This window comes from Lithobates pipiens, unplaced genomic scaffold (genome assembly GCF_037356315.1).
Source record: "Lithobates pipiens isolate NorthernLeopardFrog02 unplaced genomic scaffold, aLitPip1_a1.2 Scaffold_3, whole genome shotgun sequence".
Classification (NCBI taxonomy): domain Eukaryota; kingdom Metazoa; phylum Chordata; class Amphibia; order Anura; family Ranidae; genus Lithobates; species Lithobates pipiens.
In genome coordinates, this window is record NW_027507790.1 from 80,353,142 (window position 1) to 80,425,230 (window position 72,089).

General features: G+C 44.2%; 2 protein-coding genes across 3 annotated transcripts in view; both read left to right on the plus strand.

The window, feature by feature from the left end:
- The first annotated feature begins 14,490 nt into the window (after positions 1 to 14,490).
- OGFOD2 (2-oxoglutarate and iron dependent oxygenase domain containing 2) lies at positions 14,491 to 51,897 on the plus strand. 2 transcript variants are annotated; one of them, XM_077461873.1, is made up of 7 exons: positions 14,491 to 14,685; positions 20,802 to 20,858; positions 30,327 to 30,437; positions 30,822 to 30,921; positions 34,990 to 35,114; positions 41,595 to 41,852; positions 51,588 to 51,897. In XM_077461873.1, exons 1-7 carry the CDS (start codon positions 14,557 to 14,559, stop codon positions 51,861 to 51,863), a joined length of 1,056 nt encoding a protein of 351 aa, XP_077317999.1. In that variant the 5' UTR covers positions 14,491 to 14,556; the 3' UTR covers positions 51,864 to 51,897. The 2 variants fall into 2 exon arrangements, with proteins under 2 accessions (XP_077317999.1, XP_077318000.1); XM_077461874.1 differs by lacking the exon at positions 20,802 to 20,858.
- A 14,988-nt stretch (positions 51,898 to 66,885) lies between these two features.
- The window catches only part of ARL6IP4 (ARF like GTPase 6 interacting protein 4), a 25,397-nt gene continuing 20,193 nt past the window's right edge, over positions 66,886 to 72,089 (plus strand). The window contains exon 1 of the mRNA XM_077461875.1: positions 66,886 to 67,054. The gene's annotated coding sequence lies outside the window, so the exon portion shown is untranslated. The remainder of the gene's footprint in view (positions 67,055 to 72,089) is intronic.

Here is a 72,089-nt window from a genome sequence, read left to right on the forward strand (position 1 = left end):
ACCCTCAACCTTTACAACCACTTTAACCACCTCAATACAGTGCAGTTACACCCCCTTCCTGACCAGACCAATTTTCAGCTTTCAGCGCTCTCACAGTTTGAATGACAATTACTCAGTCATGCAACACTGTACCCATATGAAACTTGCGTCCTTTTTTCCACACAAACAGAGCTTTCTTTTAGTGGTATTTAATCACTAGTGAGTTTTTTTATTTTTTGTGCTATAAATAAAATAAAACGTAAATTTTGTGAAAAAAATGCCTTTTTCTTTGTTTTTGTCATAAATTTTTGCTAATTAGTAATTTTTCTTCATACATTTTGGCCAAAATTTATACTGCTACCTATCTTTGGTAAAAATAACCCACATTAGTATATATTATTTGGTTTTTGTGAAAGTTATAGAGTCTACAAACTATGGTGCCAATCGCTGAAAATTGATCACATCTGATCAGGCCTTCAGTACATCAGGTGAGTCTCATTTCTTGAGACACTAACAAGTCAGGAAAGTACAAATACCCCCCAAATGACCCCTTTTTACAAAGTAGACATTCCAAGGTATTAAGTAAGTAGCATGATGAATTTTTTTAAGTTGTCATTTTTTCCCACAATTCTTTGCAAAATGAAGATTTTTTTTTTATTATTATTTTTTTTTACAAAATTGTCATATTATCAGGTTATTTCTCACATACAACATATGCATACAACAAATTACACCCCAAAATACATTCTGCTACTCTTCCCAAGTACGGCGATACCACATGTGTGAGACTTTTACACAGCCTGGCCACATACAGAGCACCAACATTGATGTAGTACCTTCAAACGTTCTACTAGCAAAAATGATGCATCTCATTTCTCAACCACCTATTACACTTTTGAAGGCCCTGGAGTACCAGGACAATGGAATTGCCCATAAAATTACCCCATTTTGGAAAGCAAACACTCCAACGTATAATCTGTGAGGCATAATGAGTCTTTTGAATGGTTAATTTTTTTCCAGAAGTTTTTGGAATATGTGGAAAAAAATTAAAACGCATTTTTTTTTTACACAAAATTGTCAATATTTCTAACACATAGCATGTATATAGCAAAAATTACACCCCAAAATACATTCTGCTACTCCTCCCGAGTATGGCGATGCCACATGTGTAGGACTTTTACACAGCCTGGCCACATAGAGAGGCCGAACATTGAAGTAGTACGTTCAGACGTTCTAGGAGCATAAATGACACATCTCATTTCATTCCTACTAGTGATGCACCGAAATTTCGGCCGCCGAAACATATCGGCCGAAAATGCCCTTTTCGGCAATTTGCCGAAAGAGAAAAACGGCCGATAATGGAGCCGAAAATGGGGCGTGGCCTGGGTGGGGGCGGGGCTCTGCCCCCCGCCCCTGGTGACGCCCATCATGGGGGGTGCATAGCGCAGGAGAGCCGCCTCCGCCGCCTGTTTAATAACAGCACCGGGAACATCACAGCTTTCATTTCAATAGCTGTGGATTCCCGGCCGCGCCGTCACACACAGCCCCTCCCCGCAGGATTGGACGGATGATCTGTCTATCAAAGTGCCCGGACAAGGGGGAGGGGCTGTGTCTGACGGCGCGCGGCCGGGAACACACAGCTATTGAAATGAAAGCTGTGATGTTCCCGGCGCTGTGATCAAACAGGCGACGGAGGCGGCTCTCTTCCCTGCACAGGCTGGCTGCAAAATGGCACACAGGCTGCAATGGGACACACAGGCTGCAATGGGACACACAGGCTGCAATGGGACACACAGGCTGCAAAATGGGACACACAGGCTGCAAAATGGGACACACAGGCTGCAAAATGGGACACACAGGCTGCAAAATGGGACACACAGGCTGCTGCAAAATGGGACACACTGGCTGCTGCAAAATGGGACACACTGGCTGCTGCAAAATGGGACACACTGGCTGCTGCAAAATGGGACACACTGGCTGCTGCAAAATGGGACACACTGGCTGCTGCAAAATGGGACACACTGGCTGCAATGGGGCACAGGCACACTGGCTGCAATGGGGGACACTGGCCTGCAATGGGGGATGCCTCCTGTACCATGTTCTCTGACCATCTTCTGTACCATGTCCCCTGTCTGACCATCTCCTGTACCACGTCCCCAGTCTCTGACCATCTCCTGTACCGTTTCCCCAGTCTGACCATCTCCTGTACCGTTTCCCCAGTCTGACCATCTCCTGTACCATATCCCCAGTCTCTGACCATCTCCTGTACCGTGTCCCCAGTCTCTGACCATCTCCTGTACCATGTCCCCAGTCTCTGACCATCTCCTGTACCGTGTCCCCAGTCTCTGACCATCTCCTGTACCGTGTCCCCAGTCTGACCATCTCCTGTACCGTGTCCCCAGTCTGACCATCTCCTGTACCGTATCTCCTGTCTCTGACCATCTCCTGTACCATGTCGCCAGTCTCTGACCATCTCCTGTACCATGTCGCCAGTCTCTGACCACCTCCTGTACCATGCATGCAGTCTCTGACCATCTCCTGTACCATGTTGCCAGTCTCTGACCACCTCCTGATCCATGCCAGCAGTCTCTGACCACCTCCTGTACCATGTCCCTAGTCTCTGACCACCTCCTGAACCATGCATGCAGTCTCTGACCACCCCCTGAACCATGCATGCAGTCTCTGACTACCTCCTGAACCATGCCGCCAGTCTCTGACCACCTCCTGTACCATGTCGCCAGTCTCTGACCACCTCCTTTACCATGTCGCCAGTCTCTGACCACCTCCTTTACCATGTCCCCAGTCTCTGACCACCTCCTGTACCATGTCCCCAGTCTCTGACCACCTCCTGTACCATGTCCCCAGTCTCTGACCACCTCCTGTACCATGTCCCCAGTCTCTGACCACCTCCTGTACCATGTCCCCAGTCTCTGACCACCTCCTGTACCATGTCCCCAGTCTCTGACCACCTCCTGTACCATGTACCCAGTCTCTGACCACCTCCTGTACCATGTCCCCAGTCTCTGACCACCTCCTGTACCATGTCCCCAGTCTCTGACCACCTCCTGTATAAAAATATTTTTTTAAAACAGTCATTTTCGGTATCGGTGCTGTTTCGGTATGGGTTTTCGGCCTAGTGTATTTTTCATTTTCGGTATCGGTTTCGGCACCAAAAAACCCATTCGGTGCATCCCTAATTCCTACCTATCACACTTTTGAAGGTCCTGGACCACCAGGACAGTGAAATTACCCACAAAATGACCCCATTTTGGAAAGAAAACATCACAACGTATATTCTATGAGACATGGGCTGCAAATAGGTACTGGGGTACTGTGATGGGCTGGAGATAGGTACTCGGGTACTCTGATGGCCTGGTGACAGGTACTCGGGTACTCTGATGGCCTGGTGACAGGTACTCGGGTACTCTGATGGCCTGGTGACAGGTACTCGGGTACTCTGATGGCCTGGTGACAGGTACTCGGGTACTCTGATGGCCTGGTGACAGGTACTCGGGTACTCTGATGGCCTGGTGACAGGTACTCTAATGGCTTGGAGACTGGTATTTGGGTACTCTGAAGGGCAGTGACAGGTACTCATATGGACTGTGACAGGTACTCGGGTACTCAGATGAACTGTGACAGGTACTCAGATGAACTGTGACAGGTACTCGGGTACTCAGATGAACTGTGACAGGTACTCGGGTACTCAGATGAACTGTGACAGGTACTCGGGTACTCAGATGAACTGTGACAGGTACTCGGGTACTCAGATGAACTGTGACAGGTACTCGGGTACTCAGATGGACTGGGACAGATACTCGGGTACTCAGATGGACTGGGACAGGTACTTGGGTACTCTGATGGGCTGTGACAGCTACTCGGGTACTCTGATGGGCTGTGACAGGTACACGGGTACTCTGATGGACCGTGACAGGTACTCGGGTACCCTGATGTGCCGTCACAGGTACTCGGGTACCCTGATGTGCCGTCACAGGTACTCGGGTACCCTGATGTGCCGTCACAGGTACTCGGGTACCCTGATGTGCCGTCACAGGTACTCGGGTACCCTGATGTGCCGTCACAGGTACTCGGGTACCCTGATGTGCCGTCACAGGTACTCGGGTACCCTGATGTGCCGTCACAGGTACTCGGGTACCCTGATGTGCCGTCACAGGTACTCGGGTACCCTGATGTGCCGTCACAGGTACTCGGGTACCCTGATGTGCCGTCACAGGTACTCGGGTACCCTGATGTGCCGTCACAGGTACTCGGGTACCCTGATGTGCCGTCACAGGTACTCGGGTACCCTGATGTGCCGTCACAGGTACTGGGGTACCCTGATGTGCCGTCACAGGTACTCGGGTACTCTGATGGGCCGTGATAGGTACTCGGGTACTCTGATGGGCTGGGACAGGTACTCGGGTACTCTGATGGGCTGGGACAGGTACTCGGGTACTCTGATGGACTGGGACAGGTACTCGGGTACTCAGATGGACTGGGACAGGTACTCGGGTACTCTGATTGGCTGTGACAGGTACTCAAATACTCTGAAAGACTGTGACAGGTACTCTGATGGACTGTAATTGACAGGTACTATGAGGGGTGGTGACAGGTCCTCTTTATTGGGGGGGGCACAATTAGTGTGAGTGGTGTACACTAGGCAGTAACGAGATGTTACCGCAATCTCCTCCTCACACGATCGGTGTGTGAGGAGGAGAACAACCCAGTAACATCTCGTTACCGCGGTTTGTTTACATTTTAGTGATCGGCTGTGATCCTTTCACAGCCGATCACGTGGGTAAACAGCCAAAGCCGCGGCACATTGCTAAGAAGGGATGGCGTACTCAGTAAGCCATCCTTTCAGAGCGCAGTGCCCATGCACTGGTGATGTCCCCGGCTGCAAAAATTGTGCAGATCTCCCAAAGGAGGTATTCCTTGTACCTACAGGTAAGCTTTATTATAATCTTACCTGCAGGTACAAGTCAGCAAACAGTGTTTACTACCACTACCACTTTTTTTTTACCACCCCCATCATTACCTTTTGTACCACCACCCTCTCCCTTTAGAATGTAAGCTCTACGAGCAGGGCCCTCCTGTACCTTTTGTATTGTACTGGAATTGTGTTGTCCCCCCTATACATTGTAAAGCGCTGCGTAAACTGTTGGCGCTATATAAATCGTGAATAATAATAACTTTAGGATGTGATCAGTCCTGGCTCTTTAGAAAGTCACAGGTTCTCATTTACATATTTCACTTGATTCATTTTCTTAATCATTTCCCTGAAGTGCAGGAAAGAACACTGGGGATTACTGCAATCAGTACAATTTACATACACACCTGTAATATACAGAGGACAACACTTTGGCTACAGAAGCTGCATCATTTCTAGAAACTGCCATGGCTTCTGTCCACTTTGTGAAAAAGTCAGTTACCATTATTACATATGTACTGTCCTGAGAGCTTGGAGGAAATGGCCCTATAAAAATCAAAGAGAGAAATATGTCAGAGTATACTGATATAACACCTACATCATCCGCATATTCCCTATAGTGTATATTTCATTTCTAGTAACCAGAACACTGGACACTATTTGTAACTTTAATTGACCACTCAAGCCCAATGTAGCTTCTTAAAAAAACAAAAAAACCTTAAAGCAGAGTGCCACCCAAAAATGGAACTTCCACTTATCCGATTCCTCCCCGCCCCCTCCGGTGCCACATTTGGCACCTTTCAGGGGGTACCTGTTTTTTACAGGTACCATGTCCCCACTTCTGTGAAACCAGGCTGCGGTGAAGTATGTCAGCAGCTCGGCCCCCCCCCTCCTCCTTCCTCCCTCCCTCCCCTTCTGCCGGGCCAGTGAGAGAGCGCAGCTCGCTTCACGCATGCGCATTAGGGAAATGGCTACACTGCCAGGTTCCCCGACCAGCCGATGTAAACATCGGCTGCGTTGCTGACATCGCTGGACTCCTGGACAGGTAAGTGTCCTAATGTTAAAAGTCAGCAGCTACAGTATGTGTAGCTGCTGACTTTTGATTTTTAAAGGGGCAGGCGGAAATCCTTAAAGTGGTTGTAAACCCTTACAAACCACTTTGACCTACAGGTAAGCCTAGATTAAAATATAGGTATATATATAGATAGATAGATAGATAGATAGATAGATAGATAGATAGATAGATATAGATATATAGAGATATTTGCCAAAATGCATGCGATGCATAGTAGTCCATTATGCTTTACCTTTGCAGGGAATCAAAGAGGAAGTAAACCCATCAGGGTTTACTTCCTCTTTAAGACCCCTTTTACAAATGTGGACCATTCATTTGATCACTTCAGTCACGTCAAAATGGATGAAGAATTGATCAGTGCTCATCAGTTTTTCATCAGTTTTTTTTTCATCCACTCCCAATGCAAAATCTGATGAAAAACTCACCATTTGTCAGTTTACATCCATTTTTTTGTCCGATGCGTTTTTTTAAACGGAAGCAATATAGAGTTTTGATCAGTTTAAAAAAAATGGATGATGAAGGATGTGAATGTAGACTGATGTAAATGGGCGATTATCCATTTACATCCATTTTTCCATAGAGTTTCATTGATGTCCGTTTTTCATCCATCAACGGATGAATGAAAAATGGACAAACGGACAGCATGTGTGAAAGGGGCCTTATGTGGAAAGAAAGAAAGAAAAAACGCAAATTTTTCACTGAAATTTTCATATAGATTATTATGCACACACATAAATAAAAAACTAAGCAGAATCAATGTGTGGTCATTTCTTCCATCAGTGTTCCTTCAGTTGAGCAGGTCCAAATCACAAAAACTCAACCCCCATTATAATAAAGAGCACAACAGGGGGAGCTACTCTGGAAGCTGTGTGGTCAGTCTTTGTTCTGGACAATGACATACATATTTACAAAGTGTTTTGTCCTTGACTGCATATCTTTAAGGGCCCATTGGGTACTATGGGGTGCACTATGGCAACGAGGGCTAAAACATGTGATGCCACAATGTATAGCAACACACCTGTTTATATGCAACACCATTCATTGCAAATGGTACCCCAAAGCATTTTACCGTAGAGCCAACAAACCACACATATATGGTGCATTGTGGTGTGCTACTTTATTTTAAAAAAAAAGGGTCAAGCATCTATTGTGGTGTGTTGTAGACTATTTTCAATGAATGGGCTGCCTTAAACACAACACACATTATTACATGGGCATTAACACCTTGGGTTATATATGCATCATCAATGGACACTTACTGTAAGTGCTGACAAACACACATTATTTTTCGTACAAATCATTTTGTAGTTTAAGAGGTTATAAAAAAATATTTAATTAAGAGGATATTAAAAACTAAATTTGCCATTTCAATTGGCAGATGTAATTTATTTAAAAAAAATGTTTTATTACATTTAAAAAAAGAATAATAAAAAAAAAAAAATCAAAGTTGCTTCCATGCAATTCCAGAGGCCATGAGTTATTCATACCATGGAATGTTACTCCTAGGACTTCCCACGGATAATCCACTTTCACGGGTTTGAATTTTTTACAGGGGTACTTGTGATATTCAGCGTTCTGACAAGTTTCACATACTTTGATCTACACCAGGAAACACAGAAATGCAAATAAATAAACATAACACTGTACGCCAATTCTTGGATTTAAAAAAGGTAGACTTCAGACAAACATGTTTTTTACTTACAGTATATCGATTCAGGAGATACATCCCACCTGCTAAACTATTTTAGTTTCCAACCTGGCATTTATTGTATGCATCTGGCTGCCCTGTTTACTAAATCTCTATTGTTGCTGGCATTCTCATCTTCTGCGGGAACTGTCCACCTCCACCCAACTTTTTTCCATGGGATGTAAAAACGTACAGGCATGTGGATTTCTGCAGAATTTAATCCCCAGAGAGGACAGAAAATAGTACTGTAGATTGTCTTTAGAAACGTATTGATTAAAGTGAACCTATACTTTATCAAAGCAGAGCAAAGCAACATATCAGTACCAGAAAATGCTTGGTACTTGTGGGTATGGGGGGGGGGCATGTTACCCACTGCTCTTCCTGCTACCTTACAGAATGGGTGCTTGGCGACTCACACAACTCTATCACACAGGGGCATGTACAGAGTCCTCCAGTCCTATGTAAGCTTCAAGTTGTGACTTGGGGTTACATAGGAGAGGAACTCCTTGATCAGAGCAGACAAAAGGTGCAGCAGGAGGTGCAGCAGGGGTGTGAAATGAAGGTAAGTATAGGTCAGTGATGGCGAACCTTGGCACCCCAGATGTTCTGGAACTACATTTCCCATGATGCTCTTGCACTCTGCAGTGTAGTTGAGCATCATGGGAAATGTAGTTCCAAAACATCTGGGGTGCCAAGGTTCGCCATCACTGGTATAGGTACTCATTACAGATCATGTGATTGTTCTCTTTGTCAACTTTTTAAAGTCGAAACAACCCCTTCTATCTTTACAGCCAAGGAAGCTGCCATGTTCATTTCTGTTTGACCTGCAGCTGCCATGGTACTGCACATGATGTGTGATTTGATGACTTGACATAGGCAAACCATTAAATAGTTTGGGTTTAGTTCCACTTTAATTTATCACATACTTACCCAATCTATTACATCCTTTACTACACCAAGCCAGTAATATCTGCTTTGAATCCTGTTCACAGTTTTCTTCTGGCCTAAGTGATGCCCAGACTCTGTTAGGTGGCTCTCTAGGAAGATATTATGTCTTTTTTCTGGATCCACAACTACTTCTCTCTTTTCTTCATTTTTTGGGCCAACATAGTACAAGCAGCCATCTGAACCAAAAAACAAAAAAAGAGCAGTTAGCCAATCCCAGGAACGACTGAATAGTCATGATTACTTTTGCAGGTAAAACAGTAAACATACAGTGCCTTATAAAAGTATTCATACCCCTTGAAATGTTCCACATTTTGTCACGTTACAAACAAAAAATGTAAATGTATTTTATTGGGGTTTTATGTGATAGACCAACACAAAGTGGCACATAACTGTGAAGTGGAAGGAAAGTATAGTTTTCAATTTTTTTTTACAAATAAATATATTAAAAGTGTGATGTGCATTTGTATTCAGCCCCCTTTACTCTGATACCCCTAAATCTAGTAAATAGAGTCCATCTGTGTGTAATTTAATCTCAGTATCAATGTAGCTGTTCTGTGAAGCCCTCCGAGGTTAGTTAGAGAACCTTGGTGAACAAACAGCATCATAAAGGCCAAGGAAAACACTAGACAAATCGAGGATAAAGTTGTGGAGAAGTTTAAAGCAGGGTTAGGTTATAAAAAAATATCCCAAGCTTTGAACATCTCACAGAGCACTGTTCAATCCATCATCCAAAAATGGAAAGAGTATGGCACAACTGCAAACCTATCAAGACATGACCGTCCATCTAAACTGACAGGCCGGGCAAGGAGAACATTAATCAGAGAAGCAGCCAAGCGGCCCATGGTAACTCTGGAGCAGCTGCAGTGATCCACAGCTCAGTGGGAGAATCTGTCAACAGGACAACTATTAGTCGTGCACGCCACAAATCTGGCCTTTATGGAAGAGTGGCAAGAAGAAAGCCATTGTTAAAAGAAAGCCATATAAAGTTCTGTTTGCAGTTTGCAAGAAGCCATGAGGGGGATACCGCGAATATGTGGAAGAAGGTGCTCTGGTCAGATGAGACCAAAATTTAAAACACTGCAAATTACCCTGAACACACCATCCCCACTGTGAAACATGGTGGTGGCAGCATCATTTTGTGGAGATGCTTTTCTTCAGCAGAGACAGGGAAGCTGATCAGAGGTGGTGGGAAGATGGATGAAGCCAAATGCAGGGCAATCTTAGAAGAAAACTTGTTGGAGTCTGCAAAAGACTTTAGACTGGGGTGGAGGTTCCCCTTCCAGCAGGATAACAACCCTAAAAATACAGTCAGAGCTACAATGGAATGGTTTAGGTCAAATCATATTCATGTGTTAGAATGACCCAGTCAAAGTCTAGATCTAGATTAAATTGAGAATATGTGGCAAGAGTTAAAAATTGCTGTTCACGGCTCTCCATCCAGTATGACAGAGCTTGAGCTATTTTTCAAAGAAGAATGGGCAAGAATTCCACTCTCTAGATGTGCAAAGTTGGTAGAGACATCCCCAAAAAGACTTGCAGCTGTAATTGCAGAGAAAGGTGGTTCTAGAAAGTATGGACTTGGGGGGGCTGAATACAAATGCACGCCACACTTTTCACATATTTATTTGTAAAACATTTTGAAAACCCATTATCATTTTCCTTCCACTTCACTATTATGTGCCACTTTATGGTCTATCACACAAAATCCCCCAAAAAATACATTTATGGTTTTGGTTATAACATGACAAAATTTCAAGGGGTGTGAATACTTTTTCAAGGCACTGTATATGTATTTCCCACTATAGGAATTAATCTGTTTTCTAGAAGTTCCACTTTATGATGCAATTTACAAATATGCTCACACCTATATGAGAGATGGTTTGTAAAATCTGGGGGAATTTTTACAACAGTGGTTGTGGGGCATGGGAAGGACGATTCTGGCAAAAGTAGGATAGAGTACTAGATCTCACTAAAAGTAAGTAATGTCCCTTTGCTGATTTCTTTATGTTAATGTTAAGTAAACGTAGGCTCTTCAAACATAGTAGATGTCATTTTTCATACAGTATTCCCTTACACATGTACATCAATTGACTGTCTATCATAGCCACCATTCATCTGTGACATTTGTGGTATATCACACCTCCCAACTTTTTTGAGATGGGAACGAGGGACACCTATTAGCCAATGTATGTAAGCATCATTGGACCCGCGGAACCGGCCGCGATTGGACCCGCGGAACCGGCCGCGGGTACCCGCGGAACCAGCCGCGATTGGACTCACGGAACCGGCCCGCGGGACCGGCCGCGATTGGACCCGCGGAACCGGCCGTGCTGTCATCAGCTGGCGGTATTCTCGGAGGGGGCAATTGACCCGTTGCCCCCCCCTGGATCCGCCCCTGGATTGGACCCGCGGAACCGGCCGCGATTGGACCCGCGGAACCAGCCGCAATTGGACTCACGGAACCGGCCCGCGGGTACCCGCGGAACCGGCCGCGATTGGACCCGCGGAACCGGCCGTGCTGTCATCAGCTGGCGGTATTCTCGGAGGGGGCAATTGACCCGTTGCCCCCCCTGGATCCGCCCCTGCATGGGACACACCCCCTGCCACTCCCCCTTAAAGGAAAATTACACAAAAAAAAACCCACAAGGGCTTTTTTACCACTACTATTCCTTTATACTGCCTTTTTAAATTTACAAATGCAGCAATTTAGAAATTAGATGAATGGTTGAGCACTGAGAAACACCTTTTGAAAGACAAATAATGCATTTTATATACAACTCTATAGATCAGACCAAAACGAGGGACAAATGAGGATGAAAGAAGGACATTGCTCCAAATCAGGGACGTTCCCTAAAAATCAGGGACAGTTGGGAGCTATGGCATATTCTGAGATAGACAGTCAGTCTGAATGGAATACGAATTATAAGCAGAATGTGTAGAAGAATGCTCTATGGAAAATGAAATCATGTTCTTTGACATGTATCATGTTTGAAGAGTTTGTAACCTACTATGTAATGAGGATTTTATATTATTATTATAAATGTAAAAAAAATCTACGGTTTTAGACAAATGACTGGATATTGCTTTGAATGTAACACGCTGACACCTCAAAAACTCTGTATGCAGTAATTACGTTGTTTGTATTGTGCAAATCGGATGAGGTGCCTGGAGATTTTTTTGGGGGGGATCCAATATAGTAACTTTTTCAGGCATAATATATCAATAACACAGGTATGTGCTCTAGTCTTGTGTACTGTAACTTACCCTGCACGCTCACCCTTCAGTCAGCACAAAACGCGTGTCCACCTTTCAGGTTAAAAGCCAGAGGTTTTTTTCCTTTTTTTGTTTTTGTCTCTTATGCGCCAGTTCTAGCCCCTGCATGGGCAATCTAGGTGCCTTTAACATTGTTGTATGTTTAATACTACTTCTGCAATAAAACTTATTGAACCAGAAAAACTTGAGGTTTATTTTTTTTAAATGCGTGTGCATTCAAAAAATTAGAAAAAAATTCTTAATGAGAAAACAGAGAGCAATAAAAACCCAGCAGAGGTTGTAAATCTTCAAATTTGAAAAATTCTGGCTGGAGTTAGAGAAGTAGCACCAGAGTTTAAAAATCCTTGTGGAATCCCTTGGGGGACCAAGTGCATGGAGACAGGGTGACAACTAGGGATGAGCTCAGATATGTCCTAGTCTGAACCCACCTGAGTGATACTGCCAGGAAGCTGGAACTGTACTGGGCTCTGAAGCCGCACAGATAAAAGGTGCGTGTATACATCTGTCTGTGGGAAATGCCCCGGCTGCTTATGATTGGCTTTGTATAGTGACAGCTTTCTTGATGCAGGCACTGCATCATTACACAATATTGTAAAACCCTGGTATTACAATATCGTGTAATGATGCAATGCCTGCATCAACACATGATACTGTAAGCCCCTTTTCACACTAACGGAGTCCGCCTGCTCAGAGGGGGATATCTACACCGATCCTCGCGGAACAGGTAGATGAAAGGTCTGTCAAACACAGCCGTTGTTCTCTACATGAGCTGTCAGATGGAAATGGACTGCCTGCTTATTTCCTTCTGACTCTCACCCGATTCGATCTGCCAGATGCATGGGGAACGATCCATCTGTTTTTAGCAGATAAGATCAGCTGTCAGTTGACATCCGCCGCTTCATAGAGTGTAATGGATGGTTCGATTAAGTTTGAGACCCGATTGGGCCGCCCATGTGAAAAGGGTCTAAGTCTTTAGGTTTGGGTATGTCAAATTTCTGCCAGCAGTCACGTGCTATCACAGTGCAGATTCATTACACTATGGGGGTTATTTACAAAAGGCAAATCCACTTTGCACTACAAGTGCATATGGAAGTTCAGTCACTGTAGATCTGAGGGGGACATGCAAGGAAAATAAAAAAACAGCATTTTAGCTTGCACATGATTGGATGAGAAAATCAGCAGAGCTTCCCCTCATTTCAGTTTTCCAGTGACTGCACTTCTAAGGCTGGATTCACACCTATGCAGTTTTAAGTGCTTTTTGCATTTTGCACTAAAGTACATTTAACATGGTTTCCTATGGAACACATTCTGTAGTGCAAATCTGCAAAAAGCACAAAAACTGCATTGGTGTGAATCCAGCCTAAGTGTACTAATAGTGCAAAGTGGATTTGCCTTTTGTAAATAATCCCCAATGTTTATTATTGCCTGGTAGGAAAACTCTGGTGGGTCTGTACTAGGATTCAAAAACATTTCAGCTCAACCCTAGTAAGGATGACCTCAGGTGTGTTCGCAAGTCCACGTGCCTGAGCCAGGAAGCTGACACTCTGCAGCGTTAATCACAGGTAGTGAGACATTTCCCAATTTGTTTAGCTGTGGATTGGGAATTGTCTCACTACTAGGGATGAGCTCCGGCATGTTCGCACACTCCACGTGCAGAGCCCGCCAGTAAGTCGGCACGGCGCTCCTTTAATCACAGGCAGTGAGACATTTCCCGATCTCTGCAGCCGCGCATTGGGGCAATGTCTCACTGCCTGTGATTAGCGCAGCGTTGCGCCGTCTTCCTGGTGGGCTCTGCACATGGAGTGTGCGAACACGCCGGTGCTCATCCTTACTCACTACCTGTGATTAGCGCTACAGAGTGTGAGCTTCCTGGCAGGCACAGGCACGTGGACTTGCGAACACGCCTTAATCCATAGTGACAACGAAGGTACACAACTGAAAGCCAGTTGTCACCCTATAACAGGAAGTGCCTGAACAAGGCCCTCATGATAGGTATTCCTTTAATAAACCTTTTCAAATGAAATGAACATGTTAAAGCTTCTATGAGCGGTTGGCGATCGGTGGTACGTCTACTCTGGGTGGCATTGCCCCCACACATAGTGATCATATCATCTGACCTTCTAGGATAAACTTGCGGGCATATCTTTTCAGGTTTTTCTTCTTGATGGAGCAGAAGGAAGATGGAAATGAACCTTCAGCCAGCAGTCTGTAAATATCTTCCAGCTTATTGGGACTGGACTCCACCACCTCCTCTGCCACCTGAAGGGGCTCCATGGTCAGCCTTGTGCAGTTGTGACATGGGAACCTGGAGATGGGCAGCTGATTGCTAGAGCACCCTCTGATCCTCCATGCTGCCAGCTCCAGGAACTCAATAACTAGGATAGAAAATGTATCCACAGACAGACTACATGGCCCTGTCCTAATGCACACAAGGGGAACAGTTTCCTGGGGACTTCATTAATTGTGACACAAGCTAAAGGTTCGTGTCACACTTCTTCACTTCAATACAACGCACACAGCACTAGAGTACAGTACTGCACAGGACCGAGTATGTATTTACAGACGATCCCTAAGTGTGGGGCGGGGCGCGTCTGTCACGTGGCCGGAAGTAGAGAGAGGTAGCTGTGTGTATGGAGGAGTGCACTGTGATGGGAGCTCTGTACCATGGCACACGGCTCCAGCGGACTCTCCTATTCCTGTGCTTGCTTCTACACTGACAACATTTTCATAGAGCAATACCAAATGCATGTCAGCTTCACAGATGAGGAGCAGTTCACCCAGGAATATCACAAGGTATTCTCCTCCTATTACCACTGCTTTACCACCCCCCTGGAGAATAAAATGGTGCTAGTGGTGACATTGGTTTACGTCACAGGGTATTGGTGCAATGGTTCATCAAGTGCAAAATGTCAGTAAAAAAAAAAGTACACTTACCGGAATTTTAGTGCACACAAATGTATATTACCTAGTTTGTTTTAGTAAAATATAAAAGGTGAGGTCACACTGATTAGATAGATACCCAAAATGTCAACCGTTATGCCGCATACACATGACCGGACTTTCCGGCAGAAAAGGTCAGACGGTCTTTCCGACCGAATGGACTTACCTACACACGATCTCACCGCTCGTTTTGAACGTGATGATGTACAGCGGGACTAGAAAGGGAAGTTCAGTAGCCAATAGCTGCCCTTGCGTCGTATTTGCTCCGTCGGACCAGCATACAGACGAACGGTTTTCCAGATAAAAATGAATACCGTCGGACAGATTTAAAACATGTTCTAGGTCCCTCGGATTTTTTGAAGAAAAAAAGTCAGATGAAGCCCACACAATCATAATATCCAATGGAATGATTTTCAATAGGCAAGCTTTAAAAGCGGGGGGAGCAGGGGGCTCCAAACTTTCTGAATAAAGGGCCAGTGTACTGCCCTTCAGACTTTGAGGGGGGCCAGACTGTGGCCAGTGGGAGTAGAAAATGCCCTGACACCAATGGGAGTAAAAATGCCCCATTATTGGCATTAGTGGGAGGAATAGTGTTGGTATCAGGGGAAGAAATGGTGCCCCATCATTGATGTCAGCTCATGGAATAGTGCCTCATCATTGGTGTCAGTGCATGGAATAGTGCCCCATCATTGGTGTCAGTGCATGGAATAGTGCCCCATCATTGGTTTCAGTGCATGGAATAGTGCCCCATCATTGGGGTCAGTGCATGGAATATTCCCCCATCATTGGTGTCAGTGCATGGAATAGTGCCCCATCATTGGTGTCAGTGCATGGAATAGTGCCCCATCATTGGTGTCAGTGCATGGAATAGTGCCCCATCATTGGTGTCAGTGCAAGGAATATTGCCCCATCATTGGTGTCAGTGCCAGGAATATTGCCCCATCATTGGTGTCAGTGCCAGGAATAGTGCCCCATCATTGGTGTCAGTGCCAGGAATATTGCCCCATCATTGGTGTCAGTGCCAGGAATAGTGCCCCATCATTGGTGTCAGTGCATGGAATAGTGCCCCATCATTGGTGTCAGTGCCAGGAATAGTGCCCCATCATTGGTGTCAGTGCATGGAATAGTGCCCCATCATTGGTGTCAGTGCATGAAATAGTGCCCCATCATTGGTGTCAGTGCCAGGAATAGTGCCCCATCATTGGTGTCAGTGCATGGAATATTACCCCATCATTGGTGTCAGTGCATGGAATAGTGCCCCATCATTGGTGTCAGTGCAAGGAATAGTGCCCCATCATTGGGGTCAGTGCATGGAATAGTGCCCCATCATTGGGGTCAGTGGGAAGACTAGTGCCCCATCATTGGTGTCGGTGCATGGAATAGTGCCCCATCATTGGTGTCAGTGCATGGAATAGTGCTCCATCATTGGTGTCAGTGGGAAGAATAGTGCCCCATCATTGGTGTCAGTGCATGGAATAGTGCCCCATCATTGGTGTCAGTGGGAAGAATAGTGCTCCATCATTGGTGACAGTGCAAGGAATATTGCCCCATCATTGATGTCAGTGCATGGAATAGTGCCCCATCATTGGCATTAGTTGGAGGAATAGGGCCCCATTGTTTGTATCAAGAGAAGAAATGGTGCCCCATCATTGGTGTCAGTGCAAGGAATAGTGCCCCATCGTGTGTATCAATGGGAGGAATAGTGCCCTACGGGCCAGATAAAGGCAGGCAAAGGGCCGCATCTAACCCCCGAGCCATAATTTGGAGACCCGTGGTTTAGAGTTACCCAGCAATAATGGGCCTAGAATTATTGATCTCACTCTAGTGTAGGCAGCAATTTTTTTTTGTATGTCACAAATGAAGCTCCCTTAAGTGTGTTTACATTTGAGTGGGGGGAGTGGGTGACTCAACTTCTTTTTTTGGGGGGGTTGGTGTTAGGTACTTGAGTGCAACATGTTTTTTTACCTTTTTTCAGTAAACTTAATTTTTTGTCATATGGGGGACCATATATAGTAGCACATATGAGACTTTTAGACCCCTGATGTCTCACCTGTCATCCACTGAAGCTAATGGAACACAGATCACACTCTATTAGCTTTTTCCCCAGCCGCAGGGAAAGTGATAGGTGAAACCGGAATGGATGTTATGCACTTTGCTTCCAGGCTGTCAGTAGATAATGGAGATCAGAATGGACATGCTGGTCTCCCTTCACTCTACCTGGCAGAACCCAGCATGCTGGTGGTACCAGGTCCCATCTCAGACCTCAGGGGCTGCACTACCAGAGGTGTGTGGAAGCACAGCTGAATGCTTCCAACTGACAACCGATTATTGACTTATCAGATTTGTGTAAAATCTCCTGCTGCTGTCACTGACAAGTGACATATATCAGTGGGAGTAGAAGGGTTAAAGGGAAGCTGTAATGAGAGAAACATGGAGGCTGCCATGGCTGAACTCATTCTGAGGAAACTACCTGAATGTTATTCTGATCCTTTGTTATTTCTGCGCCAGTGACCTAGATTTATTGAGGGGGGTTAGTAAAATTTAGTAAAGTTAGTAACATTTTCTGAGTCAAACTTTGTCTTTTAGTCTTGCGGTTAGGGAGCAGCAATAGGCAGCGGACAGGGGGTGTTTATATGCCTAAGCTGCCATGCTTTATGCCCACGGCGAAGGTTCACCTGACACAGTCAAGTAAATGGAGAAGCGCCCAAACGCCCCTCAACCGCAGGTGCATTTGTTTACAAAAATGGGGTTAAAACAGGTGAGGTGGCATCACAGCTTTTTCTCAACAAAATTTTCTTGCAAAAAGTAATGGTTTTAACTTGAAACCAACACATGTCAGTAAAAGGTTTAGTCTTTAAGTGGTTAAACTTCCCTCATTTACAGGCCAAAGTTCATTCCTTTGATCTGAAGAACAAAACGTTACAATGTTTATAGTTTGCTCCGCCCTGAGGAATGTTGTGAAACTTGGCAGACTGCCTGATATTTTTTTGAGTGGGCTTGAGCAGAGAACTCTGCATAGAATCAGGAAATGCTTTGTTAACCACTTCAGTACCAGGTACTCCCCCCCCCCCAGGACAATTTTTAGCTTTCAGCGCTGTCGCACTTTGACAATTGCGCGGTCATGCAACACTGTACCCAAACTGCATTTTTATAATTTTCTTCCTACAAATAGAGATTTCTTTTGGTGGTATTTGATCACCTCTGCGTTTTTTAAATTTTTGCGCTATAAACGAAAAAAGACCAACAATTTTGAAAAAAAACAAAACTGATGGGCACTGTTGAGCTACTGATAGGCATTACTGAGTGGCACTTTGGGGCACTGACCTATATTAGTGATGGGGCACTGATTGGCACTGTTGTGGGCACTGATTGGCACTGTTGTGGGCACTGATGGGCATTTATAGAGGAGTACAGGCTGACAGGTAATGGGCACTGATGGGCACCGTGCTGATGATCAGCACAGAACCCCCCCCCCCCCCCCCAGACAGGGAGAGCCTCCGTCGGCTTTCGCTGTCAGCGTCAACCAAGGAAAGCCGTTTACCGGCACTTCCTGGTTCATGCAATGATCAGCTGTGATTGGTCACAGCTAGGGGTGAACCGAATGGGTTTTTTGGTGCGGAACCTGATACCGAAAATGAAAAATACACTAGGCCGAAAACCGAAACAGCACCGATACTGAAACATATTCAAAAAAAAATTGTTTATACAAGAGACGGTCAAAGACTGGGAACGTGGTACAGGAGATGGTCAGAGACTGGGTACGTGGTACAGGAGACGGTCAGAGACTAGAGACGTGGTACAGGAGATGGTCAGAGACTGGGGACGTGGTACAGGAGACGGTCAGAGACTGGGGACGTGGTACAGGAGACGGTCAGAGACTGGGGACGTGGTACAGGAGACGGTCAGAGACTGGGGACGTGGTACAGGAGACGGTCAGAGACTGGGGACGTGGTAAAGGAGACGGACAGAGACTGGGGACGTGGTATAGGAGGCGGACAGAGACTGGGGACGTGGTACAGGAGACGGACAGAGACTGGGGACGTGGTATAGGAGGCGGACAGAGACTGGGGACGTGGTACAGGAGACGGACAGAGACTGGGGACGTGGTACAGGAGACGGTCAGAGACTGGGGACGTGGTACAGGAGACGGTCAGAGACTGGGGACGTGGTACAGGAGACGGACAGAGACTGGGGACGTGGTACAGGAGACGGACAGAGACTGGGGACGTGGTATAGGAGGCGGACAGAGACTGGGGACGTGGTACAGGAGACGGACAGAGACTGGGGACGTGGTATAGGAGGCGGACAGAGACTGGGGACGTGGTACAGGAGACGGACAGAGACTGGGGACGTGGTACAGGAGACGGTCAGAGACTGGGGACGCGGTACAGGAGATCAATGCAGCCTCACCAGTGCCTGTCAGATGCAGCCAGAGTGTGCCCCTATTTTGCAGCCAGCCAGAGTGTGCCCCCATTTTGCAGCCAGCCAGAGTGTGCCCCCATTTTGCAGCCAGCCAGAGTGTGCCCCCATTTTGCAACCAGCCAGAGTGTGCCCCCATTTTGCAGCCAGCCAGAGTGTCACCCAACCAATCCTGGGACAGATCACCCATCCAGTCCTGGGACGGGTGATCTGTCTATCAAAGTTCCCCAGACAAGGGGGAGGGGCTGTATGTGACAGCGTGCGGCTGGGAACACACAGCTATTAAAAAGGAAAGCTGTGATGTTCCCAATGCTGTGATCAAACAGGGGGCGGAGGCGGCTCTCCTGTGCTATAGGGCGGCACCAGGGGCGGAGCCCCGCCCAATTTTCGGCTCCATTATCGGCCGGATTTCTCTTGGCAAATTGCCGACAAGGGCATTTTCGGGCCGATATGTTTCGGCGGTCGAAATTTCGGTGCATCCCTAGTCACAGCTGATCACGTGGTAAAAAGCCTCTGTCAGAGGCTTCATACCATGATCGGAGGTGCGGTGTGTCATACCGCAAATATATATATATATATATATATATATATATATATATATATATATATATATATATATATATATTTGTTATTAATACATTATGATGGGATGCCTGTTAAAAAAAATAAAAAAATTCTGTGGCCGGAACTCTGCTTTAAGTTTCGCCTCCTTTGGACCCTAAACGTTGTTTGCTTAGTCTATTAAACAAGTTTGAATGGGAAAATCATATTAGAGAGGCTATTACTGGGACCTTATTTCAAGCTTGTAAAATGATAATGCTACACTGGAAATCAGAGACTCCCCCTATGGTTAAAGAGCACTTCTCCTTGGGGGTCATCTGATAAGGGGAGCCACTGAGGGACCCCAGAAGACGAGGTTTGGGGCCATGAGCTGCACAGTGGAGGTAAGTATGATATGTTTGTTATTTAAAAAAAAAAAAAAAAAACCCTTACAATCACTGTTTTTGCTATGTCAGTTGTCTTATGTTTGTGTTGGCATGAATCAGGGTTATTTGTGTATAATGTACAGTTTATGTGGCTGACTATCTGGTTTGTTTGAGCTGTATGTAACCAATAAAGTGTTTTTGTTTGTTTTTTCTGTTTTGTTTTTTTAAAACAAAAACAAAGCCAAGCTCCAGGAATTAGACCCTTGCAGCCTTGTTAAGTCTAGGGGTACAGGAATTAGGAGAAATACTTCCCTTAGTCCTGGCTTTAGCAGGGTCCCTCCAGCACTGTGACTGATCCCCCAAAGCCTCCCCTCTAATGCGCTCCCAGTCACGATCGCACATCGTCCACATACAATGCAGGGTTAATAGCAGGGGTGTCTGAGGAATGATAGGATTCTCTTCCCCATGGACTAATGGTTTGCTTTACAATTTACAGTTTTATACAATTGGTATGTAAAGTGAAAAATCTATTTTTTCTGAAGAATGCTTTGTATAAAGGATGAGTCATGTTATTATGGCAAAGTGGGTTGGCAATTCCTATTAATACTCCACTGTGTCATACAGGCATTGCTGAGCAGAGGATGTCGTACTCCTGAGAAGCTTTCACAAGTTCTGGAAACGGTATGGCGAAGAAAAAAAAAATATATATATACTGCATATAGCCTATATACTACATGTGTATACACTACATGTATATACTATAGCTATTATTAAAACACATGTAGTATTGCACGTGACTTTGCTTGACTTAACATGTTTTTTAAACTTCATAAATAAGATTTCTCCATTTGTGATTTGAATGGAAATCCATAGGTCGCTTCTACCCTAAGCTGGAGCTCTGGTAACAGCAGTCTTCATTGACATGAATAGATTTGTAATCTACCATACAGTATGAATGCAGATTAGAACACAGCAAACTGGAATCGCTACTGGTGTGACTAGGCCCTTGCTCTTTCAAATGGGCGAACTATATCATTTCAGTTTTGGTTAAAGATGAATTCCAGGCATGGTACAATTTTACATTTGAGCAGCTTGTATAAATCTAACTATGTATATACCATACCTAACTGATGCCCCTAAAAGGTGGGAATCACTTTAGTAGACACCGCTACTCACTGATCTCCACTTCCGTGTCCCATGCTGAGTGGCCAGCCAGTTGGATTGTGAACACAGGAGGTTGGGCAGCTCAGAACGGGCACCTTCAGAGAATGCTTTGCACTTTCTGAATGGATGCAAAGTGTTCTCTGATTGGATGTGGTGGAGAGGCAGAGTGTTGATGTCGCACTCTTCACCTCATCCAATAAAAGAACGCTTTGCAAAATTTGATTATTGGTTAATGGTTATAAAATCCACCAAGAGAAAGCTATAGCTTTCTAAAAAAACAAAACAAATTTGAATACAGTGTTTTAGTACCGAGTCATTGTCAGTCAAACACTAAGACATGCCCAGAACAGGAAGGGGGGGAATTATACTCCTCTCGGCTCCAGAGATGTGACGTCCCCAAGCAACCTGGGCAAGGATGACACTGAGATTACACATTGTACAGTGAATTTGAGGTGTGCATTTACAGCTCACTGTACAAGGGCAAAAAGAGTTTTTTTTTGGGACTTTGTGTGAGGCACAAGACACGTGGTAGGAGAAATTATGTAGGTTGTTTAATTGGCATAAAAACAAAAACATACCTCATAACATGTGATATATGATTGAACACGTGTATTTAAAGCTATATACAAAACGATAACATACAAAAAAGAAGAATTCATATTTGAATACATGCACACATCTGAAATCGCATAGTGCCCCATGAAAGTAACTGATATAAATAGCCAAATGCTTGTTTGGGTATGAATAAAAATGGTTTATAGTAGGGCTATGAAAATTAAAGATTAATTCCTTGATTAATCGTTACATTTTTTGATCGATCGACATTTTTTTGATCGATCAAAATTATTTTGCCCGGTACTTACCTCTCCGCTGACTTCCCAGGTCTTCAGGGAGTTCCGCCGGAGATCCGGTGACGTCACCGGACTCCTCCCCCTTCCCCAAGTGCCTCCGTCTGCTAATGAAGGGAAGGGGGGAGGAGTCTGGTGACGTTGAAGTTTCTGATTGAACGTAACGTGTACGGGGGAGGAGCTACGCATGACGCCACATGCTGCTGCCCTACGGAATTAACACAATTGTTGGCTTTACATGCTGTGTTTTTATAATCTTTATGTGAGTAGTTTGTGTTTGAACACAAAAATTTAATCTTATACTTAAGCGGTGAGCACTTTGATCTTTTCTTTCTACCCATGACCTGAGATTGTGAGAGAAGTTTATGGTCTGTGTTAACCCTTTTGATACCCGCATGCATGACCACCTGTTTGCACAGGGGTCCATGCCACAAGGTGAGAATGATTAGTTAGACCAGAGGTGGAGGGATTGTCACGCTACTGTGGAAAAAAAATGACTTACGTCAGTGCTACAGTTTGAATTTAAAACGTGTTTGTGTGAACTGTGAAGTTAAGTCATGGATTGTGGAAAGGTGTCAGGTGATTGTATATAGTGTATACCACATTTACCACTGACTAATGCAGAGCTGCAATGTAAGGAGATCAGCTAAAAGTAGTTGGATCTGTATGTGCGTTATAATTAATCGAAATTAGTCGATTAATCGATTAAAAAAAAATCGATTAATCAGACACAAAATTTTTAATCAGTAACAGCCCTAGTTTATAGGATACGGATAAGGCCGCGTACACACGCGCGGACTGTTTGCCCAACCTTGTTCGTCAAACAGTTTCGGCAAACAGTCCGCTCAAAATTTGCATGAGCGGACTTGCCCACACACGAGCGGACTGTTTCAGCGAACTGTTTGCCAAACAGTTCGCTCAACTTTTGAAATGAACGGACTCGCCCACGTAAGGAGGAGGCAAATCCGCCCATTTCGAGCGCGTGTACAGGTAGGCGGGGCCCGCGAAGGAGACGTCGCGGGCTCCGCCGCCTGGAATGGGCTTAAAGGGGAACCCCAACGCCGAAAAAAATCGGCGTGGGGGTTCCCCCAAAGTCCACACCAGACCCTTGTCCGAGCACGCTACCCGGCCGGCCAGGAAAGGGGGGCGAGCGAGCGCGCCCCCCCTCCTGAGCCGTACCAGGCCGCGTGCCCTCAACATGGGGGGTGCCCAAAGCACCTTGTCCCCATGTTGATGAGGACAAGGGCCTCTTCCCGACAACCCTGGCCGTTGGTTGTCGGGGTCTGCGGGCGGGGGGCTTATCGGAATCCGGGAGCACCCTTCAAGAAGGGGGCCCCCGGATACCGGCCCCCCACCCTATGTGAATGAGTATGGGGTACAATGTACCCCTACCCATTCACCTGTGAAATAAAGTACAAAAAAAAACACAACACAGGGAAAAAATATTTTATTGCACAGCTCCGGGGGTCTTCCGTCTTCGGGGGTCTTCTCGCCGGACTCCTCCGCTATCTGTGTGTAGCTCTTTTGCTAGCGGAGGAGTCCGGCTTTCTTCCTCCCCGCCGCCGGCCTCTTCTCCCGACTTCGGGGGTCTTGTCCCCCTCTTCGGTTCTTCTGCCGGGCCACCGCACCTTCTTGTAGCTCTTTTGCAGGCGGTGGCCCGGTCTTCTGTCGCCGCTGCCTTCCGTTCTTCTGCCGGGCCACCGCGCCTTCTTGTAGCTCTTTTACAGGCGGTGGCCCGGTCTTCTGTCGCCGCTGTCGTCGCCGCCGCCGCCTTCCGTTCTTGTTCTTCTTGTTCTTCTTCTTCTTCTCCTGGAGATGTTGACTCGACGAGCTCTCCGGCCGGAATGCCAGAGCCGCGCTGTGCGGTCACTTATATAGTGACAATGGGGCGGTGTCACATGGTATATGTCACATGGGTTGGTCACATGGTGACCCCGCCCCCTTACGATGTCATAGTCCCCATGTGACCTCAACCCATGTGACCAACCCATGTGACATATACCATGTGACACCGCCCCATTGTCACTATATAAGTGACCGCACAGCGCGGCTCTGGCATTCCGGCCGGAGAGCTCGTCGAGTCAACATCTCCAGGAGAAGAAGAAGAAGAAGAACAAGAAGAACAAGAACGGAAGGCGGCGGCGGCGGCGACGACAGCGGCGACAGAAGACCGGGCCACCGCCTGTAAAAGAGCTACAAGAAGGCGCGGTGGCCCGGCAGAAGAACGGAAGGCAGCGGCGACAGAAGACCGGGCCACCGCCTGCAAAAGAGCTACAAGAAGGCGCGGTGGCCCGGCAGAAGAACCGAAGAGGGGGACAAGACCCCCGAAGTCGGGAGAAGAGGCCGGCGGCGGGGAGGAAGAAAGCCGGACTCCTCCGCTAGCAAAAGAGCTACACACAGATAGCGGAGGAGTCCGGCGAGAAGACCCCCGAAGACGGAAGACCCCCGGAGCTGTGCAATAAAATATTTTTTCCCTGTGTTGTGTTTTTTTTTGTACTTTATTTCACAGGTGAATGGGTAGGGGTACATTGTACCCCATACTCATTCACATAGGGTGGGGGGCCGGTATCTGGGGGCCCCCTTCTTAAAGGGGGCTCCCGGATTCCGATAAGCCCCCCGCCCGCAGACCCCGACAACCAACGGCCAGGGTTGTCGGGAAGAGGCCCTTGTCCTCATCAACATGGGGACAAGGTGCTTTGGGGTGGGGGGGCCGCGCGGCCCCCCCTTCCCCAAGGCACCCCCCATGTTGAGGGCACGCGGCCTGGTACGGCTCAGGAGGGGGGGCGCGCTCGCTCGCCCCCCTTTCCTGGCCGGCCGGGTAGCGTGCTCGGACAAGGGTCTGGTGTGGACTTTGGGGGAACCCCCACGCCGATTTTTTTCGGCGTTGGGGTTCCCCTTTAAGCCCATTCCAGGCGGCGGAGCCCGCGACGTCTCCTTCGCGGGCCCCGCCTACCTGTACACGCGCTCGAAATGGGCGGACTTTCCGAGCGGGAACAGTTTGCTCATTTCGAAAGTAGCCTACACACGGGCGGACTGTTCGCTCAAACACAGTTTCAGCGGACAGTTTTTCGGAATTTCCGAAAGACTTTGTCCGTCCAACTGTCCGCTGAAACTGTCCGCTGAAAGCCCACACACGGGCGGACTGTCCGCCCAAACACTGTTCAGCGGACAAGGTTGGGCGAACAGTCCGCCCGTGTGTACGCGGCCTAAGTCACAGTTGAGGTCAAGCTATGTTTTGGGAACATGATGACATTGGATAGTCTCAACACAGTTGCCACTCGCTAGGAGCAAACGCATAGCATAACTGAAAAAAAAAGTACCGAATAGGATCTAATGTTTTGCCCAGATGGTAAGAAAAAAAAAGTAGAGACAAGGGGAAAAAAGATGTTTATCTCCCTGGAATACTTGCATATAAATTGTTCTACATAAGCAGTACTGCAAGTCAGGATCTGCGAAGCGAGTCTATCCTGGGAGCTGAGGGAATGAACTCAAGGAAGAAACGAGCGCACTGACTCACCAGGAGCACCCTCTAAATATAATAAAGTCCCATTACCCTCTTACTTTCTACGCTGTACAAGGGTGGACATGCAGGTAAATAACTTTAAAGCATGTCTCATCTGCATTAATATTCCTGCCTGTTCGTCCATCTTTAATTCTAGCCTAAAGTTCCACTTAAAGAAGCAACTTCATTTGCCCCTCTGTTTTTTTGTTTTGTTTTTTTCTTCCTTTTCATTGGAAGGTTACCTAATGAGAGCGCTCCTCTCTCCACTACAATAACAAACAGAGCCCAAATATACTATTACACTGCTTTTTCAACTGCAGCTCATAAATGTAGTCCAAAAGCAACTTAATAATAAAAATACACACATGCTGTATCTCTCTCTATCTATATATATATATATATATATATATATATATATATATTATAGAGATATACAGTATCTCATAAAAGTGAGTACACCCCTCATATTTTTGTAAATATGTTATTATATCTTTTCATGTGACAACACTAAGGAAATGACACTTTGCTACAATGTAAAGTAGTGAGTGTACAGCTTGTATAACTGTAAATTCGCTATCCCCTCAAAATAACTCCGCATACAGCTATTAATGTCTAAACTGCTGGCAGCGAAAGTGAATACACTCCTAAGTGTCCAAATTGGGCCTAAAGTTTCAATATTTTGTGTGGTCACCATTATTTTCCAGCACTGCCTTAACCCTCTTGGGCTTGGAGTTCACTAGAGCTTCACAGGTTGCCACTGGAGTCCTCTTCCACTCCTCCATGACGGAGCTGGCGAATGTTAGAGACCTGGCACACCTTCACCTTCCGTTTGAGGATGCCCCACAGATGCTCAATAGGGTTTAGGTCTGGAGACATGCTTGGCCAGTCCATCACCTTTACCCTCAGATTCTTTAGCAAGGCAGGGGTTGTCTTGGAGGTGTGTTTGGGGTCATTATCATGTTGTAATACTTGCCTACAGCCCAGTCTCCGAAAGGGAGGGGATCATGCTTTGCTTTAGTATGTCACAATACATGTTGGCATTAATGGTTCCCTCAATGAACTGTAGCTCCCCAGTGCCGGCAGCACTCGTGAAGCCCCAGACCATGACACTACCACCAACATGCTTGACTATAGGAGATGCACTTGTCTTTTTACTCCTCACCTGGTTGCCGCCACACAGGCTTGACACCATCTGAACCAAATAAGTTTATCTTGGTCTCATCAGATCACAGGACATGGTTCCAGTAATCCATGTCGTTAGTCTGCTAGTCTTCAACAAACTGCAGGCTTCCTTGTGCATCATCTTTAGAAGAGGCTTTCTTCTGGGACAACAGCCATGCAGACCAATTTGATGCAGTGTGCGGCGTATTGTCTGAGTACTGACAGGCTGACCCCCCCACCCCTTCAACCTCTACAGCAATGCTGGCAGCACTCAAACGTCTATTTCCCAAAGACAACCTCTGGATATGAACCATGTCAAGGCCTGTTCTGAGTGGAATCTGTACTGTTTAACCGCTGTATGGTCTTGGCCACCATGCTACAGCTCAGTTTTGGGGTCTTGGCAATCTTTTTATACCCTAGGCCAGTGATGGTGAACCTTGGCACCCCAGATGTTTTGGAACTACATTTCCCATGATGCTCCACTACACTGCAGAGTGCCAGAGCATCATGGGAAATGTAGTTCCAAAACATCTGGGGTGCCAAGGTTCGCCTTCACTGCCCTAGGCCATCTTTATGTAGAGCAACGATTCTTTTTTTTTTTTTTTTTTTTCAGATCCTAAGAGGGTTCTTTGCCATGAGATGCCATGTTGAACTTCCAGTGACCAGTATGAGAGAGTGAGAGAGACAGCACTAAATTTAACACACCTGCTCCCCATTCACACCTGAGACCTTGTAACACTAACAAGTCACATGACACCAGGGAGGGAAAATGGCCAATTGGGCCCAAATTGGACATTTTCACTTAGAGGTGTACTCACTTTTGTTGCCAGCGATTTAGACATTAATGGCTGTGTGTTGAGTTATTTTGAAGGGACAGCAAATGTACACTGTTATACAAGCTGTACACTCACTACTTTACATTGTAGCAAAGTGTCATTTCTTCAGTGTTGTCACATGAAAAGATATCGTAAAATATTTACAAAAATGTGAGGGGTGTACTCACTTTTGTGAGATACTGTAAATATATATTCATACACAAGCATATGTGAATGAACTACCCAATACCACGGATTTAGCTCATGGGAGTTCACACTGAGGAAAGCACATCTCTGTGGCTCACATACACCATATACTCTCAGGTCCTTTGCTGACACAAACACAATAGTTACAAAGTAAAACACAAGATCTGGTGGATATTCTTGTTTATATGTAACAAGTAGAATGTCTCACAGTCTAGATTAGAATGCAAGGAAGCCCAGGAATGTAGGTCCTGTTTCTCTGTAGTGAGGGCTGTTCATATCAGAAGCCTACTAATAATATTAATGGCACCCCAAACACAATTTGTTTCGCAGGCACCAAATCACATGATACAGCAGTACCAAGCACTTTGGTGCAGTGTCGCTTTTTAAATCGTAATGTATGCACTACTTTTCCCCTGTTATGGTGTGATTTTCAGCCCATTCAAATGATTGGGCTGCAAAATCGCACCACACAGGAACACGTGGGAATTGCATGGGAGTGCCATGAACCAACCCTAAGGCCTGGTTCACACCTTTGCAGGTTGCACTTTGCATATTCCAGATGCATTTTGTGTTTTTCAATACACATTTTTGATCCATTGAAGTCTATGGAACCAAAATCCAGATTTTTTTTTATCCCTGGCCCTTTCCATAAAATGCACAGAACTACATCCATAGGAAACCATGTTAAATGGACTGTAGTGTGTTTCTTCAAAACTGAAAATGCACTAAATAAATAAATAAAAAAACTAAATCATTATAAGAAATAATAATAATAAAAATTATTCAATAATGTAATAAAATCAAAAACACTGAAATGTGCTGAGTTGCAGAATTGTCCCTGTCATTACTTTTAGTGTTTGATGACGGATTTCCCCAGGAATTACTATCGCTCAATTCTGCGAGTGATTCTAATTTATTATCGCTGTTTTCTAGCTGGTCTAAAAGCACTTTTGATGTAAATGGACATTTTTTGGTTGCTATGGGCAATCTCCAGTTTCCTGGCATAAAGAACAGTATTTATAATATAAAACTGCATGCAGGACACTGCACAAACCACTAGGGACAAAAGGGATGTGTAAAAATTTGATACAGTACTATAATCTGTAAGATTACAGTATACTGTATCTATACTGTGTTTTTTAGAGCTCGGCACTGTCACAGATAGAGCAAGACACAGTGGCTTGCTGATCACAGCGGGGAGACATAGCAGGATCCTGGGGACAAGGTAAGTAAACCCCTACATGGATCCAGCGATGGGATCCCGAGTCGGGCTTGGGAATACCGCTTATGGTACTGAAATCTCACCCCGAGCCAGACTTGGGAATACCGCTAGGGAGATTACCTTTCAAACGCTAGACACACCTATACGTGAACAATTCCCACCCACTTTATGAGAAAGAGCATAACCCTCAGCTTACTGTTACAATCACACAGAGGGCTAATCAGCCTTCCTAGATACGGTCTGTTTAGGCATCATTGTAAGGCCTCATGTACACTGCTACTGCTAAACTAACGTTTAGGAGCAGTTGGGCATTTTTTTCAGCTGCCCCTGAACTCTCCTCTGTTATCTTATCAGTACATGTACACATGGTCATTTACAGTCGTTTCTAGGCAGTTGAGTTTAGAGGCTTTTTTTGGAACGCCAAAAAAAAATGGGTTCAGAAGCTGAGTTTAAAGGCATTTCAAGTGCCAAATGCTTCTAAACGCAACTAAATGTGGTAAATCACGTTTAGCCGTGTTTCATTTACAGGCATTTTTAATTTTTGGCTATTTAATTTCAATTTTCTTCTTTTTTTTTTGAAATGCCGCTAAACATGGCATGTAAACGCAGCAAAACTGACGTTTTAAATGTGGGTTACTATCTGTCAAGTTAAATCGTTCCGGGTTGTAAAAATGTCCCGTGTACATGAAGCTGTACAGTTGCCTGGAGGAACTGCAATACAAAATCTCACCATCAGGCGGAGCTCTTGGCCAGAGAAAAGCAGCATGAGGATTGTGGGACTGGAAGAATTTTTGCAAAGCAATAATGCTTAGTACCACAGGAATTTTCATTTTATTTTTGTCAGGGACGTGACATAAAACATAATTCAAGCTAAAAAGATTTAAAAAACGTATTGTTCTAAATTGCATGAAAAAATTTATATTAACAACACGCCTGCATTTTCTATTAAACCACGGTCTTCTCTGCAGATTAGTAAATGTTTTTGCACTTATGCCATTGTAATAAGTCCAGTCTGATATTATGTAGGATATTTGAATTAAAGGTTTAGCTACAGTATAATTGCTGACTCCTTGGCTTTATATTAGTCATATTCATTGAATAGGTTCAGGTTTTCTGCCTAGGAACTGATATGCAGTCTAAAAAGTAATAATCTGGAGGCTTTTCAGGCAAGTATTTTGCTTTTTTTCACAGATCGCTTTGTGTTATTTTATAGAATTACTATTTCCCCAGGTAAAGAAAGAAGTGGAAAGAAGACTGAAATTAGCTGAGGAGTCTATGCAAAGAAAATCAGAAATTTCCCTCAGTTATAAACCATTGCATCCAGAGTTGTATGTCTTGCAGGTAACTCCAAATTGTAGCATGTTTCCAGAAGTGCTTCCTTTCCATGTAAATCCATGCTGTCGCTAAATGCCCAGAAATATACAGGAGCTTCTTTTGGGCTTGATCACACATTGTTTGACCCCCAATAGACTTCAGTGGGGGAGTATGTAAAAAATGGTCAATTTCCTGCCTAACAAACATCTGTGCCTCCTAGTAAATGCACAAAAAATGCTCACGAATCTTAACATGCTCAGGCGTGACTCCAGTAATGAATACGAGTGGAGAGAGGGGGACATATATTTGCATCCCAATAAATAATATAGTAAAAAGGGCTCATAAAGTGTTAACAGCAAATGCATATTTGTGAATATTGGTTAATTATCTTTCTCCCCTTTGCTTTTTAAGGAGTCCTTTCTATCGGCAGACTTTTTGGAAGCTGTCCATTTTTGCCAGTCTCCCCTTGCTAGTCTGGATGGTCTATTAAACCTCCTTGATTCCATTCCAGGTATTTATTGTTAATCTAAGTCTCCATAGACTGATTGCATTTAGTAGAAATAAAATGGGTAAATGGGCAGAAGATGTTGTGCCCCCGGAAATTTGCAAAAGTGCTAGGAAAGACACAATGCCAAGCAACAGAGTGAAGATGCAATACTTGCTCCTGGCCTTGCTGATTTAAAGTGGAACTGTGAGCAGGCAGGCTTTTTTATTGCAGAAGAAAAACACAGTGCCTTTTCTTTTACAAACTACATATACCTGCTTGATCACAGCGATCCCCAGAATGTAAGCTGAGCTGCACATGCACAGCTCAACTTACAGCAGCCGCCCCGATTCTGTGTGTCTGGATGACTAGTTTAATTGGGCTTGCGCAGATTTGATGTCATCCAATGAAGAGGCCTGAAAAACGGCACACAGAAGAAAATGCTGGCAGCGGAGGGTGCGTTGGAAAGATGGGTATCTTTGCCTTTAGTTCCACCTTAAAGAATTGCTGTTTGTACTGTCTAAAAATGGAGTCGTTTGATAAATAGATCAGTTGGCCCCAACAGAAACCTGTTTAAAGTGTATCTAAACACAAAAACGGATATTTATATATTGCAGTTTATCAGTCTTTTATATGTGGTGGCTGCATTCGTTTTAATTTTTTTCAGGCTTTTTTTTCCCCTTTATTTTAGTGCCACTCCGACTCTCACATGTTGTTAACTTGAACCTCGGGTGCTGCACAGCTTGTCTTTGAGATTCAGTAACATGCACAAATCTGGAATATTGCTGCACTCCTTGGTATCTTTATTGAAGCATTAAAATGACATCAGAGGCATGACAGGAACATTAGTTAAAAGGTGACGTGTTTTGTGCTAAATTCAGCTCTTACTCAAACCTCATAGGAAACCCCACAGACAAATCATAAATATTGCTCGAAAAGGAGAAAATAGGAAATCCATAGTGTTCTCCATTTGTATTAAAGCAACCATAACATTATTTTATATAAAATGTATTTTATTTATTAAAATGCACACACACCATTTTAAAGTGGTACTAAAGCTTTGTTAAAAAAAAAAAAAATTACAAACATGTTATACTTACCTGCTCTGTGCAGTGGTTTTGTACAGAGCAGATCCAATCCTCTTCTTTTCGGGTCCCAGGCCTCCTTCCCAGAGAAAGCCACTTGCCCTGGGGGCACCGCTGCGTGCTTGCTCCCGAGCCACTGCTCTATGCGTCCCCGCTCTCTCCTCATTGATTTACTGGCTGTGATTGACAGCAGTGGGAACCAATGGGCATTCAGCCTTTAGAACCACTTTAAGCCACACTTTACACTGATTACACCAAAGAGCAGGGACAGCCCTCACCTCTCATCACTTTTGTATAAACGCTGCGCGGTATCCAGTGTCTTAGGACTGGTAGCTGCTTCTGCTCCCCATCTCTCGTATGGAAACTAAAAGTGACAAGTATCGGGGCTCCGCCTACGCTACTTCATAGACTTCTTCGGCTTTAGAGGTAGTCCTTATCTGCTGATATTGGAAGATTTGCAGTGCTTGTTGAATAACTACTAGAGGTCTAAAACAGAGGAATAACTGCACATAGAGGAAATTTATGAAAACTGAAACAGCCAGAATCTGGAGCGGTCGTGCATGGCAACCTTCTATCTTTCATTTTCAATTCCTGCAAATTATGGGAATTCCTTGGGGACCCCCAAGTCACTAGAACTAGTATCCCCATCGGAAGATTTCCTCTCTATTACTTTTCTGAGGGCAACTCATAATTTGGGATTTTCTTTTACTTTCACTTAAAAGGGTCAAATAGAGAGGATGAATTCCCTTAATGAGGCCAGAGACAATAAAAGTTAACAGGTGTTCTAATTCTGCTCCACTGTATCCAAAACGATAAAATACATTTTGCCTTTAGTTATACTTTAAAGCAGGGATATGCAATTTGCAGACCTCCAGCCATTCTAGTCCCATCATGCCCATCATGCCTCTGCCTCTGGGTGTCATGCTTGGGGCTGTCAGAGTCTTGCTATGCTTCATGGGACTTTTAGTTCTGCAACAGCTGGAGGTCCGCTAATTACCCACACATCTTGCCAGTCAGTGCCAATCCGCCAGTGCCTGCCTGATGTTTCCTCATCAGTGATGGCCAGCAGTGCCACCTATCGGTGTCCATTAGTGCCACCTATCAGTGCCCACCCGTGCCACCTATCAATGCTACCCATAAGTACCCAACAGTGCTGCCCATCAGTGCTGCATACCAGTGCCACCTATCAGTGCCCATCATTAGTGTCGCCTCATCAGTGCCAACTCATTGGTACCACCTTATCAGTGCCCATTAGTGCAGCTTCATCGGTGCCCGTCAGTGAAGAAGAAAACGTATTTATTTACAAAATTTTATAACAGAAACATAGAAACTTTTTTTCAAAATTTTCAGTTTTTTTTTTATGTGTTGCACAAAAAAAAAAAATGCAAGCAGTGATCAAATACCACCAAAAGAAAGCTCTATTTGTGGGAACAAAATCATAAAAAATGTGTTTGGGTGCAGTGTTGCATGACCACGCAATTGTCATTCAAAGTGGGACAGCGCTGAAAGCTAAAAATTGGCTTGGGCGGGAAGGAACAAAGGTATTGAAGTGGTTAACAATGACAAAACAATGGTGCTTATGACGATCAGCTTTTATTTGTTTATGTAAAACCTTTATCCCAAAAGGAATAAAACTGTTACTGTGTGCTTATAAAGACCGTATGCATTTTTAATATGTTTTTGGTGTGTTTTCAGGTTTCCCTACTCCCAGACTGCATCTATGAAACTTTGACATGTAATTCAAAAAACACAGCAAAAGCACCCTATGGTGCGTTTTTGATGCGTTCCTATTGACTTAAAATAGAAGGTGTACTTTTATAACAGGGCACTAAAGATGCAACATGGAGGACTTTTTAAAATGCAGTGCACCTGAAGCGCAGTGATGTGAACAGTTACATAGGATTTAAAGTGGTTGTAAACTCTCCCCCACAACTTTGTCCCATGTAAATCAGCATAAACAAATCCTAATGAACACTGCTTGTAGATATCTCCTTAGTATTGTTGTAATCCTTTTTGTTCTTTTTTAGAATGATGCCACTGAGCATGCCCACATCTCCCCTGATTTATGGCGCATTCTCTATGTGCTTGTCTATCTGTTATCAGGACTTCCTACAGCACACCACTGATATCCCAGGAGGCTGCAGAATCATTCAGAGCTTCCTCCTACACACCATGTGACCATGTGACATCACATGCAGTGTAAACCTGGCCATCACTGCAGTCTTATCAGTTGAAGCTGATAAGACTGACAAAGGCAAACATTAGACAATCGGCACAAGTAAATACTATGAAATAAAACAAGTAAGCTATGAACAGGGAAGCAGGGTTGCCATAGAAACGTTGGATTGAGAAGGAGGCATGGTTAACAGTACAGGAGGTGCTCCATGTAAGGGCGGAAATACACTACACTCCACTGTGGACTCAAAACAATACTTAAGATGGTGCTGCCTAACCCCTGGAAACAAGTTTTTTAAAGTTTCTTTAAACAGTAAGTAATATGCGATTTGGGCTGGATTACAGTGGCTATAGTTTGATATTTACTTATTAGAATGGACTAAATGAAAAGAAGCATCAGAGTGGGAGAGTTTACTTCCTCTTTAAAAGGGACTCTTTTTCATGGGCTTTTGTCGCACTGTAAAGCTGCTTTTTAGTGTGGCAAAAGCGCACCGGTGTGAATAGAGGCTAAAAAGTGTTCGCTGAAGTTGACTTGAGTGTATCTAAATCTGTTAGTGCATCTAACATTGCCCTCCCCCAAGACTGACAATGCTTCTGTTCCAATATGTCTCTGTTCCTTCATCCAGAGTGGAGGTAGGTGTGTTACTGGCCAGATCACCAGGTGAAAACTGAAGGGGGAAAAGCCTAAAAAAAGAAAACAAATTCAGCTTCAACATCTAATGATTGATAAACTGCAATATTTTACATTTATAGTTTTGGGTTTTGTAAAAATCCTTGCAGTGTTTCCGAAATTAAAATATGCCTCTATACATTAAACTGTTGTATTTTTTCATAGATAAAAGGATATATCGACTTCCTGTATTTGTTCCTCAGTTTTGTAAAGACTTTGTGGAAGAGCTTGAACATTTTGAAAGATCATCATTGGCGAAAGGACGCCCAAACACTATGAATAATTATGGGGTACTTCCAGTTTTATATTTCATGATCAATCTTATGGATTGTAGAGTCTATTGAATGAGTGCTGCCTTGTCAAGCACCTGCCACCTCTTATCATTGAGCCGGTCCTTGCCTTTGATACAGGGGTCAGAAATCGAATGACCTCTTTTGAAAGAGTAGTAGTGTCCCTCAAAAATACTACATGTGCTGCACAAGTAACACTTAGAAATATTACAAGTTGCAAGGGCCCCAGGGGGTTAATATCTACTAGGGGGAATGTTCAATGCTGTGTCTGGTGTGACCCGGACAGATCCATGCAGTGCTGATGCGCCAGTCTAGGTGCGTTACACTGTTCCCTTTTTTTTATAAAACAAACTTTATTGCAATGTCACACAAACAGCTCATGAAGTTCAATTTCCAGACACAATGCGAAGTAGTGAATTGCCTTGCACTGCAGTACTCTTTTTTTTACCGCACACCCCCTGCGCACCACTGCAGCACAGTGATGTGAACTGGGCAGATATGGAGACAAGGAATTTTGCTTTGTCACGTGGTGGGAGTGCGCTGGAATATCTGCCCAACAAAGTTCCATCAGAGGTGGTGTGAATGTACCCTAAATGGCACGCTACTACCGAATATGTCTATAGAGGAATGGGAGGATATATGCTCCTCACATAGGATTTCACCAATGGTTAGTAAGAAATGTATTTAATTGTATATTATACACCAAACATACCGTACCTATCTCCTGTTTGACTACACTTATGGAATGTATGGCCTCCCCCAAACTGTATACGATATAATGCACCTCAGGCAGATTTCATGTTCCTCATTTGGGATTATCAGATTACTTTTGGCAGAAAGTGACACTTTGCTTACTACCTTACTGCAACTCCCTCCTCCCTGTGTACCTGACATTTGTTTTTTTGGTATACAAGATGAAGAATATTCACCGCAATATACTAGAATATTCTTGCAAGAAAATCTGTTTATGGCTCACAAAGTCATAGCTATTACATGTCCATCTTTTAATACTGTAGCTCAGTGGAACTCATTGGTTATTCAGATTAGAGATAACCTTATGATAAAGCTATATATGTGAATAGGAATTGTCCCCTAAAATTCCATAAAATTTGGGGCCCATGGTGTAACTCTACTTTCACCTTAAGTTTGGGGTGAGCCTTATGGTCATAACATATCTTGGCAACTTATTTTAGAATTTGTGTACAGTGCCTTGAAAAAGTTTTCATACCGTTGAAATTTTCCACATTTTGTCATGTTACAACCAAAAATGTAAATGTATTTTATTGTTTTTTTTTTTTTGATAGACCAACACAAAGTGGCACATAATTGTGAAGTGGAAAGAAAATGATAAATATTTATCCATTTTTTTTACACATAAATATCTGAAAAGTGTTGCGTGCATTTGTATTCAGCCCCCTTTATTCTGACTAAACCCCTAACTAAAATCTAGTGGAATCAATTGCCTTCCGAAGTCACCTAATTAGTAAATAGAGTCCACCTGTGTGTAATTTAATCTCCGTATAACTACAGCTGTTCTGTGAAGCCCTCAGAGGTTTGTTAGAAAACCTTTGTGAACAAACAGCTGCACGAAGGTCAAGGAACACACCAGACAGGTCAGGGATAAAGTTGTGGAGAAGTTTAAAGCAGGGTTAGGTTATAAAAAAATATCCCAAGCTTTGAACATCTCACAGAGCACTGTTCAATCTATCATCTGAAAATGGAAAGAGTATGGCACAACTGCAAACCTACCAAGACATGGCCGTCCCCCTAAACTGACAGGCCGGGAAGGAGAGCATTAATCAGAGAAGCAGCCAAAAGGCCCATGATAACTGGAGGAGCTGCAGATCCACAGCCCGGTGGGAGAATCTGTCAGTAGAACTATTAGTCGTGCACGCCACAAATCTGGCCTTTGTGGAAGAGTGACAAGAAGAAAGCTGTTGTTGAAAGAAAGCCAGAAGAAGTCCCATTTGCAGTTTGCCAGGAGCCATATGGGGGACACAGCAAACATGTGGAAGAAGGTGCTCTGGTTAGATGAGACCAAAATTGAACTTTTTGGGCTAAAAGAAAAACGCTATGTGTGGCAGAATACTAACACTGTACATCACTCTGAATACACCATCCCCACCGTGAAACATAGCAGTGGCAGCATCATTTTGTGAGGATGCCTTTCTTCAGCAGGGACAGGGAAGTTGGTCAGAGTTGATGAGAAGATGGATGGATCCAAATACAGGGTAAGGATGAGCTCAGGCGTGTTTGCAAACAGCACGTGCAGAGCCCACCAGGAAGTTGGCACTGCGGAGTACAAATCATAAGCAGTGAGACATTGTCCCGATGCACGGCTGCAGAGATTGGGAAATGTCTCACAGCTTGTGATTAGCGCTTCCCAGTGCCGACTTCCTGGCGGGCTCTGCCCCTGCTGTTTGCGAACACGCCTGAGCTCATCCTTAATACAGGGCAATCTTAAAAGAAAACCTGTTAGAGTCTGCAAAAACTTTAGACTGGGGCGGAGGTTCACCTTCCAGCAGGACAACGACCCTAAACAGCCAGAGCTACAATGCAATGGTTTATCTCAAAGCATATTTATGTGTTAGAATGACCCAGTCAAAGTCCAGAGCTTGAGCTATTTTGCAAAGAAGAATGGGCAAAATTTTCACTCTCTATTTGTGCAAAGCTGGTCCTTGCAGCGAAAGGTGGTTCTACAAAGTATTGACTCAGGGGGGCTGAATACAAATGCGCACCACACTTTTCAAATACCGTATATACTCGAGTATAAGCCGAGATTTTCAGCCTCTTTTTTGAGGCTGAAAGTGCCCCCCTCGGCTTATACTCAAGTCATCGCTGTCTGCCCGCTCGATCAGCGTGTCGAGCAGACAGACAGCGGCCATTCTATTCAAAAGCCGCGCCTCCGGCTCCGCCTTCGCCTGTGATAGGCGGAACACTGAATTTCCCAGCAGCCTGTGTTCCGCCTATCACGGACGTCGTATCATCCTCGTACTACGGACGAGGATGATACGACGTCTGTGATAGGCGGAACACAGGCTGCTGGGAAATTCAGTGTTCCGCCTATCACAGGCGAAGGCGGCGGCGCAGCTTTTGAACTTTACAATGGCCGCCGACGAAGAGGGCACGGGACGGCACGGCACGGGACGGGACGGGGGCAAGGCAAGGCACGACACGGGACGGATGCAAGGAGGCAAGGCACGGGACGGAGGCAAGGAGGCAAGGCACGGGACGGAGGCTCGGGACAAAGGTAGGCTGGACACACACACACACACACACACACACACACACACACACACACACACACACACATGGATGGAGACACACACAGGGATGGATGGATGGATGGATGGAGACACACACACACAGGGATGGATGGATGGATGGAGACACACACACACAGGGATGGATGGATGGATGGATGGAGACACACACACACAGGGATGGATGGATGGATGGACACACACACACACAGGGATGGATGGACGGACACACAGGGATGGACGGACACACAGGGATGGACGGACACACACACAGGGATGGACAGGCATGTCTCACCCTCGGCTTATACACGAGTCAATAAGTTTGCCAGTTTTTTTGGGGGTAAATTGGGGGCCTCGGCTTATATTCGGGTCGGCCTATACTCGAGTATATACGGTATTTATTTGTAAAAAAAAATTTAAACCGTTTATTATTTTCCTTCCACTTCACAATTATGTGCCTTTTTGTGTTAGGCTATCGCATAAAATCCCAAAAGGATACATTTTTGGTTGTAACATGAAAAAAATGTCAAGGGGTATGAATACTTTTTCAAGGCACTGTATATAGAAAAAGCACACAAGAAACAATCACTGTTCCAGTTCTTTATTAAAAGAGGAATTAAAGTCTTAATTTTTAATTGAACATAAAGGTAAGCCCAGGGGTCACCAACATTTTTCCACTTAAGGGCTAGATTCAGTGTATGTGAATACATGGAGGACCGCATTCACCTACTAATAAATGAAGATAATAATAATCCCAAAGTAGTTATAATAACGGTACAGGTTTACCTCACTTTAAGGTGCTTCACTAATACAAAGCCAGTTCACCCTGAGGGGAGCATGTGGCTGGGGATTCAGATTTTACTGCCCTCTCCCCCATCCTGGCACCCAAGGGTGGCTGACGCCAGCCCTGCCAGCCAGCATGGTCTAGAGATGGGGTTCCTGTCCCTAGGGGAGATGGGGGGCCTCATCCCCAGGGATGATGGGGTCCCTGTCCTTAGGATTAATGGGGTCCCTAATAGGGTCCCTCCTACTACAATGTCCTCTGTCCCCCATCATATCATTCCCATAGTGTCCTCTGCCCCCTCCCCCCAAAGCAAGTTTCCTGTGCCTCCCAAAGCAGTGTCTTCTGTCCCTGCACCCCCACTCCCCACTGTAGTGTCCTCTGCCTCATAGTGCCCTCTGTCCCCATAGTGCCCTCTGTCCCCATAGTATCCTCTGCCCCCATAGTGTCTTCTGCCCTCTGCCCCCATAGTGTCCTCTGCCCCCATAGTGTCTTCTGTCCTCTGCCCCTGTAATGTCCTCTGTCTTCTGCCCACATAGTGTCCTCTGTCCTCTGCCCCCGTAGTGTCCTCTAGTGGTGGTGGGTTGCCGACCCCTGGGTAAGCCTATAATAAGGCTTACTTGTAGGTACTGTGAATATCTCCAAAACTTGCAGCCGATGACATCATCGGCACAAATGCGGTCTGAAGGTTCAGCTTACCTTGCTGGACCTTCAGAGCCTATGCTGTGAATGGCAGCCCCTGCCCACATGCAAAGGAGTGACATCATACCAGCTCAGGCCACTCAGAGCCGGAGCCCACGAACCCGGAAGAAACTCCGGGAAAGATGTCCGCTGTTTTAGTGGTGTGCGGGTACCGCTGTAGGGCTTCGTTCTAAGGTAAGTATTTAATAAAGAGCTAGTATGCGTTGCATAAAAGCTCATTATGCTTTTGTGTCACAGTTTTTTTCTATGGGTTAACAACCTATTTAATGAAACATATTTGTACTTGTGAATATAAATGTACTTTTATACGTCTTTATAATAAATATACTTATGTTCCAGAAAAAAAAAGGAAAAAATAAAAGAACTTTAGTTACAGAAACTGGCAGGTACCAATAATTAATATACATATGGTGATGACTAAGTGCTAAAGTTAGTGGCATTTACTGTAGTCATGTACGCTAGTTGCAGAATTTTTATGCATTCAGTCTATAAACATTGGTTATAATTTCCAAGCTACTTTTCTTGTTGCATTAGTTTTCCCTGACACGCCATAGACAGAAGGATTTTTTTAGAACTTAGCAGCAAGGCCAGGAACGCGAAATGTAGGTTTGGTGCAACAGAAACATTAAACTGTATCTCTAGGCAAAACTTTTTTTTTTTAGCTTTGGACGGAGTTGGGAAGGTTTAGACTTTGTTACTGCTTTATTTGTCTTGGTGACAATTTTCCCAGAAATAAAGTGAGGGGAAATCTAAAAACTTTGAGTTGCCTAGAACAAGAAGTAAGCGCTAGTAAGAACTACAATTACTTTATCTCATCGGGAATTTAATACTGTAACAACTTATAAAGTGATATTTGTCCTTTAAGGCGTAGGTTGGCATAGTGGAAACACAAGCAGAAATGTAAAAAGAAAAGTGGAAAAAAGTGCTGTAACTTACTTGCAGTGCCATTATTTCTTAATGGCACTCCAAATGTGGGTAGCAGTTGCGCTTTTTGCCACGTGATTGTACAAAAACATGCAAAGCAAAACACACTCGGCTCATGTAAAGTTTGAGCAGTTTGGGAGCAGAAGGAGGCCCATTTAAATAATTGCTGCCGCTCCAAAAATTCACAAAAAATGACTGTCCTAGCCAATAGAATCAGTTTGCACTCATACCAATCTTAACGCAATATGCATGTATATACCCACACAAAAAAAAAAAGCCAGCTTAAAGCCTCATACACACGATAGGACTTTGTACAAACTTTCCCTTGGATTTTTGTACAAAGGGCGTCGGCCCTGAACTTGTATTGCATACACACAGCAGGACTTTTTCAGCCAACTGGTTTTTCTGCTCTTTACCGCCACCTTTGGTCAACTTCTGTATTGTTGTCTGATCTTTTGCATTGGTTCTGAGCATGCCTGTTTGTACTTTGTACAAAAGTCCTATGGTTTTCTGTACACACGATCAGACTTTGCTCCATCGGACTTTTGTTGCCAGAAAGTTTGTCCGTTCGCACAGCCAACAAAAGTCCGATGAAAACCAAAAAAGTTTGTCCGATGGAGCGTACACACGGTTGGATGTTGCTCCAAAACAGCTAATTTGCATGTTTGTTGTCAAAAAGTCTGATCGTGTGTATGGGCCTTTAGAGGCATTTTTTTCTGGCAGCATATTTGGAGCGTTTTTTCATACATCTGTGTTTATGAGGCCAAAATTAATTTGTACAGTGGATTTACTTGTTTTCTCTGCCCATAGGTCCTTTTGAATGAACTTGGCTTAGATGATTTGCTTATTACTCCCTTGCGTGAGAAGTACCTCCGGCCTTTGGTTTCTGTCTTATATCCAGACTGGGGAGGCAGCTGCCTGGACAGCCACAAAGCCTTTGTAGTACAGTACTCCTTGGATAAAGACTTAGATCTCAGCTGTCATTACGATAACTCTGAGGTTACTCTGAATGTTTCTCTGGGGAAAGAGTTCACTGATGGAAACCTTTATTTTTCAGAAATGAGAGAGGTAAAACTCCTGCTAAACTATCTTTGCAGTTCATGTTTTTTTTTTTTTTATACAGAACAGTTCAGAAAGTGTGTTTGTATCCTTAATCCTTTAGATATGGTAGCGCTGACTCTGCCTGTGCTCCGTTGTGGTTGCAGAGACAGACTTTACTTTTCGGTGTGTGATTTACTTTTTTTTTCCTTGGTCGTTGTAACTTTCCTTCTCTCAGGGCTGTGTTGTGTTACACTGTGTGTGGTGCTTTGTGCACTGTGTTCTCTATTAGGATTGTACTTGTAGGTTATGTCACATCTTTGCAGTACTACTACTGCCACCCAATTGTAGATGCCTGCAGCCTGCTGTAATACCAGCTATAATCAGGGCTCGAGTCCTGCGGGAACGCATGGGAACGGCGTTCCCGTACTATTCCCACAGCGGGAACGCCGTTCCCATTAGCTGCCTGAGGGCTGAGGGGCTGCGCGTAGTTCGCCGCCGCTCCTCAGCCGCCGAGTGACTGGTTGCTAGGCAGGGGCCGCTCCGCATCTAGCAACCGGTCACATGACTTCGGCCGTGCACGTGGGCACGCACTGGCGCGAGTCAGTGGGCAGGCTGACACACGCTGCGCGCCTGCTTGGATCCGGAGTTCCGGACTGTCCCCCCCCCTCCTCCCCTCTACCCAGTGCCAGTCAGTCCTGGCCTCCTGGGGCCACACGCTGCACTTTTCCAGTTTACTTCTCCTTCTCTACCAGGTTAGTCACTAGTGTGTAAGTTGCACTCTGCAATACCCTGCCAATACTCATCAATACTCTGCAATACCCTGCCAATACTCATCAATACTCTGCAATACCCTGCCAATAATCATCAATACTCTGCAATACCCTATCAGTATCAATACTCTGCAATACTCTGCGAATACTCTGCAATACCCTATCAATACTCTGCAATACCCTGCAATACCCTATCAGTATCAATACTCTGCAATACTCTGCGAATACTCTGCAATACCCTGCCAATACTCTGCAATACCCTGCAATACCCTATCAGTATCAATACTCTGCAATACTCTGCGAATACTCTGCAATACCCTATCAGTATCAATACTCTGCAATACCTTGCCAATACTCTGCAATACCCTGCCAATACTCTGCAATACCCTGCCAATACTCTGCAATACCCTATCAATACTCTGCGATACCCTATCAATACTCTGCAATACCCTATCAATACTCTGCAATACCCTATCAATACTCTGCAATACCCTGCCAATACTCTGCAATACCCTATCAATACTCTGCAATACCCTGCCAATACTCATCAATACTCTGCAATACCCTGCCAATACTCATCAATACTCTGCAATACCCTGCCAATAATCATCAATACTCTGCAATACCCTATCAGTATCAATACTCTGCAATACTCTGCGAATACTCTGCAATACCCTATCAATACTCTGCAATACCCTGCAATACCCTATCAGTATCAATACTCTGCAATACTCTGCGAATACTCTGCAATACCCTGCCAATACTCTGCAATACCCTGCAATACCCTATCAGTATCAATACTCTGCAATACTCTGCGAATACTCTGCAATACCCTATCAGTATCAATACTCTGCAATGCCTTGCCAATACTCTGCAATACCCTGCCAATACTCTGCAATACCCTGCCAATACTCTGCAATACCCTATCAATACTCTGCGATACCCTATCAATACTCTGCAATACCCTATCAATACTCTGCAATACCCTATCAATACTCTGCAATACCCTGCCAATACTCTGCAATACCCCATCAATACTCTGCAATACCCTGCCAATAATCATCAATACTCTGCAATACCCTATCAGTATCAATACTCTGCAATACTCTGCGAATACTCTGCAATACCCTATCAATACTCTGCAATACCCTGCAATACCCTATCAGTATCAATACTCTGCAATACTCTGCGAATACTCTGCAATACCCTGCCAATACTCTGCAATACCCTGCAATACCCTATCAGTATCAATACTCTGCAATACTCTGCGAATACTCTGCAATACCCTATCAGTATCAATACTCTGCAATGCCTTGCCAATACTCTGCAATACCCTGCCAATACTCTGCAATACCCTGCCAATACTCTGCAATACCCTATCAATACTCTGCGATACCCTATCAATACTCTGCAATACCCTATCAATACTCTGCAATACCCTATCAATACTCTGCAATACCCTGCCAATACTCTGCAATACCCTATCAATACTCTGCAATACCCTGCCAATACTCATCAATACTCTGCAATACCCTATCAGTATCAATACTCTGCAATACTCTGCGAATACTCTGCAATACCCTATCAATACTCTGCAATACCCTGCCAATACTCTGCAATACCCTATCAATACTCTGCAATACCCTGCCAATACTCATCAATACTCTGCAATACCCTATCAGTATCAATACTCTGCGAATACTCTGCAATACCCTATCAATACCCTATCAATACTCTGCAATACCCTGCCAATACTCTGCGATACCCTATCAATACTCTGCGATACCCTGCCAATACTCTGTAATACCCTATCAGTATCAATACTCTGCAATACCCTGCCAATACTCTGCAATACCCTATCAATACTCTGTGATACCCTATCAATACTCTGCGATACCCTGCCAATACTCTGCGATACCCTGCCAATACTCTGCAATACCCTATCAGTATCAATACTCTGCAATACCCTGCCAATACTCTGCAATACCCTATCAATACTCTGCAATACCCTATCAATACTCTGCAATACCCTATCAATACTCTGCAATACCCTTTCAATACTCTGCAATACCCTATCAATACTCTGCAATACCCTATCAATACTCTGCAATACCTTGCCAATACTCTACAATACATACCCTGCCAATACTTGCAATAACCTGCCAATACTCTGCAATAACCTATCAATACTCTGAAATACTGTGCCAATACTCTGCAATACCCTGCCAATACTCTGCAATACCCTATCAATACTCTGCAATACCCTGCCAATACATACCCTGCCAATACTCTGCAATACCCTGCCAATACTCTGCAATACCCTGCCAATACTCTGCAATACATACCCTATCAATACTCTGCAATACCCTGCCAATACTCTGCAATACATACCCTGCCAATACTCTGCAATACCCTATCAATACTCTGCAATACCTTGCCAATACATACCCTGCCGATGCTCTGCAATACTCTGCCAATACTCTTCAATACATACCCTGCCAATACTCTGCAATACCCTGCCAATACTCTGCAATACTCTGCCAATACTCTACAATACATACCCTGCCAATACTTGCAATAACCTGCCAATACTCTGCAATAACCTATCAATACTCTGAAATACTGTGCCAATACTCTGCAATACCCTGCCAATACTCTGCAATACCCTATCAATACTCTGCAATACCCTGCCAATACATACCCTGCCAATACTCTGCAATACCCTGCCAATACTCTGCAATACCCTGCCAATAGTCTGCAATACCCTGCCAATACTCTGCAATACCCTATCAATACTCTACAATACATACCCTATCAATACTCTGCAATACCCTGCCAATACTCTGCAATACATACCCTGCCAATACTCTGCAATACCCTATCAATACTCTGCAATACCTTGCCAATACATACCCTGCCGATGCTCTGCAATACTCTGCCAATACTCTTCAATACATACCCTGCCAATACTCTGCAATACTCTGCCAATACTCTTCAATACATACCCTGCCAATACTCTGCAATACCCTGCCAATACTCTTCAATACATACCCTGCCAATACTCTGCAATACCCTGCCAATACTCTGCAATACTCTGCCAATACTTATTCCTGTTTGTGGGATATTTTCTAATGGGCTGTGTAACAGAATTTGGAACAGGGTGTATTTGTGGTAGAAATTCCCTGCGAGGGAAAGATCATCACCCATTGTGTTGATTGTTTTGTTTGACACGTTATTTTGTTTTTGTAAACTGGCACTTTACAATAAATGTTGTACTGTATTTTCTGTGAAGTATATATGCATATGAGCGTACCTTTTTTTTTTTTTTTTTTTTGGTGGGGGAATGGATCTTGGGTGGGAGTTCCCACACTTTTTTTCCCAGGACTTGACCCCTGGCTATAATCATCTTGTATGCTGAGTGATATATTTAGTATAGAGGCAGAGCCGCCTGCTCTGTGTAAATAGACGTAGACAGTGCTGCTTGTAAGCGAGTACACATTGGTGCCTCCATGGAAAGTGGTTTTCCATGGGGGCACTTGCCAAAGAGGAAGAGCCTGGAGTGCCAGCGGGGGATCCCAGAAGAGAAGGATTGTGGCTGCTCTGTGCAAAACCATTGCACAGAGGAGGTAAACATACCATGTTTTTTTAATTTAAAAACAATGAAGCTTTTATGTCGCTTTTAAACCTTCACATTACAAAAAAATAAAAATAACAAACATGTTATACAGTTGTGCTCATAAGTTTACACACCCTGGCAGAATTTATGATTTCTTGGCCATTTTTTCAGAGAATATGAATGGTAACACAAAAACTTTTCTTTCACTCGTGGTTAGTGTTTGGCTGAAGCCATTTATTATCAATCAACTGTGTTTACTCTTTTTAAATCATAATGAGAACAGAAACTATCCAAATGACCCCGATCAAAAGTTTACATACCCTGGTGATTTTGGCCTGATAACATGCACACAAGTTGACACAAAGGGGTTTGAATGGCTATTAAAGGTAACCATCCTCACCTGTGATCTGTTTGCTTGTAAATAGTGTGTGTATACAAGGTCAATGAGTTTATGGACTCCTGACAGACCCTTGCATCTTTCATCCAGTGCTGCACTGACATTTTTGGATTCAGAGTCATAGGGAAAGCAAAAGAATTGTCAAAGGATCTGCAGAAAAAGGTAGTTGAACTGTATAAAACAGGAAAGGGATATAAAAAGATATCAAATGAATTGAGAATGCCAATCAGCAGTGCTTAAATTGAAAATTGCAAATGAGGGGTTCTGTTAAAACCAAGAAACGTTTTTGTGTTATCATTCATATTCTCTGAAAAATGACCAAGAAATCATAAATTCTGGCAGTATGTAAACTTATGCACACAACTGTACTTACCTCTTCTGGCTCCTCCCCCCTGCTGCTTACTCCTGAGCCCTGCCTCCCACTTCCTTGCCATAGGATTTGTTTGACAGCAGCAGGAGCCAATGGCTCCCGCTGTTAACAATCTGCCCTGTGGGGAGGGAGACAGCGGAGAGAGACGCTGCTCTCTCGCACGACACTGGATCAAGATTGGGCTCAGGTAAGCATAAGGGGGGCTTGGGGTATCCTCATTACAAAAAAATACTTTAATGCAGGGAAAGCAGTAAAGAACCTTAAACCATTTGTTACCTCAACGCTTCATATTCCTGATATGTGCCTGCTGTACCATCTACTTGTATGAGAAAGTACCCTGTTCCCTTTTGTATCGCTTCCTTTGTGTGAAATCCCTGGTTTCTCTGCTTTCCCATTAAAAACTGACCACAAGAAGCAGGAGAGCACAACATAGTCAGTTCTCTAGCTGTGCTGGGAACTCTGTGTGCTCTCCTCCTATGATCAGACTTGTCCTGACACGCCCCCGCTACACAGACATTCACTGGGACTCTCAATCTGCTGTTGCTTCTCCTCCCCTCAGCTCTTATGCAGCTGAGAGCAGAGGGAATGTGATCACTTATAAAAGGAAAAAAGGTATTAATAATGTTTGAATATTGGTTGAAAAAAAGATATTGTAATGTGTGTATTGAGTTTTAAACAGGATCCACATAAATGTGATATGATTGTACAATGTACAGTTTACTTTAGATGTAGTATGAGTGTCTACCTAAATAATTCTTACAAATAGACCCAATAATAATAATAGCCTTACACTACATAGTTGTTAAAGCTGTACTCCAGGTATGATATTTATTGCATACATATTCAGTTTGAAGCAATGTAAGTATACATATCTAATAACTGAGGGAATACGATAGCAACGTTTTTGTTGAGTCCTGTGTTGCGTGACTTCCCCTCTGCACCTTGATCACAGAGGGTTTCCCACTCTGCAGTGCCATCGTTCACAGAATACAAAGCGTTCTCTGATTAAATGTGGTGATGATTGTAACATGATCGCCCCACCTTGTCCTTGTCCAATCACTATACAAGGTGGTGCCAAAAAGTTTAGAGACTAGTTTTGTGCCAACAGATAGCAGCACAATGCTGCACGCAGTCACAGGGAGCACCGACCTTCATACATCAGTGTGCCAAAAGACATCGTCCTGTGTACATCGGGAGCTGTGCAACTGGTGCTATTCTGACCACATGCGTTACCACACCTGCTATTTCCTTATCGACAGCAAGTTAGAACAAAAAGATGCTGCAGTATGGCGTTCAAGGTGTTTTGAGTGGCACATGCAATTGTTCTCCGACGATCATCATGCACAAGTTGCTGAATGGTTTCGACATTTTCGGGGGTTGAGCTTGTTGAAGGTCTTCCTGATCTCTCGTCGTCTTCCAGTGAGGTTCTTTTGCTCTTGAAGCACATGTGCCACTCAAAACAGCTCGAACTACTCATTGCAGCATTGCCATAAAATTGCCATCATGTCTCTGTGTCAGATTTGCCCAGTTTCACATTTGCTCTTTGTTCTAACTTGCTGTTGTTGATAAAATAGCAGACGTGGTAATGCACATGGTCAGAATAGCACCAGTTGCACAGCTCCCAATGTACACAGGACTATGTCTTTTGGCATTGACTTATGAAGGTGCTCCCTGTGACTGTGGGTGCAGCCTTGTGCTGCCATCTGTTGGCGTGTTACGAAACTAGTCTTGAAACTTTTTGATACCATCTGGTAGAAGTGCCCACTACTACAGTGATTTTCAGCTTCCTCAGAAGATATAGCCACAAAAATGATCAGGTGCCTTTTGGAAGAGACAACAATTGTAGAGAGAACGACAAGAATGACAGTCCAGCAGACCTTAGCTGCTAAGACATACTCCTGGGGAAAAGAACTGCAAAAACAAGCTGCAAAAAAAGTCCATAAAGCGCTTAGGTCCAGGTATAGCTGTATTATCTGTGTAATACTTTGGCATAAACTATTAAAGTACCAGTTTTGAAAAACAAGAATTGTAGTTAATGACTTGACAAGGCACAGGAGCCCGAAACATGTCGTCATAGCGACGGGACCAGCACTATCGGCTTGCTCTCCAAGTGTTCTCTCCTCCTTGGCTTCTGCTTCCATCCACTGGTGCAGCGAGTGACGTCATCGCTAGCTTGCGAGTATTGAGACACATCCTGGACGTCTCCAGCTGCGGACAAGTAAGCACCGTTTAGCCATGAAGGTTGTTTATATCATCTGACACCAGTGTTTGCATGGCTTTTTTTATTTCAATGACTTTTTATCTCAATAAGGCCTGGTTCACACCTATGCCGGTTGCAGATTTCATATTCCAGGTGCATTTTGCAGTTCTTCTCAATACACATTTTCTGATTCATTGATGTCTATGGAACCAAAAACCAGAAAAAAAGTCCCTGGCCCTTTCCATAAAATGCACAGATGTGAACGTGACCCATAGGAAACCATGTTAAATGGACGGTAGTGTGTTTCTGCAAAACTAAAAATGCATAGGCATGAACCAGGCCTTAAACTATAATTCTTGTTTACAAAACTGGTACTTCAGTAGTTTGTTACACAGGTAATACAGCTAGCTATATCAGGACCTAAGCGCTCTATGGACTTTTTTTGCAGCCTGTTTTCCTCAGAAGATATGCAATTCGCATTATACCAGGCTGGACCAATGTTAGTATGCAATAAAAAAAAATCATGGCTTTAACCCTTTCGCTGCCAGGTCTGTACGTTGTACAGACCTGACAGTAGGGGGTTTCACATACAATCTGATGGCAGCACTGGGGTCATGTGTAAAACTGAAAAGCAGACTACTGCCTGTCAAGTGGAAGCATGTGGGTGGCTGTGCTGCCACCTGATTGCTTCCATATCCCCCTGTAACAGAGCCCCTGCCCCCACGCGCGTGCCTCTGCCATGTATTCCAGACTCCGCTTGCCCATCTGCGGGCCCATGACATGGCAGGTGCCAGCGAGTAGAGGGAAGAGAGCGTCCGCTCTCCTCCCCTTCTTGTTGGTGACCTGGAAAGCGATGTGTATGACATCACTTCCGGGTCATTCTGTCCCTTTCCCCGGCTAGCATAGCTGGGAAGGAATGTATTGCAATACGATCTGCATTTTAGTACATTCTTTTAGACCCTGCATGTCTCATTAGAGAGAACCTGTCACCAAAAAAATCATCACACAGGGAAGTTTTAATTGTAAAACAAAAACACATAAAATCCCACCCCAAAACATTTTGGGGCCAACCCCACATATATGCACGTACAAACATAAATGCACATGTTGGGGGCACCTACACATGAAATTGTCGATTGCAATACCCATGTTAAATATTGCCGCACACGCCAGAGAGAGAGCAATAATGCTAGCACAAGACATCCTCCAAAACACTATGGCTGCTTTCACACTGGGGCGGTATTCAGGCGTTACAGCGCTAAAAATAGCGCCTGTGTAGCGCCTGAAAAAAACAGGCCCCTTTCACTCCAGTGTGAAAGCCGGAGGGCTTTCACACTGGAGCGGTGCGCTGGCAAGACAGTGAATAAAAGTCCTGCTAGCCGCATTTTTGGAGCGGTGAAGGAGCGGTGTATTCACCGCTCCTAAACCGCTCCTACCCATTGAAATCAATGGGACAGCGCGGCAATACCGCCGGCAAAGCGCCGCTAAAAATAGCGGCGCTTTACCGCCGACGCCCGAACCGCCCCATTGTGAAAGGGACCTTAACTGATGGCCTATAGGGAACTTTTGAAGCATCCCCTATAGAAAATATAGGGTACTGAAGTCTGTCGCCATTTGACGGGCGCACGCAAATTTAAGGCTTGGCATGTTGAGTATCTATTTACTCGGTACAAACTCGTCTTTTATATTTTACAGCAATATCATGTGATATAAAAATTTGGAGCTACCAATATTCTATTCTCTGTCTGCTTTCTGAAATTATATCATGTCTGGGGGTTTTATGTAATTTTCAGGCCTAAAATTATTTTTTAAATGTGTGCAAAAAATGCAAAAAAACAGCTCTGGCAGTGAAAAGGTCAATGTGTACATAAATAATATTGTATAAAATGTATGGCAATCTTTTAATCTGCTTAGGTCTAACACAAAAATGTTGTCATTTTTCCAATGCTGCATACAACCCTCATCCAAATGTGAGGACTACTTTGGTCCTATGTTGGCTCATAAACCTATTCTTCCACCAGATTTATGCTGGAATTCTTTCCAAATTGTTTAATTAGGTTGTAACATGTGTGGCCACTTATACTGGATTTCAGCTGCTAATTTCAGACCAGGAGAAGATGGGAGGGGAATCTCCCCAGTGGAAACACAAATGAAAAAAAGAACATAATAGCTTGCTATTTGTAATTAAATATCAGTTTTCATTGTAATGACCCTGGTAAACGGATGAAGACATTTTTTTTTTGTACTGCTAATTAGAGGCAGATATCAGTTTTCATTGAATCAAACTGCTAAAAGATGATGGGCTCATATAGGTTATTTCTTAATTCTTCTTTTCAGTATTAGGTTACCAATTCTGAATGATAAATCTCTAAACTGACTATAGTAAAAAATCATTTGTCTTCCATTCAGGTTCCAGTCAATGAAAGAAGATATACAGAAGTTGAGCATCTTATTGGTCAGGGAATTTTGCACAGGGGGCAGCAAATACATGGAGCCCTCCCGATTACTTCAGGAGAACGGTGGAATCTTATATTATGGATGAGAGCATCATCAGTACGTAACAAACGTTGTCCCATGTGTGACAAGGAGCCTAAGCTTATAGAGACTGTTGGACAAGGAGATGGATTTACAGTGACCGAAAAAAAAATCAAGGTGGACGCAGTAGATGTGTGCGCTGTATTGTAAAATTATTGTACAGAATAAAATATTTTTATCTCAACATTGTAAGCTTTTATCATGGTTTATTAAACTGTTCATACACACATAAATGCACAGAGGTGTTTTCAAAGTGCAGTAGGCCTGTGTTAAAGATCATAAGTTGGGCTGCCTTCCTCAAAAGAAAAGCTGAAGCTTCACTCACACTGGCCTTGGTGGTTCTGCGTTCAGATGTGATGGAGGACCATGTCGCATGCGTGCTTGATCAGAGTATCGTTCGCACTGCACACTTCCCCTTTAGAGGAATGCATACTCAGATCTCCATTGAGCTCAAGAGGCAGCATCATGGTGAAGAGTACTTCCTAAATCAAATCCCCCAGTGTGTGGGCACCTTCCCACACATTTGAGATCTGCTGCTAAATAAATGGACCCTTGTGTGCTTTGCCTCCTCTACTGTATATTCAAAAAACAATGATGGCTCCAATGCTGAAACTTTTCAGGGGCAAACCTTTCCATGTCAAAAAATTGCAGATATAGACGTATAGTTAGAAAAGAGGACAGATGCACACAATTCTTAGCCTGGGTTCACACTATTGCGATGCGGAAACCAGCACGATTCCAGTGCCAGTTCCCACATCGCATCACCCTCATAGGCAGTTCACACTGCCCTCTGCGAACCGCTGTGGGTGTCAATACAAAGTTAATGACACCCCCGGATAGATTTGCAGACTGCAGTGCGAACTTTAAATTCGGACAGGAATCGGATCGCATATGATCCAATTTGTGTGTGTGTGTGTGTGTGTGTGTGGGGGGGGGGGGGGGGGGGTTCCTGCACCTTTTTCGTGCGAATTCAATGCGAGTTCAGCCATACAAGTGTATGGCTGAATTAACATTGGACAGACATCGCATGGTATCTGCACAGCAATGCGGTGCGACTCACATGCAGTGTCTGTGTTCGCAATACTGTGAACCCAGGTGAACTCCAAATGCGTTAAATACTACTGTATGTATTCATGCAAATGCTCTGATACCCAAAACTGATACATTTGCAGTGCGATTTAAGCCCATACAAAATGAATGGCCTTGAATCTCACTGCAAAGAATTGCATGTGATTTGAACAGGAATGTGGTGCAATTCTTGTCCAAATCGCATGCGGTTTCCTGCACTGCTCCTGTGTGAACCCAGGCTTGTCATAGTGACTTCAGCCTGGGTTCAAACAGGAGCAGTGTGGGAAACCGCATGCGCTTTGGACAGGAATTGCACCACATTCCTGTTCAAATCACATGGGATTCTTTGCAGTACAATTTGAGCACATTCATTACTTGACTGAAAGTATCGGTACTCGTACTCATTTTTAATTAAAAAAAAACTTTTATGGTATAACACTATTGCGGCTCCTTTTGGCTTCTCTTTGGAGGAATACTGAGAGCTTCTTACCTGGTATATCATGGCTTCTGGAGGTCGCATGGCTAATTGCTATATAGCCAGCGATTTTTTTTTTTAACCACTTCCCATCCAGCCACTGCAAATATATGGCTGGGTGGGCACTTCTCCCTCTTGAGTGGACATTTAGGACCGTCCCTCAGAAGGAGGAAGATCGCATGCGATCCCGATGCGCTCGTGTCACCCTGACATCTCCGATTGACAGGAGGGCTCTGTGATTGGCCCTCCTGATCACATGATGGCTGTGTCCAATCAGACTGATCACCGGCCCCACATATATAACACTAAAATCATATGTCCCAATGATCATCTGCGCAAATATGTCAGTGATCACAAAAAACAATTATTATACACTTAACAGGATTTTTTTTATCAAAGACATGTAGAAGAATACATTTTGGCTTAAATTTATGACAAAATTAGATTTTATTGGATTTATTTAAAAACAGAAAGTAGAATTTTTTTTTTAAAGATTTCCGTTTATTATTTTGCTTATATTGCAGAAAAAAAAATCGATTTAGGAATAAATGCCACCAAAAGAAAGCTCTATTTGTGTGAATAAAATGATAAAAATTTCATTTGGGTACAGTGTTGCATGACCGCGCAATTCTTATTAATGGTGCAAGAGCGCTGAAAGCTGAAAATTGGCCTGGGAAGGAAAGGGGTGAAAGTGCCCAGTATTGTAGTGGTTAAAGGCATATACACAAGAGCCTATTGATCTGGTAAGAGGCTGAATATTTGTGGTGGAGGAATCACTGGAAAAAACTTGTATGCATTGTGTCTTTTCACAAGAACCATCAGGATTAAGGTCTCATGTACACTGGACATTTTTACAGCAGCCGTTTTTGACAGTAGAAGTTTTTTTCTACAGTGATTAAACTCTCCATCATGCTATCCTATGCGTCCATGCACACATAGGCTGTTATCAGCAGTTTTGAGCAGTAAAAAAAAAAGAAAAAACTAGAGGGTTCTGAGAGACGTTTTTCAGCTGTAAAAACGATCTAACGCTGATAAACACAGATAAACACTCAAAATGATCCATTTAAAAAAAAAAGTTTTTTTTTTTTAAAGAAAAAAAAACGCTAACGTGGAAGAATGCTAATAAGCGCTGAAAAGAGTTGAAAAACTCACTGTGAAGCTACTGGCGTTATAACCTTATTTTAACATCCAGTGTGCATGAGGCCTTATAAGGACTGAGTATCTTTGAGCACTTTTGTGGATTTAACCATATATCAGATATTTTGAGGCACTTTACACTGAGGTTGTTTATTATAAGTATGAAAGATTGTTAATTGATAAGAAACAACTGTATCTGCCAAAGGATTTGCATTACTCTCTAGCCACTTATACCCCCTGTCATTGTTGAAGTGAATCTAAAGCCAAACATGTTTGTGGTTTTGGATTACTTGTTAAGGGATTAGAGCATCTATCACGTTTTTATTGCTGTGTGTGTCCTTTTTAGGAAGATGAGCTCTCCCTGTTTATTTTAGTGACCAGCCTAACAGAATGCAAAACAAATTAGCAAAAATGCAAGTTACCACCAAAACAGTAATAATGAGACAAATGTAAAAGATTCCTTCTCGCTTTCTGTTGTATCTAAAGGACAGGAACTGAAGGGAAATCTCTTAAATGGGACACAAATAGTAACAATAAAAACCTTACAGGGGTTGTAACCATTCCCTACTATCTTACGTGGAAAAAAAAAAGCACACCCTCTCCCCTATGCTTGTGCACAAATGGAAATGCCCACATAGGTTCCACATACATATATGTAAACGGTGATTGCACCGTACATGTGAGAGCAATAATTCTAGTTCCAGAGAGAACATTGAACTCTACACTGGTAAAAGGATTTTAAAGTACCGCTTATGGAGATTTTTGGGTCCCGTAGTTTGTTGCCATATTACAGGCGTGCAAAATGTTAAAATTTTGACATGTTTGGTATCTATTTACTTGGCACAATATCATATTTTATATTTTTTCTAAAAAAAAATGGTATTATATTGTGTTTGCGTGCACTAAAATGTATTAAAGTGTATTTTATCTTGAAAATGTATTTTGTATACAATTGTACAATAAACCTTTATTGTGGGAAAAAAAAATTGTGTTTGATAAACAGCTGTTCAAATACAGTGCAACATAACAAAAACTGCAACAATCACCATTTTATTCTCCAGGGCCTCTGCTTTCAGAAAATATGTTTGGGGCTTCTAAGTAATTTTCTAGAAAAGGAAATGCTGATTTGAACATGTATGTGAGAAATAACAAAATTAGCAAGTAGTTAATAATAATGATATTTTTTTACATACTAATATAAGTAACTGCTTTGGTCTTGATATCATATTTTGATACCTTTAACCCCCCGCTTGCTTTAAGTTCAGATTTAAAAAGGAATTTGGAAGGAGGCTGTGAGCAATGGAAGCTACTTGTTTAAGTTAACCGCTGGCCGACCAGCCGCCGTCATTATATTGTGGCAGGTCAGCACGATCCTGCGAGCCGTCATAGCTATACATCGGCTCGTGGGATCGGGATAGCAGGCGCGTGCACGTGCCCGCTGCACTGCGGGGGTGCTGATGCTCATGGCCAATGGTCCCGATGACCACCAGCCACGAGCTATTGCGAGCACGAGCGGCAGAACAGGGACATGTGTGTGTGTGTGTATGTGTGTGTAAACGCACCAATCCCTGTTCTGTGAGGAGTGACAGATTGTGAGTTTCTAATCTGTCATTTCCTCTAGGTCAATCCCCTCCCCCTACAGTTAGAAACACACACAGGGAACACAGTTAACGCCTTGATTGCCCCCTAGTGTTAACCCCTTCCCTGCCAGTGACATTTATACAGTAATCGGTGCATTTTTATAGCACTGATCGCTGTATAAATGCCAATGGTCCCAAAAATGTGTCCGCCACAATGTCGCAGTCCCGATAAAAATCGCAGATCGCCACCATTTCTAGTAAAAAAAAAAAATAATAATAAAAATTTTATAAATCTATCCTCTATTTTGATATCCTTCGTGCAAACCAATCAATATACGCTTATTGCGAATATTTTTTTTTTTACCAAAAATATGTAGAAGAATACATATCGGCCTAAACTGAGAAAAAAAAATAGCTTTTAAAAAAAAAAAAAAATGGGGATAGTTATTATAGTAACAAAATACAAAATATTGTGTTTTTTTTCCAAAATTGTCACTCTTTTTTTTTTTTATTAATAGCGATCAAATACCACCAAAAGAAAGCTCTATTTGAGGGGAAAAAAAAGACATCAATTTTGTTTGGGTGCAGCGTTGCACGACCGAGCAACTGTCAGTTAAAGCGATACAGTGCCGAATAGCAAAAAATGGCCTGGTCATTCAGCAGCCAATTCTTCCGGGCTGAAGTGGATAAAGTGTTAGTAAAAGCTAACTTGAACACATCTTAAAAAACTTTCACTCTCCCTCTTCCCCCTCCTACCTATCCTACATACCCTGTATAAAACATATCTGTGTACTTACCTATTTTTAAACTGCTTCGGTCTGGGAACATGATCCTGCAGCTCTGGGTCCCTTGTGTAAGGAAGTGCTTAACAGCAGCTGTGAATTCCCATATGTTTTTACTAGCCTTTGACGGCGCTCCCTCCTCTCCCCTGCAGCAGCTGCTCACTGCACAGGGGAGGCAGAGCTGCTGGATCACATGACCAGAATGGAGTGGATTAAAAATAGGTAAGTACGCACATCTTTTTTATAAAGGTTAGACAGAAAAGGTAGGGTTACCACCTCATCCCTTTAAAAGTGAACACCTATTAATTACACAGGTTCTGTGGCTGATTAAGGTGGTAATTAACCACTTAACAACCGCCCATTGCCGATTAATGGCTTCAGGGCGGTTGTTTAACTCTGAGAGGCCCTGGGGCGCGCACACGAGATCATCATCCAGTGGACCCGGCGCATCACGGATCACGGTAAACGGCCGCTCGTCGCGGCCGTTTACCACGTGATCGCTCCGTCAAATGACGGAGTGATCACTTGTATACAAACCGGCGTCATCTTATGACGCCGGTTCCTCCCTCCCCCTCTCTGTACCGATCGGTACAGCGGAGGGGAAAGAGATCGGTGTCAGCAGCGATGTGGGCTGCATCTGCAGTGCCCACATCGCTGCTCACCCAATTTAACCCCTCAATTCCCTGCCAATACTCTGCAATACCCTGCAATACTCTGCAGTACCCTGCCATTACTCTGCAGTACCCCCCATTACTCTGCAGTACCCTGCCATTACTCTGCAGTACCCCCCATTACTCTGCAGTACCCCCCATTACTCTGCAGTACCCCCAATACTCTGCAGTACCCCCCAATACTCTGCAGTACCCGCCATTACTCTGCAGTACCCGCCATTACTCTGCAGTACCCCGCCATTACTCTTCAGTACCCCCCCATTACTCTGCAGTACCCCCCAATACTCTGCAGTACCCTGCCATTACCCTGCAGTACCCCCCAATACTCTGCAGTACCCGCCATTACTCTGCAGTACCCGCCATTACTCTTCAGTACCCCCCCATTACTCTGCAGTACCCTGCCATTACTCTGCAGTACCCCCAATACTCTGCAGTACCCCCCAATACTCTGCAGTACCCTGCCATTACTCTGCAGTACCCCCCAATACTCTGCAGTACCCTGCCATTACTCTGCAGTACCCCCCAATACTCTGCAATACCCGCCAATACCCCACCAATACTCTGCAATACCCTGCCATAAATTGCCATACCCAGCCATACTCGGAGATACCCAGCCATACTCGGTGATACCCTGCAATACCCAGCCATAGACGCCCCCCCACCCCTCACTGCCCTCCGGTGCTTCTACCAACTCGCCAGTACGATCAAAGCCAGAATCTTTTTTATTTTTTTTTATTTCAGGCTTCCCAGCCTAGAGGTGAGATGTGGGGTCATATTGACCCCCAGATTTCACTGTAAAGAGGACCTGTCACCCCATATTCCTATTACAAGGGATGTTTACATTCCTTGTAATAGGAATAAAAGTGATCAAAAATTTATTTTTGGGGAAAAAAATGTCAAACTAAAATAAATAAAGTAAAATGAACAATAAAAAAAAACTAAAAAAATTTAAAGCGCCCCTGTCCCCATGTGCTCGCATGCAGAAGCGAACGCATACGTAAGCTCCGCCCACATATGAAAACGGTGTTCAAACCACACATGTGAGGTATCGCCGCAAACGTTAGAGCGAGAGCAATAATTCTAGCCCTAGAACTCCTCTGCAACTCAAAACATGTAACCAGTAAAAAAAAATTAAAGCGTCGCCTATGGGGATTTTTTAAGTAGCGACGTTTGGCGCCATTCCACGGGCATGTGCAATTTTGAAGAGTGACATGTTCGATATCTATTTACTCAGCATAACTTCATCTTTCACTTTATGCAAAAATTGGGCTAACTTTACTGTTTTTTTAAGCACAAAACTGTTTTTTCCCCCAAAAAAACGCGTTCGAAAAATTGCTGCGCAAATACCGTGTGAGATAAAAATTTGCAACGACCACCATTGTATTCTCCAGGGTCTTTGCTAAAAAAAAAATATATAATGTTTTGGGGTTCTCTGTAATTTTCTAGCAAATAAATGATGATTTTTACATGTAGGAGAGAAATGTCAGAATTGTCCTGGGTGCTCCAGAACGCCTGATGGCGCTCCCTGCATGTTGGGCCTCTGTATGTGGCCACACTGTGTAAAAGTCTCACACATGTGGTATCGCCGTACTCGGGAGTAATAGCAGAATGTGTTTTGGGGTGTAATTTGTGGTATGCATATGCTGTGTGTGAGAAATAACCTGATAATATGACAATTTTGTGGAAAAAAAAAAAGGAAAAAAAATCTTGATTTTGCAAAGAATTGTGGGAAAAAATTACAACTTCAAAAAACTCATCATGCCTCTTACTAAATACATTGGAATGTCTTCTTTCCAAAAAGGGGTCATTTGAGGGGTATTTGTACTTTTCTGGCATGTTAGGGTCTCAAGAATTGAAATAGGCCGTCAGTACTTCAGGTGTGATCAATTTTCAGATATTGGCACCATAGCTTGTGGACTCTATAACTTTCACAAAGACCAAATAATATCCACCAATTTGTACTTATTTTTACCAAAGATATGTAGTAGTATAAATTTTGGCCAAAATTTATGAAGAAAAAAATTACTAATCTGCTAAATTTTATAACAGAAACAAAGAAAAATTCATTTTTTCGCAGAATTTTCTGTATTTTTTCTTTTATAGCACAAAAAAAAACAAACTGAGAGGTGATTAAATACCACCAAAAGAAAGCTCCATTTGTGTGAAAAAAAGGACAAAAATTTCATATAGGTCCAGTGTTGCATGACTGAGTAATTGTCATTCAAAATGTGAGAGCACCGAAAGCTGAAAATTGGTCTGGTTATTAAGGGTGTTTAAGTGCCCAGTGGTCAAGTGGTTAAACTATATCAGTGATGGTGAACCTTGGAACCCCAGATGTTTTGGAACTACATTTCCTATGATGCTCCACTACACTGCAGAGTGCCAGAGCATTATGGGAAATGGTTCCAAAACATCTGGGGTGCCAAGGTTTGCCATCACTGAACTATATGTTCATATGTGTTCGGGATTAAAGGGATGAGGTGGCAACCCTAGTAGGAGGAAATGTTTTATTTTTAATAGTAACCCCCTTGCCAACCGCCTCATGTATTAGTACAGCATCAGAGTGGCTCTCCTGTGCCGGATCCCGTAACTTCTATGTGATCCAGCACATCCAGGTAGGAGGTGTGCCACCAGCATGCCCGCTGTGCTGTGAGTAGACAAAGCACAAGCTGATCGGCGGGTGCCAACCAATGGATGACCGTCGGCACCCGCTGATCAGCAAGGAGGAAGACAGGACAGAGCTCTGTGTATATAAACAATACAGAGCTCTGTCCTGTCAGCAGAAATGTGCTGGTTTTTGTTTCCCTGCAGAGCAGGGAATAAAAAGCAGCACATCCCTTAGTAAAAGCACCTCACTGTAAACACCCTACATGTTAACCCCTTCCCAGCCAGTGTCAGTACAGTGACAGTGCATATTTTTAGCCATGATCACTGTATTAGTGTCACTGGTCCCAAGGTGTAAGCGTCTGACGGCCCGTCATACTATCGCAGTCATGTCTAAAAGTCGTTGATCGCCACTGTTACTAGTATTAATAAATAAATAGAAATTCCAGTATATATACACTCCATAGTTTGCAGACGCTATAACGTTTGCGTAAACCAATCAATATACGCTTATTGGGATTTGTTTAACCACTTGCTTACTGGGCACTTAAACACCCTTCCTGCCCAGACCAATTTTCAGCTTTCGGTGCTCTCACACTTTGAATGACAATTACTCAGTCATGCAACACTGTACCCAAATTAATTTTTTGTCCTTTTTTTCCCACAAATAGAGCTTTCTTTTGGTGGTATTTGATCACCTCTGGGGTTTTTATTTTTTGCGCTATAAATGAAAAAAGACCGAATTTTTTTTAAAAAAACGCATATTTCTTTGTTTCTGTGACAGAATTATGCAAATTATAAATTTTTCTTCATAAATTTTGGCCACAATTTATACTGCTACATGTCTTTGGTAAAAATAACCCAAATTAGTGGATATTATTTGGTCTTTGTGAAAGTTAGAGAGTCTACAAGGTGTGGTGCGAATCGCACAAAATTGATCACATCTGATGTACTGGTGGCCTATCTCGCTTCTTGTGACCCGAACAAGCCAGGAAAGTATAAATACCCCCCAAATGACCCCTTTTTGGAAAGTAGACATTCCAAGGTATTTAGTAAGAGGCATAGTGAGCTTTTTGATGTTGTAATTTTTTTCCCACAATTCTTTGCAAAATTACGATTTTAAATTTTTTTTTTCTCCACAAAATTATCATTGTAATAGGTTATTTCTCTCACATGGCATGTGTATACCACAAATGACACCCCCCAAAAAATTCTGCTACTCCTCCTGAGTATTACAATACCACATGTGTGGGACTTTTTCACAGCCTGGCCACATAGAGAGGCCCAACATGCAGGTAGCGCCATCATGTGTTCTAGGAACATAAATTACACATCTAACTTGTTGACTATTTATTACACTTTTGAAGCACCAGGACAATGACACGTGACACTGATGACAGATGGCACTGATACGTGGCAATGATGACACTTATACGTGGCACTGATGACAGATGGCACTAATATGTGGCACTGATGACAGATGGCACTAATATGTGGCACTGATGACATGTGGCACTAATACGTGGCACTGAAGACACGTGGCACTAATACGTGTCACTGATGACAGATGGCACTAATACGTGGCACTAATACGTGCCACCGATGACAGATGGCACTAATACATGGCACCGATGACGCATGACACTGATGACAGATGGCACTGATAAGTGGCATTGATGACACGTGACACTGACAACAGATGGCACGTGACACTGACAGGTGGCACTGATGACAAATGGCACTGATACGTGGCACTGATGACAGATGGCACTAATACGTGGCACTGATGACAGATGGCACTATGTGGCACTGATGACACGTGGCACTGATGACAGATGGCACTTATACATGGCACTGATGACAGATGGCACTGACAACAGGTGGCACTGACAACAGGTGGCACTGGGGGCAGGTAGCACTGGGGTGGATGGCACTGGGGTGGATGGCACTGGGGTGGATGGCACTGGGGCGGATGGCACTGCTGGGGGAGGATGGCACTGCTGGGGGGAGGATGGCACTTTTTATTTTATTTTTTTACTTTTTTTTTTTTACTAGAGGCAGAACGGCTGCCGCTGCAGCCGTTCATCTCTCCCCTCTCACACTGTGCGAGGAGGGAGAGCGGCGCTGAGAGATGATCTCATATGTTTACATATGAGATCATCTCCCATTGGACACGCCGATCATGCTGTAAACGGCCGCTGTGATTGGCCGTTTACAGCAATCTGTGTTTGCCTGTCCCCGGGGGACACGGTGAACACAGAACTTCCGCGATGCGCGCCCGCGGCGGCGCGCATTGCGGAAGTAAACATCAGGACGTCCAGGGACGACCACCCGGACGAACGCGCCTGCTCTACGGCCGTCATTCGGCTATAGGGCCGGCGCGAGGTGGTTAACCAAAAATATGTAGATTACATATTGGCTTAAATTTATGAAGAAATTCGATTTGTTTACATTTTCTTTTTCTAGGATATGTTTTATAGCAGAAAGTAAAAAACACTTTTTTTTTTTCTTATTTTCGTTTCATAGCGCAAACAAATAAAAAACCCAGTAGTGATCAAATACCACCAAAAAAAAAGATTTGGGGGGGAAAAAAATATATAAATTTAATTTGGGTACAGCAGTGCGTGACCGCGCAATTGTCAGTTCCATAACTCGTGAAAGGGGGGGGGGGTAAATCTTCCATTGTGCAAGTGGCTAATTAGTGTTAGCCTTTTCTTCCCCTTTAAGAATACATACTTGGATTTAAAGAGGAAGTAAACCCTGATGGGTTTACTTCCTCTTTTTTTCCCTGCAAAGGTAAAGCATAATGGACTACTATGCATCGTATAGTAGCTCATTATGTGTCACTTACCTGACACAGGAGCCAGCGAAGTCGCCGCTGATCCCTGTAGTCCGCCGCGTCCATCTTGCTGGTGGCGTCTCGCAGCTCCGACCAATGACAGCGGCGCAACTGCGATGACGTCACTCCCGCACATGCGCACGGGAGTCGCGCCTCGCAGCTCCGTTGCTGTCATACGGCGAAGCCGCGATGACGTCACTCCCGCGCATGCGCACGGGAGTCGACAAATTTGGCAAATCCATTCTTGGATTTGCCGCATTTAGTGCGCCTGCGCGCCGCTGTCTACGGCGCATGCGCCGTAGACAGCGGTGCCCATTTTCGGGCAAATATCTCCTAAACCATATAGGTTTAGGAGATATTGCTTGGACCTACAGGTAAGCCTTAATCTAGGCTTACCTATAGGTCCAAGTTGTTTGGAAGGGTTTACTTCCTCTTTAACCACTTGCCGACCGCCGCACGACGATATACGTCGGCAGAATGGCACGGGCAGGCATATGGGCGTATATATAAGTCCCTGCCTGCCCGCGGGTGGGGGGCCCGATCGGGCCCCCCCCCGGTGCCTGCGGCGGTCGGCATTCCTTCGAGAGCGATCCGGGATGAGGGGGCGGCCATTCATTCATGGCCACCCCCTCGCGATCGCTCTCGACGAATGGAAATCCCCCGTGACATCACTTCCTCTCCTGTAATGTAAACACAGGAGAGGAAGTGATGTATTCTCTCCTCCGTGTCGGTATTTTTCGTTCCGACACGGAGGAGAGCGGATCGGTGAGTTGCACCAACACTCTACACACACAGTAGAACATGCCAGGCACACTCACACCCCCCCTTTACCCCCCGATCACCCCCCCAATTACCCCTGCCCCCCAGTCACAGTGACACCAATGTCATTTTTTTTTTTTTTGCATTGGTGTCATTTGTGACTGTAATAACTGTTAGGGCAGTTAGAGTTAGCCCCCTTTAGTTCTAATGTACCCCCCTAACCCCCCCAATAAAGGTTTAACCCCGTGATCACCCCCCGTCGCCAGTGTCACTAAGGCTGGGTTCACATTGCAGCGGTTTATGAGAACGAATGTGATTCGCACCGCACTGCAGTGCAAATCACATCCGATCTCTGTGCGATTCGAGTTCAGCCATTCGCCGCACCCGCCGCACCCGCCACACCCGCCGCAAATTCGCACGGGACCCTTTTTTTGGCCCGCAGCAGAATCGGATCGCATGGGTGTTCACACCATGCGATCCGAGTTTGCAGATCGCACTGCGATATGCAAACTGATCTGGGGGTGTCAGTAACATTTCACTGACACTCCCAGCAGTTCGCATAGGGCAGTGTGAACTGCCGCCGGGAGGCATGCGATGCGGGAACCCGCCGCGGATTCGCGGCGTTTCCGCATCGCTCCAGTGTGAACCCAGCCTAATAAGCGATCATTTTTCTGATCGCCGTATTAGTGTCACAGGTGACGCTAGTTAGGCAGGTAGGTATTTAGGTTCGCCGCAGCTTTTTATAGCGCCAGGGACCCCCATATACTACCGCATAAAGCCCCCTGATTGCCCCCTAGTTAACCCTTTCACCTGTGATCACCATATAACTGTTACAGGTGACGCTGGTTGGTTAGTTCTTTTTTTATAGTTTCAGGGCACCCGCCATTTATTACCTAATAAAGGTTTAACCCCCTGATCACCCGGCGGGTGTCATTTGTGACTAATAACTGTTAGGGCAGTTAGGGTTAGCCCCCTTTAGTTCTAAGGTACCCCCCTAACCCCCCCAATAAAGGTTTAACCCCGTGATCACCCCCCGTCGCCAGTGTCACTAAGGCTGGGTTCACATTGCAGCGGTTTGAGAACGGATGTGATTCGCACCGCACTGCAGTGCAAATCACATCCGATCTCTGTGCGATTCGAGTTCAGCCATTCGCCGCACCCGCCACACCCGCCGCAAATTCGCACGGGACCCTTTTTTTGGCCCGCAGCAGAATCGGATCGCATGGGTGTTCACACCATGCGATCCGAGTTTGCAGATCGCACTGCGATATGCAAACTGATCTGGGGGTGTCAGTAACATTTCACTGACACTCCCAGCAGTTCGCATAGGGCAGTGTGAACTGCCGCCGGGAGGCATGCGATGCGGGAACCCGCCGCGCATTCGTGGCGTTCCCGCATCGCTCCAGTGTGAACCCAGCCTAATAAGCGATCGTTTTTCTGATCGCTGTATTAGTGTATTAGTGTAGGCAGGTAGGTATTTAGGTTCGCCGCAGCTTTTTATAGCGCCAGGGACCCCCATATACTACCGCATAAAGCCCCCTGATTGCCCCCTAGTTAACCCTTTCACCAGTGATCACCATATAACTGTTACAGGTGACGCTGGTTGGTTAGTTATTTTTTTATAGTTTCAGGGCACCCGCCATTTATTACCTAGTCTCACTAGTGTACCCCTAAATTTAGGGGTGTCTACTTTCCAAAATGGGGTCATTTGGGGGGGGTTTGTGCCATCTTGGCATTTTATGGCCTTCAAAACTGTAACGCCCTTAGAAAGCCTGAAGGCGGTGCTTGGTTTTCGGGGCCCCGTACGCGGCTAGGCTCCCAAAAAGTCCCACATATGTGGTATCCCCGTACTCAGGAGAAGCAGCAGAATTTATTTTGGGGTGTCATTTCACATATGCCCATGGCATGCGTGAGCAATATATCATTTAGTGACAACTTTGTGAAAAAAAAAAAAAGTTTGTAATTTTCCCGCAACTTGTGGCAAAATATAAAATATTCCATGGACTCAACATGCCTCTCAGCAAATAGCTTGGGGTGTCTACTTTCTAAAATGGGGTCATTTGTGGGGGTTTTGTGCCATCTTGGCATTTTATGGCCTTCAAAACTGTAATAGGTAGTGAGAAGTGAACTCAAAAATTTACGCCCTTAGAAAGCCTGAAGGCGGTGCTTGGTTTTCGGGGCCCCGTACGCGGCTAGGCTCCCAAAAAGTCCCACATATGTGGTATCCCCGTACTCAGGAGAAGCAGCAGAATTTATTTTGGGGTGTCATTTCACATACGCCCATAGCATGTGTGAGCAATATATCATTTAGTGACAACTTTGTGTAAAAAAAAAAAAAAAAAATTTTTTTTGTCATTATTCAATCGCTTGAGGCAAAAAAATAAAATATTCAATGGGCTCAACATGCCTCTTATCAATTTCCTTAGGGGGTCTACTTTCCAAAATGGGGTCATTTGGGGGGGTTTTGTACTGCCCTGCCATTTTAGCACCTCAAGAAATTAGATAGGCAGTCGTAAACTAAAAGCTGCGTAAATTCCAGAAAACGTACCTTAGTTTGTAGATGTGACAACTTTTGCGCAAACCAATAAATATACAATTATTGACTTTTTTTTTACCAAAGACATGTGGCTGAATACATTTTGGCCTAAATGTATGACTAAAATTGAGTTTATTGGATTTTTCTAATAACAAAAAGTAGAAAATATCATTTTTTTTCAAAATTTGCGGTCTTTTTACGTTTATATCGCAAAAAATAAAAATCGCAGAGGCAATCAAATACCATCAAAAGAAAGCTCTATTTGTGGGAAGAAAAGGACGCAAATTTTGTTTGGGTACAACATTGCATGACCGCGCAATTACCAGTTAAAGCAGCGCAGTGCCAAAGTGTAAAAAGACCTCTGGTCATTTACCAGCAAAATGGTCCGGTCTGAAAGTGGTTAAGTTTAATGTCCCTGTAACAGTACACGAGGTGTTGATGCAGATAGAACAATACAATAAATCCCTTTGTAGGCTGCTAGTTGTATGAACAGCCGCCTACACACAAGGCCCTCCAACAAAGGACCCGGAACTAAAGACACCGGAACGGTTGCAGGGGGGCGTTTATAAGAGTTGCACAGCGGATATACAGGTAAATCATCACAGTATAGAAAACGCTCGTAGTATCTGTGGGTTCTCCTGCCGCATGCTGACCGCAGGCTCAGTGTTCACCGGAGAAGGGGCAGAGCCTTCGGTGTACGTTATGAGTGAAATTCCCGGGGAGCTGTCCGCTTAGAGGGCTGCATGGTCGGTGCTGGCAGAGTGATGCGCATGCGCGGTGCTGCTTTCCACAGCCCATAGCAGACAGGGAGGAAGGGAACTCAGCGAAGTGCCTGTGATAACAATGTATATAGAGGCACGCATTACAGGCCGCAGGGTTCCATGACTCAGGTGTGCAACAACCTATCTGTTTGCATTATAGACTGGACTTATCAGACGATTCCCACCTAATGGTAGAGAATGGGATATAGCAGTGTCTTAGTATGTTATCTGAGGGAATCACACAGGAGGTAATAGACACCATTTAGAATTGTGTTTGTAAACAAGTCATGACCCTGTCACAGGCTGGTACATGAGTCAGCGTGCCCGCACGAAACATTCCTCCTCTGTGTGCCCTCACATTGTGGGGCATGGCCCAGGCGGTTTATATTGAAGTGGGTGGAGCCCATTAGGTACGCTTTACATTTCACCGACACAGCAGTGGAACACCATAGATGCTGTTTAGTCCAATAGCGGCTTTGGAATCCGCCCACTGCTGTGTGCCTTCTATCACAGGCAAGGCGGACTTAAAGTGGAAGTAAACCCTATCGTTTTCAGACAAGGAAGCTGCCATCTTGGCCTCTGTTTAATCTTTAAGACCCCTTTCACACCACACCGCCCATAGCATCGGCGGTAAAACGCCGCTATTTTTAGCGCCATTTTACCGCCAGATTTGCGGCGCATTTCGTCCGCTAGCGGGGGGCTTTTACCCCCGCTAGCGGCCGCAAAAGGGTTAAAACCGCCGGCAATACGCTGCAATAGCGGCGTTTTGCTGGCGGTATTACAGCGCTGCCCCATTGATTTCAATGGGGAGCAGCAGCGGAGGAGCGGTAAACACACCGCTCCAAAGAAGCTGCTGGCAGGACTTTTTTCTGACGTCCTGCCAGCGCACCGCTGTAGTGTGAAAGCCCTCGGGGCTTTCACACTACACACAATGGTGCAGCTTATTTAGGGCGGATTGCAGGTGCTCTTTCTAATGCTATAGCGCCTGCAAAACGCCCTGGTGTGAAAGGGGTGTAACTGCCATGATGCTGCACATGTGATCAGTTATGAGATCAGACATTGGAAGGTTTGACAGTTTGGTTGAAAGCACAACCAATGCTATCGTTAACATTCCTTGAATGCCGGGAATGTAACGCTTGGTAAAGCGAAGTTTCATCCAATAATGGAACTTCCACTTAATTGCTCCTCCTCCCTCCGGTGTCACATTTGGCACCTTTTAGGGGGGAACAGGGACCTGTTTTTGACAGGTCCCCTTCCCCACTTCCGGGAGACCGGGCCTCGACCCGATCTCTGGGAGGTTCAGCCCTCTCCTGCTTTCTCTGCCGCCAGGCCAATCAGAAAACGCAGCTTTGCACATGCGCAGTAGGGAATCGGGCATGAAGAGGAAAGGCTTCACTGCTGGGAGCAGAGACTAGCAGTTATATTATGGGAAGAGGGCAGCTCCATCCCTGATACACTAGACCAGGGGTCTCAAATTGGCGGCCCTCCAGCTGTGGTGAATCTACAAGTCCCATGAGGCATTTGAAGGCTGACAGTTACAAGTATGACTCCCACAGGCAGAGGCATGATGGGACTTGTAGTTTTGCAACAACTGGAGGGCCACCAGTTTGAGACCCCTGCACTAGACAAAAGATATCTCCCATGGGACTTTGTTGCAGCAATAGAAATCACACAATTACAAATTGGTGTGTAAAAAAAAATAAAAACCTTTATTGAACAGGTTTAAAATTGTCTGGTCTAGACACTTCACGTCCAGATCTTGTACTATTCCTACAATATACATATACTACAGGGATACAGGAAATTATTAAAATAAATTGCATATCCACCAAGTCAAGCCAACGCGTTTCAGCTTATATAAAGTCTTCATCAGGGGATAAGGAAGTGGAAGCAATCCTAAATACATCAAGAATAATGAAATTTTATATAAAATTTTACCAAATTGTACATGGTTTTACTATTTCCATATGACATTCAAAGCACGTATAATGCATTTACAAAGATATGAACATGACTGGATGACCAGACCGACAGGTAATGGCTCAGTGGTGCAGACCACATGGGTCTCAGCCCAACCCAGACCTCAAGCCCCACAGAAAATCAATGGCTATTGAGCAGAAAGCAACAGAGGTGGTTTGCTCGCATTCACTGAATTGAATCAAAGTATAGGGACATTCTTTAGCTGATCCATAACATTTTTTAAAAGGTATTATGATTTATAGATTCTTATAGACATTGGTTATTATAAGAATCTGGATGAATGTAGTATTGTATAAATGTAAAACAAACATCCAATAAAGTGTATCAAGTCTAACGATGCATAAATGAAACATACCTAATGGAAGAGTAAGAGACAGTTCACACAGGGGCAGCACGACTTGCAGAGGCGACCTGCACACGACTTCAGCAGCGGCTTGCAAAATGACTTCTGTATAGAAGTCAATGCAAGTCGCCTGAAGTTGCTCCAAAAGTAGTACAGGAACCTTTTTCTAAGTTGGAGTGACTTGAGTAGTTCTTATAAGAATGGTTCCATAGTACTAGAGCTGCATGATTCTGGCTAAAATGAGAATCACGATTTTTTTTGCTTAGAAGATAGATCACGATTCTCGTGGCGTAACATCATCTTTCATATTAAAACAAAAAAATTTTGCTAACTTTACTGTTTTTTTATTTTTTTTAATTATTGAAGTGTATTTTTTCCCAAACAATTGCATTTGAAAGACTGCTGGGCAAACACAGTGTGACATAAAATATTGCAGCAATTGCCATTTTATTCCCTAGGGTCTCTGCTAAAATTATATATATATAATTTTTTTTTTTTTATTTATTAATGTTTGGGGGTTCCAAGTAATTTTCTAGCAAAAAATATTGATTTTAACTTAAAGTGGTGTTGCCACCAAAAATATAACTTAAGTTGTATGTGCAGCAAAGGGTCTTAATAAAATTTATTGGATAAAAAAAAATTTTTTACTTACCTATTTCTTGCTGTTGCTAGGTGGTCCCACGAAATCTGCCTCTTCCATTGCCCGGGCTAAAAACGTCACTTCCCTCGGCAGCCCGGCTCGCTAAGGCTCCTGGGAGAAGTGTGTCACCATTTCCCAGGATGCCTTGAGCATCACCGAGGGCTACAATCGCGTTATTTCCAAACCGGAAGTGACACGATGCATGTGTAATTTGGCGCCATATTTGATTTGGGAATCCCTTTGTTTGTCATTGTTTATCTCCATTGCCATCACAACGGGGTGGGACTTCCGACGACAACACCCGTTGTCATGGCAACCGGAGCTGTTGACGGCGCTCGAAATTGCGCTTGCTGCGCATGCGCAAGATCTTTAATCGAACGGGCGGTGCATGCTGGTCTTTTAGCAGCACACTCTCCCGGAAGAGGATGCCTGTGGGCTTCACATGCCCACAGGCAAAATGACAACCGTCAGGAGACGGTTTTATAAAATCTTTTTGGAGCAGAAAACGACATGCTGCTGTATTGAAAAAAAGAAAAAGTAAGTCTTATATTTAATACTAATAATGATTGTCAGTATGCCAAAAAAAAAAAAGGATAAAGACAGTGGAATCCCGCTTTAAGAAAGAAGTGTCAGAAAAAGATTTAGACTTTAAGTGGTTAATCTTCCTGCATTTACACGTGGTTGAAAGCTTGGCAGACTGCCCAGATTATTTGTTTACACAAGAAGTTCTATGTCTTTGATCTAAAATGTTAGTTACAATGTTTCATGCAAGTTCTAAACTTGGCAGATTGCCAGGACGCTTTATTTTGACAGTTGAGTGAGCAGATAATCTCTCCACTTGTTTTTATTAAAGAATCGCCTATTCTCAGTGGGAGAGATCGTCAGAGGAGAGAATCGAGATAGCGCTTTTTTAACGATTAATCGTGCAGCTCTACATAGTACAGAACAGAACACGACTTGTCAGGCAGTTGGCGGCCTGGAAACAGTTAATGGCAAACTTAAGAATTTCCTGTCAGGCTCCATCCTCCCAGCAGGCGCAGTGGACCTCAAGTTGAGTTGTCTGGTGGGCGACCTGAGAGACCAGTTCATTGTCAGGTCCGCCTTGCCTGTGATTGACAGAAGATGTCAGTGGGCGGATTCCAAAGCCACTATTGGACTGAACAGCTGCTTTTGATCCGCCCACTGTAAATCCCAGACAAGGAGGACCTGATGGGGAACGAGCCTCTCAAAGTGCTCCAACAGGTTCCACCAGCTGTCAATTCAGTGTGACTTGCCTCATTGGTTGCTAGACAGTGAGCGGCCTTCATCCTAGCAACCAATGAAATAAATCTAAAACACATTCAAACCTAATAATAAAGTAAAGAACACACAACACCCCCTCCCTATGTACACTGACTTTGTGTTGGTCTTAATTACACAGCACAGAGACTAATGCCCTGTACACACGATAGGATTTTCCGACAACAAATGTTGGATGTGAGCTTGTTGTCTGAGAGTCCGACTGTGTGTATGCTCCATAGAACATTTGTTGGCAGAATTTCCGCCAACAAATGTTTGAGAGCAGATTTTCTAATTTTCCGTCAACAAAACTTGTTGGAAATTCTGATCTTGTGTACATAAGTCCGACACACAAAAGTCCACACATGCTTTGTAATCAAGCAGAAGAGCTATTGAACTTAATTTCTCTCGGCTCGTCGTACATGTTGTATGTCACTGTGTTCTTGGCGTTTGGAATTTCCGACAACATTTATGTGACCGTGTGTATGCAAGACAAGTTTGAGCCAACATCCTTCGAAAAAAAAATCTACAGTTTTGTTGTTGCAAAATCCTATCGTGTGTACAGGGCATTAGTGGTTAACACTTCCACCTAGCAGCACTTAGGTGATTGGTTTGAATCACAATCACGGCACTACCTGCCTGGAGTTTGCATGTTCTCCATGTGCCTGCGTGGGTTTTGTCCAAGTACTCTGGCTTCCTCCCACACTTCAAAGACATGCTGGTAGGATAATTGGCTCCTGTCCCTTGGCCCTACCTAGTATGTGTATGTATAAATGTGAGTTAGAGACCTTAGATTGTAAACTCCTTAAGGGCAGCAACTGATGTGAATGTACAATATATATGTGTAAAGCACTGCGTAAATTGACAGCGCTATATAAATATCTGTAATTAATAAATTACTGCCAGTTTGCCCATTTGTGAAC

What these genes read in the sequence shown, in the direction of transcription:
- OGFOD2 (XM_077461873.1), top strand. Translation starts at nt 14,557, where the DNA reads ATGGCACACGGCTCCAGCGGACTCTCCTATTCCTGTGCTTGCTTCTAC. An exon ending in TCACCCAGGAATATCACAAG is followed by an intron (nt 14,686 to 20,801) that starts GTATTCTCCTCC and finishes TGTGTCATACAG; the next exon opens with GCATTGCTGAGCAGAGGATG. An exon ending in CAGAGTTGTATGTCTTGCAG is followed by an intron (nt 30,438 to 30,821) that starts GTAACTCCAAAT and finishes TTGCTTTTTAAG; the next exon opens with GAGTCCTTTCTATCGGCAGA.